This window comes from Spinacia oleracea, chromosome 1 (assembly GCF_020520425.1).
Source record: "Spinacia oleracea cultivar Varoflay chromosome 1, BTI_SOV_V1, whole genome shotgun sequence".
Classification (NCBI taxonomy): Eukaryota; Viridiplantae; Streptophyta; class Magnoliopsida; order Caryophyllales; family Amaranthaceae; genus Spinacia; species Spinacia oleracea.
Genome location: NC_079487.1, coordinates 54433705 through 54505793, shown reverse-complemented (window position 1 = coordinate 54505793; position 72089 = coordinate 54433705). Strand labels below are relative to the sequence as shown.

Sequence of the window (72089 nt, the reverse complement as noted above, 5' to 3'; positions counted from 1 at the left end):
CGGCCATTTGATTACTACATTTGAAAAGAATTCGCAATAAATAACCATTCATAATCCTTAATAACTTTGAAATAAATGCTAACATGCAATCATTAAAGCTATTAAACATTTACTTCATGCAAAAGCAAAACATGGTCCAAAATGAATGAAGCGATTCCAAGACCCTAAAAGTCCTAAATCCTTAAGCAGCTTTGGCATGTCTTAAGTCTTTTAAGATTCTAGGTAAGCAAAACCTATTGCTAGTAATCTCCAAATTACTCTTGGTTAATAAATTAATACCATAATTTATCCCATTACCACAACATATTCCATTGTTGTTTGAGTTAAAACCACAATCAACGTGTTCCTTTTGGATACCTTACCATCTAAGTCAACTAAACTAGCACCTCGCTTTGGCAGAAACCTACTATGTTAGATCCTTAGATTTTGGTAAGTGCTTGATTTGGAAGCAATTTTTGAACTCAATATTACGTTGGACCTAGTTATTTCTATGTTGGTTAAAATAATAGGTGCCCTACGAAAATAATAGGCTCATGATACCACTGTAGGGGAATACAGTTAAATACATATAACATGTGCGGAACAATCCCCAAAGCCAAGAAACATGTATAAAGCACACGAACAGATTAAGCAAACTTACATTCGAAGCGTGTTTTCCCGAGTTTATGATTCACGAACACGAACAAATAACTCCAATCGTCGTTCCTCTATTTGGTTCATCGACACATTCAGATCCGTATTGACATTCATAGCTTAGAAAATGCTCAAGAGTGTTTTGCTTTTTGGGAAGAACAGTTTTGAGCGGAGGCAAAAACTGAATGAACGTAATATTGAATTAGGTTAGAGAGTGGAAAAACATAGTGTGGAGTGTGGAATATAACCCTTAGGTTATATTGTGTAACCGGCCAAGGCACAAGGCCTTAACCGGCCACACATGCTCACACATACCGAAGCCCACACACACGGCAGCCGAGCATCGCAGCCGTGGGCCTTGGGCCTCGCTGCGCTGCTGCCCATGCTGCACGCACTCGCCATGCCCCGCGGGCTGGCTGCTTGCTGCACGCGAGCTGCTGGCTCGTTGGGCCTTGCGTGCATGCGCGCTTGGCTCGATGGGCCGGCAGCTCCGTTGTGGCTCGTATTCGCGACCAACGCCTTACGACTATTATTTATCGTATCGTATTCAACGAACCACCGTCGTATGATACGATAATTCTTTTCTCCTAGCTTACGAATATTGGTGATACGATATACGATTCCGATCCAAGGTTATATCGTATATTTATGTTTTTCCGAACTAATTCCCGAAAAGCTATTAAATGAATTTCCGATTCATTTAATCCGGTGATCTGTTACATGTCATTGGTGTGACCTTATAGGTTCAATCAAGAGTAAGCTGTGAGCTTAATATAAATTAGAACTCACTGATCTGAAGCATTTCTCCAGCTAGCTGTTCCGATCACTTGATCTCACTGAATTAATTGTTCGTAATTAATCTGAACCTTGGTTATTAGAATAATGCACCTTGGGTGAAGGACACATGTCCTTCAGGAACTCTGTACAAAATTCAATTTCCAAAATTCAAGTTCAAAATCCAAACACAATCTCACCCAAGGTTATCAAAATCATGATTCTACTTTGAATCGGAAGGGACTCTTAAAATCGAAACGTAAAATCGTATCGTACAATCGTAAGATTCTACAAACAAGTATAATCATGATTTTATTCTCAAATTTCATTTAAAGTGCTTCTATTATAGGTGAAAAACTTAATAATTTAAATATATAGTTATTTAATAGCTAAATAAGCAATAATTAACGAGATATAACTTTCTCATCATGATTTAAATTTACGAGGTTTTCGCTAGTCAAGAAAAAAGTGTAGAATCGTGTAGAATCGTAAATCGAATCATTGAACATATTTGAAACATAGAATCTTAAGACTGTATGATTTGAATCGCGATTTTAATAACCATGATCTCACCCAATGGACCGCTCCATTGGTTTTACCATGCCATTTCCAATCAAAATGCCATTAAGCAATCCAAAATTGGGCGCCGACCCACAAAACCGAGCGTGTCGGGCCCCGTCCAGTAAAACCGAGTCCAAATACAAATCCCGGATTCAAAAGGTGGTTATTTTTCTTGCCTGAACCACCAAGCAAAACACTACGCTCCAAAATCATACAAAGGTACGAAGCCTTCGGTACAAGAAGGACGGTGTCATTGTCCTTCTTTTGGCGGCTTCTGCGACACATCAGCAGCGCAGGGCGCAGCCCTGGCGCCTGGCGCAAGCGTGATTTGTTTTTTAGCCGGCTAATCCCCTATTTTTACCCCTCATTTTCACCAGATTTGGGGGAGGGGAATTTCAATAGGAGGTCGTAATACGAATTTTTCCTCTCAACACAAATTCAAATTTCCTACAATTTTTCTAAACATCAAAGCAATTGGGAGTACAAATCGGAAGCCTAACCTAACCCTAACAAGGTCATCTGAATCCCTTATCCAAATTAATATGATTTAATCCAATTTTCTACCTTTCTTATTTCAAGTTTACTAATCCTATGATGTTCTTGTGATGTTCATACTTACTTGAACTAGAAAATGTTTCAAAAGGAGTAATCTTTGAGGGGATTTCATACTTGAAACCCCCCTCAAATGATTTTCCAAACTCCCTTTACAAGTTTCAAATTTCAATCTTTATACTTTGTTTTCAAAAAGTGATTAGTAAGTTGAGGCTTTCATTCTTGTAAGTGTTCCTTACAACAATCATCATTCAAATCTTAAAAAATCCAAACCTTTTCAAAAGTTCAAGGATGTTTATGAAAAGTGCAATCCCTTTTCTAAACTAAAACATATGAACATGAAAGTTCATGATACAAAATTCAATGTTCAAGTTCGATGATGTTCACATGAGAGAAAACTCTCTTTAAACTGTAACCTTTCAAATCATGGAGTATGTTAAAGATGAGATTTTTCTAGCATGAAATCTCTTAATATTTGATGTTGAACCTCCCTTTTCAAGTTCAACTTCTATTTCAAGTTCAAGTTCTATTTCAATGTTCAAAAATCAATGACACTTTAAAATGAGAAACTCATCTAAAGTTAAGATTTTTACAGAATTGAATCTGTGTCTGCACACTTATTATTAATAATTTTCTTGGCGTTCGGATTTAAAATACAATAGTGCCATTTCAACATCGCAATTTAAATAATGCACCTTTATCCGCTTAATTTGCTTAAGTGATGATTGTTATTACTATTGCTCTTACTATTATTTCTCTTATTATTACTATGATTACAATTTCAATATCGCACCCTTTACTCACTATTTCCAAGGCGATGTGGTTTGGCACCGAAACAGTGTTGTATACATTTCAATAATTCCTTTTCTATTTGTGATGATGCTTTACATGTTTATTGCTTTCATCACCCAACGTGATAAATACAACAATATAAAAAAGGTTACATTATGCTTAACGAAGATAATTTTTGGACAAACCAGCCTTAGGTTCCTTAAATTAACTTTAAACCAAAGTTACCACATACCAGTAGAAATTTCAATGATTCTAAATGAATGATTCAACCAACCTAGTACCATGATTAGGATTTTGCAAAACAATCCTTGTTTTGTGTTTGAATGTATTTCTAAAGCCTACCAAAATAACCGGTTCGTTCCGATACCCGAATCTCACACATTCGGTTTCAAAATTCAATACCTTATCCCGAGTCAGACTAGGTCTTTCCAAACCGGACCCTAAAACTTTTTGGTGGCGACTCTATCAATGTTAAAAATTTTGAAAGTCGTAGGGGTATTTTGCGCACTTTCTTATATTTTGAGCTTTGATTTTCTATGTTCAAAATTCACTTACATCACTTATGTGAACCTAGAATTTGGCTCCCCTTTTAGGGGTGGGATTGAGAAGATCAAGTCAAATCTAGTTGATTACACACTTGACAAATTGAAAAAGTTAGAGACCTTGGTGAGTCTTAAACAAGATTCATCAAGATCTCATAACTTACATACAAAATTCAACGTACAAGCTATATGAAATACGAAAAACACCACTACAAGAGATACAATAAAAACACCCCTACACTATGTTTTGTGGCGGGGAGAATGAGATTATTGGGCATATTCTGTTCAGATGTCATTATTGTTTTATCTGTACACTGCTATCTACAATTGGTTATGTATCAATGCTTACCGTAATGATGGAATTTATACGTGCGAGAGGAAATGGGAGAGAAGATACGGATCAAAAATTCAAAGGAACATTATCTGGATCGTACTAGCTGGTTTAGTCTATCACATCTGGAGGGCTAGGAACCATGTTCTCTGGAAGTTGGTTGTTATTCGGCCAGAACAATTAATTAAGACTATCAAGACCAAAGATTATTAGAGAATTCGGTTCTTAATTATAGAAAAGGGAAATTTTGGTAATATTAATCCAACATTTGACAGATTTTCTTTTATTAAGCCCACCTACGAAATATTTTTTAGTAATCTCACGTTTACTACCAACGACTTTTATTGGGCTCAACATGTCATAAAAGTATTGTAGGCGGCAATATTTCCCTACGTACCAGTACTCTCTCTCGATATATTCAGCCATCATCATCAACTCATCACCATCTTGTTGACTTTTTCACTAATTACCGGTCACTTAGATGTTGGATTATTAAAAAATATGTCATAGGTGGGATTAATAAAAGAAAATCGGTCAAAGGTTGGATTAATATTACCAAATTTTCCATAGAAAAGTGGACTGCTAGAGACTTAATTCTTTTTAATAGCTTAAGAACTGGTCTATAATGCTTGTGCCGCTGTGATGCTACTACGTGATTTTGATGGTGTTGTTCCTACTGTTTTGGATTGATGTTCTGATATTCTGGTTTGGTTTGATGATCTGATGATGTACTGCAAGTTCCTATTGTTTTCCTAGTGATGATCCAGTCTTTGTGTTGTTGTTCTCGTGTTTTTTTTTCCTTGTTGGTATTCCGATGCTCATTTCCTTAATAGCTGAAGGATTGTTGACTACTGTTTGTTTTTTAGTTAGTTTTAGGTCTTGCTGATGAGGGCTGTGACTTGTTTCTTGTAGGTGGTTTTATTTTTTTACCACTTTGTAAATACTCTTTTGTTACTTATGATCAATAATCTTGTTTATTTACCAAAAACAAAAAAAATTGGTTCCATTTTTTTTATAATCAAATTAATCAATTAATAAAAAGTCACACGACATCTGCATAGAAGATTTGAATCTAACAAATATACACCAATCGTATCAAATATAAACTTTCTTTCATCATAGCTATGATCGTAGTGTATAGAACATTTTGTATACTCTCTTTTATATTGTTGTGATTTATAGCTTTATTCGACGAGGGGGTCTATAGATCTCTCGTAACTGTGATAAATATGAATTTTTTATGATTCATCTCATTGTAGTCGATATATTTACTTCTTTTTCAACCCTGCATATATCTTTACCAGGGAAACAACCTAAACTAAACTAAACACACAAAACTTAAGGGGGCATTTTGTTGGGGGTCTTCAAGAAAAAAAAAGGGAATGCTGGGATTTGATTCCATTTGTTGTTGTTTGTTTGGTGATTTTTGTCATTCCCTTTACCCTCTTTTTTTCACTTACCCTTACATCCCTCTATAATGATACCCTTATAAGGATTTTCCATTCCCTTTCCTTGACCACCCTCTTTTCTTTTATTCTTTATTTATTTATTATTTATTATTTATTATTATTATTTGTTATTTATTATTTATTATTTATATATTAATTATTATTATTACGTACTGCCTCTGTGTTTTTTTAATCTTTACGTTTTCTTTCTGGGTGTCTCAAAATGTTATTTACGTTTCCTTTTATATTATCACATAAATGATTTGATATTCTATCAAAATTTGTGTCCAATGATTATTTTAACCAATTAAGTGCATTGGGTCATTTATTCTCTCACACTTTTCTATTGGGACATTAAATTTTTCTCATTTTCCCAATATCATAATTTTAATAAGAGTGAAAACATTATAAATAAACGTAATTATCCTTGTTTAAATAAAAAAAAATAGAGTAATCTAAATGCACATTAATTAGTCGTTAATAAACGTGTAAAAGGCCAAATATAAATAACAAAAAGAAACAGAGGGAGTATTTATTTATTATTATTTGTATTATTATTATTTATTAATCATTAATTATTATTTACTATAAAATATAAATAATTTAACGGATCTTTCTCTCTCTACCTTTTTCTTCTCCCAAAAGGAAACCCCCCAAAAAAACCCTAACCCTAATCGCATCTCCGCCGCCGCAGGCTTGCTGGTAGGCTGAGCATACGACCGTCGGCAAGCCTGTTCCGGCCTCTAGTACAATAAGGTTTAAGCTTTTTATAGTAGTATTAGCTTTTCCGGGAGGTAAGAGGAAGAAGGAACCAAGCTCTTCGACGTCGGAAGCTTCACCCTCCTCTTTGTGTGGCTCTTTACCACCGGAAATCTCTAGATCTAAGGTCTGGTTCGTTAGGAAGTTTGTTCAACCAAGTAAGGGCTTGCTTTTTCTGTTCGTTTTTCAGAGATTGTAGAGCCGGGATCACAACGACGCTTATTCAGATTCTTCCCGGTGCGCCGCCTCCATTAATTGCAGGTAAAGGTAAAAAGTCGTCACCTTTATGAAGGAAATAATGCCCTTGGTCCAAGTTTACATTTATGCATCTAATGCTAAGTCTAATAAATGCGGTTCAGTATTACTTAACAAGTTAATAATTCAGTGAGATCAAGTGAACATAATGCCTAGCTAGGGGCCGCTTCGGTTCAAGTGGAATTGATAATATTAATCCACAACTTACTCTTGACTGAACCCGTAGGTCACACAAATATTACGTGAACGGATCAAATATTCATTAAAGTACTCTATTTATGATTATTCGGAGATGACGGATCTCAGTTCTAGTGGGAGCTGAATTCGTCAAAAGGCAAAGTAAAGAATATTTCGGAAATGAAGATGTTGCCGGAAACAGAAATATGGTTCATGACGGAAATATAAATATTATCCAAGTCGAAGATGTTGCCGAAAACGGAAACATGGTTCGTATCGGAAAATATTATCGGAAATAGAAATATTGCCGGAAACGGAAAAATTACCGGAATCGGAAATATTGTCGGAATCCGAAATTATTACGGGGATCGGAAATATTATCAGAAACGTAAATATTGTTCGAATCAGAAATAAATTCCGGAATCGGCAAACAAATCGGAAGCTCGACGAGCGACAAGCCAGCAAGGGAGCCGGCTCATCGCTCGACAAGAAAGGTTCGTACGCACAGCGTTAGGCACAAGGCTCAGCGACAACGCCAAGCACAAAGGCCCAGTGCCAGCGCTGGATCGTGCGCCCAGCTGGGCGTTAGCTGTGTGAGATGGGCCAGCTGCGACCAGCAGCGTGCGAAGGCCAGCAACAAGCAACGGCAAGCAGTGGGCCGAAGGCGAGCTGCGAGCAATGCTTGGGCCAGGCCAGGCGTGCGCGCCAGTGCGGGCCTTCGTGGCTGCGTTGATGGCGAGCATCTTGTGCACCAAGCCTTGTACGATTACTTAGGTGCAAAGTAATTTGGACCTTAAGTATAGTTTTCCTACGCCTACTAGAATTAGATAGTTAGGATAAGATTCAAACACTAGTTGTTTTATTAATCCTATAATTCTAATTAATTATTAATTATAATCCTAATAAGATTAGTAATTGATTTCCTAGTAGAATTATAATTCTCTATTTCCTACTTTATAAATATGTGAATACCATTCACAATTTATTAACTGATAATATATACTTTACATGGATTGTGTTCAAGGGAGAACATAATTTATAGCCTAACCCTAGTGCATAAAACCTTAGTGAATATCCTAGTTGGTTGAACCTAAGGCGGATCCGAATGTGTTGTGGACTATATACAGAGGGGCGACACTTGGAGCTCTAAAGACTTGTTCTTGTTCGGTTCGGAAGCAGCTAGGGAAGGCACACATCATATTGTATGTACCCTAAATTATGTTAATTGGCAATGTGGCAATTAATTTGGATTCTTGGCTTTATTGTTTTTCCGCATGAATTATATTGTTTATATTGTTCATAAACTTACTGTGGTATCACGAGTCTCACATTAATTCCATAATCAGTTATCATTTACACGGATTAAATTTTATAAATTTGCAATGAATTAAAGGGGTGATTAATTTTTTTGATAGTAATTGATTGCAAATTCGTGCGATTATTTGATTATATGTTCGCAAGATTTTTGGCAGTTTTGTCATTAATGGTCGAAATCTTATGTTTTTCTAGTGAATTTCGCATGTAAACGACGTTTTAAAATTATGAAAAAAAATAAGAGATTTGATGCCGAAGCCAGAATTCCCAAATTCGAAGCCTAACTATGACTTTTAAGAGGTTTTAGTTTTTCGAACGCAAAATTTTGTAATTTTTATGATGTTAAATTAAATATTTGCGAATCTTGTATGAAAATCTTGAATTTATGATTGACCTACTGTATATGTTTAACAATATTAAGGTCTAATTTTGTTAATTATACAACCTAATTCGTAATTATAATTAATTTGTTGAATTTCAAATAATTTAGAATTTGTTTTGATTTTCATAATTAATTGATAATTTAATTAGGATCCTATGATTAAAAACCACCATAAAATTTGTTAAAATTGAAAATTTTTAAAAATGTATGACCTAGATTTTAATCCCTAAGAAATCATGTAATCGGAAATTATTTGACTAATAAATTTTCGATTTTTCGCCTATATTTAGTGAAATTAATATGGATTATTAATTTGTCGTTATATTTAATTGTAAAAGTTTTTATTTTTATGAATCGTTCACAATCTTGCACGCACGAAGCAATGAAAGCTAAGTGTTACCCTTAAGGGGTGTTGCATTGGTGCGGGCATGCAATGACGAGCAAGAGAGCTCGTCCCCCATGCGGTAATAAGCATCGAGCAGAGCAGCAGCATGCGCGCGCGGGCACAGGGCTTGTGTGATGTGTGATGTGCGAGTGATCGAGCAAGGAGAAAGGGGTAAAAACGTGCAAACGCCCAGCGAGCGCTGGCGTCGAGGCAGCGAGCGATGGCCCTCGAGCCATGCGTGTCTGCCAGCCCCGTGTCGCGCCCAGCGAGCGTTGGAGACGAGGTATCGAGAGATGCCCTCATGCCATGCGCGCATACCAAGCAAGCAGCAGTGGCAGCGAGCGATGGTGTGGAGCTAGCGAGCGCTGGCGAGGGGAATGGTTGTGCGATGGCTTCGGCCATGCGTGCGGTCATCTCCTTGCGATGCTGCAGCCTTGGCAAGGCATGGGCCTTGCGCTCATGAGCCTTGCCTTAGCTCAATGACTTGTTTCGTTTTAATTTTCCGTTTAACAACGATTTTAATTAATTTAATTTCGTAATTTTAATTTTTCTCAAAGTTTATTTTGTTAATTTAATTATTATAATATATTTTATACTAATAAAATTAAAACCTTGGCAAAATTATAATTAATTAATTTAAATCAACTGGGAAATAATTAGGGAATTTTAAATTATTTTATGTGAGCTTTAAATTTTAATTAAATTTGTATGTTTCCGGTTGGACTAGGAAATACAATTTTTTGTTTAAAACTAGTAAAGGATTTAAATTCTTGATTTTAGTGGGAGCTTTTAGTCATTAAAATCTTGATTAGGTCTTTATTCCTTTAAGGTTAAAACAACTCGATTAAAACTAAGAAGGTTGAATAATGTGTAGATTGTTGGAACCTTTGATTAGTTGCTGCAAATGTTAATGTGATGCATATTTTTCTACTAACTTGTAAGTGGGCCATTCATTGATAAATGAATGGATGAATGGTATATTGTAAATTTACTGTTTTGCAAGTTGCGGAAAGTGACTAGTATGTCCCAAATATGATAGTAAATATGGTCTGCGTACCATTAATTTGAATGTAAAATTGGCCTAATGCACCAAAGTTTTTTATTTAAATATAGTATGCGTACCATCAATTAGGTATAGCATATCCTATTTAAAGAAAATGGCGCCTCTCGTGATGAAATTCAAGACGGAGTTTGAACTTGAAGCTTCAAGATGAAGTCGGGTCATACTAGATCACATTTAAATCTTATGCATGTTTAAGATATTTATTACTTTAAATTTGTCTTGATATTATGCATGAGATTGTGGCTTGATTATGTTGCATGATTGAGGATTTTAGTTCACTTAAAATCTAACCAACATAGTAAGAGCCCTAAGTTCCAAACTTTAAAATTGAGTTAAAAGGTGTCATTCCAAAATAACACTTTCTTGGATAACCTTTACATCAATCTAGTAATAGGTTTCCGCCATAGCGAGGTTTTACTTAATGATGCTAAAGGGATAAGGTACACATTAGTTGTCAGTACATGTTGATTTTTGTTGAACTCGACGATATAAGTAAGGAGTCCTTTTATGTCGTGGCAAATGGGATAGGCTTACCTAATAAATTCTTAGACGTACCTATCAACCAAGAGTAGTTTATAGACTATTAGCAAAGGATTTTCTTACCTAAAATATTTTGGAATTAAGTCAAATAAATAGTGTGTTTAATTCTTCGATGATTTTGAGGATCTTGGATTCATTTTATTCACACCTACCGGAACTAAATATTTCGAATAAAATTTCAATGACTTGTTTAAATTGCATGATTGCTTTAATTTTCAAGTTATTACGCATGATAAATGTTTATACCTTTCATGCTTCAATGTTTGTTTTAATTATTATTTATAATTAAATATCTTGCACTGCAGTAAATCCTTTAGAAAGGTAACAGTACATTTCCTCGATTGGTAGTGAATCCAAGAACGATTCACGGAAATGAGAGAAAATGAGCAATTTAAATGTACGTTTCTTATAGCAACTTTTATGTTTGTTTTCGAGTATCAAAGTCGAATGGCAAACCAATTGGTGCTTGTGAATTCAAAATACAATGTAGTTTTGAGATCAAAAGGCATTGAGTTTAAGACTCAGCTTTACCAATGGTTAACAAACTAATATCTTTTAAACATTTAATTCTCGAATGAGTCTAGCTACTAGACATTCGAATAGATCGGCGCTTAGAGAACTTTAGAAGCTTCTGGTAAGATCATCTAGTTGAAGAAAAATATTCAACATAAATAAAATGGTAAGAACTTTGTTGGAGTGACATTGGACATGTCTAACAAAGTATAAAAGTCAACACTAGAGAAGTCAATTCTTAAGACTATAAGGAAGGGTACAAGAAATAGGAAAACAAGGAACAAGTGAAAGGAACTTACGATTTCGTTTCTACCTATAAGTTTATGTTTAAAGAAAAGTAACCTAGCAATCAAACTTCCTTGGTATCATATACCGCTTGAGGTTTTTACGTCAATAATAACTCAAACGATGGAAGCTAGGCTACATTAATGACCTACGAGTGGGAAATGAAGCATGGCAATGCTCAATTAGTTGTAGGGTCATCTAGTTTGTTTTAAGCCCTTTCAGGGATGGAACTTAATGGTTCTTTTGTACCATATTCATCATATCTAAATTTCTGTTTTCAAACACAGAAAGACTCACATTCAAGAAAAACAAAAACAATGTTTGTTTTTTTATTTGAATGAAATGGTCATTTACGGGTTGAGTCATGTATGCTTGATTAAACGAAACAAATATTTAACAATAAAGAACTTTACTAGGTTCAAATAAATCTCTTGATTTGAGTTCCACAGATCTTTGGCATTGTTACTTAGACCATATCAACAAGTTAACGTTCTAAAGCTCTATTTTGATGGACTTTTGAAAGTTGATTGATTTCTAGATCATTCAAGACAAGTTAGTCTTACTTGTTTAAAGTAACAAAAGATGTGAACTATTGTTAGAAATCCTAGACAATATAGTTCAAAGCTAATGAAAGATATTATGAATTTAGTAATCACCTGGATTTGAGTGAATAATGGTTTATTTATTCAATGTGATATAAGCTAGTTTGAATCAGTTTGGCTAGTTCAAAGATTCAGAAGTATAAATCCACTTGGAAAGAAATCATAAAGATCTAGGTTAGATCATGTTCATGATTACTTATACCAAGAATGATCATCAATGATTGCGCGTTGTAATTTCACAATCTAGCTCCATAAGATATGGTTTATCTAAATTGGAATGATCAAAGTTAATGAGTACTTGATTTGATCAATGATGAATCATAAAGATTTTTCCTATAATTCCTAAACAAAATGCTCAACTACCACCAAACTAAACCAAATTCGTCAAAGCTATTGAAAAGTAATTTCAGAATATATTTTCAATAATATATATATATATATATATATATATATATATATATAAAGAGTTGCTAAACTCAGTGGAGCTTAGTGTTTGTTATTCGACAAACTAAGGCCCAAATATAGATATATGTTTCATTGTGATTTATTCAAATGAGACACAAGGGTATTATTTCTACCACGAACTTTTGAGAACACAATGTTTGTTTGCTCGAAATGGTGTCCTTTTAGGATTCGTTTCCAAAAATGACAAGTGGGAGAAAATAGACCTCGAAAGCTCTTCGAGGCGAACAACAAACATAAACGGATATTCCGGAGGCTTTTAGAAGTTCTTCAGAAAATCCGAACACTTATTCTTTAAGGACTTTAGAGGTGGCTTTAAAGAATAGACATCTCTTAGAAGACTTTACAAGTGCTTCAAGGAGAACAGAATATTCAAAGGACTTTCAAGTGTCTGTTGATATTCTATTGTTTAACGTTTGTAGACTCCTACATTTTTCCCTAGGCCCGACACGGTGTGTTTGATTATGAAACTAAACACCGCTTGACTAAGCTTTCCTAAGCATGCAACGAAGGATCCATGACTGATTGATAATCCCGTAAACCACATTTACATTTTTAGAAACTGCTATTTATAGTAACCGCTATGCTTAAACGCTGCCTAGAATATTAACCATGTAAGATAAAATATATAAGTATTTGAATCACCTTATAAAATATCTAAGTGTTTGAATCGCCTTACGATTTATCATTAAGGTAAGGACTAAGATTTGCATTCCAACTCGTGTTCCTAAAGGATAGAAAACGTGATAAGATTCGGCAAAAAACCGATAAGACTCGTATAAGTGAAGTAAAACACCAGCGTTGGAAAATTCCAGCGCTGGCAGATTAAGCGTCACAAATTTCCAGCTCTCAAACCACCAGCGCTGATTAATTCCAGCGATACAGTTTGTTTCTTATACAATCACGCAAAAGATAGAATTATCCAGCTGTCACCAGAACAGATCTGGCGCTAAAAATTCCTGCGCTATAAATAACCAGCGCTCCTGATCCAAGCGCTGGAATTTTCTAGCGCTCAGCAGATCTCAGTTGGAAAATTCCCTTTCCGAAACGTATCTTATTCTGGCTTGTTTTGCTATAAATAGGGCCTCTGAAAATCGGAAAATAACACACATTTCCAACCCTAAACCCTTAAGCTTGAGTAATGACAGAAGCTTTCTAAGTTTCGAATCGTGTGTCTACCGTATTTAACACACTGTTAAGCAGACCCTGCCCGCACGACCACCTGAATGCTGAATCTTGTCGAAGTGCTGCTGAAACCTAAACACAATCCTAATCCCAAAATACTCAAAACTCGGGAAGAATCTTGTCCCATAGTCAGTCATTCAGAAAGTTCGAAAGCCAAATGGAAAGCTAGTAATGTCAAGTGGCAGGTGTTCCTGAGAACCACAGTAAAGCCTACGCTTTGCTGTAACGTGAATTATTTTTTTATTGCTTTCCCCACCATATAAATCTGCTAACTTTAATATGTTATATTTCTCACACCTAAATCAGATAATACTTGGACAAACCGATTTATTATTAATCCCCTTTAATCAATCTAAATCAGTATTTTGACATCTATTTAGTAAATATATGTGAATTAAAATCAATCAAGAGTAGTAATGTAGCATAACGCATGTCCCATCATCGTCACAATTGAACTAGTAAGGACCACGCCACGTGGGCTAATGTTGGGCACTCCCTGTATTAGTAAACTTCCCCCGAACTCTCAATCTCTGCTCCGTTGGATGTTACGTTGAGGGATCTCCATACCAGGGATCACAAGGGAATCTATGGTCGTCGTGAATCACACATGTTTGCACTCCAGGCATGTCATGATAACCGGGTTTTGTCAGTTTTTTTAAACTGAATTACGACTCCTAAAGACTAGTAAAAAGAGACTAACGCCCACAGTTAGTCCCTGTTTACTTAATATGCTTGCCACATCCAGACGAGGGAAAAGTCATGCGAGCCGTACACTCTTTCTTTAAGAGGCGCCCCGTCGTGTTTTTTCGACCCCCTCACAACGTTCTATACCTAAGTAGGCATAGAGTTCAGGTAACTGAAACTATGAGATTCTTCTATTAGATAGTGAAGTAACCTACAACTTGCAGTCAAACTATTATCATGTAGATTAATGAGTTTGTGACTTGTGAGAAAGCTATGACGAAACCCAGATTCCCTAAAATGGTTAGAGGCCATATATAGACTCAATGTTTTAAATGGTTAGAGGCCATAAAACATACTCAATGTTTTGATGACAAAATTGAAATTTTGTTGATTTGCATGAATGGTTTACATCTATTGGTTGCAATTTGGTTTTAAGGATAAAAACCATCAAACATGGAATCGTGTCACACACAAAGCTAGATTAGTTGCTAAAGGTTACAAGCAAATTCATGGCATTGATTGTGTTGAAACCTCATGCCTAATCGTAATGATCAAGTCTATAAATCAAGCAATGATAGCATATTGGTACATATGGCAATTAGATGACAAAAAATCTTCCTCAATCAAATGTTGGAAGAAACTATGTACATGGAATGTCATAGGATTTGTGGATCCAAATAAATACTTAAAAAAGAAAGCTAGCTTATGAAATCTAAGTACAGATTTAAGCAAGCAATTGGGAAATGGAACTGTATTTTAGTGAAGCTAATAAGTATTTTAGTTTCATAAAATGTACATGAATCTTATAGATGTATAAGAAGTTTAGTGGGAGTAAAAACTTAATTGGTCCTATGTGTATCACACACATATCTCTCTATTGTGAAATAACATTCAAATGCTAATCACTTAGATTTGAAATTATTCATCAATAATGGACCAAAGGGAAACTTAGTACATACTGAATATTAAGATCTATTTACAAAGATCTTATAATTTTGTTTTAGATTAAGTAATGGCATTTACTAAATCAAACACGAAAGACTCCATTGGAAATATTCAACCCATATAAATAATGTTAGGTTATGACAAATATAAATCATATATTTCATGCGGAAAAACCATAAAGCCAGGAATCCAAATTAATTGCCACATATTCAATTAGCAGAATTTAGGATACATACATGTGATGTGTGCCTTCCCTAGCTGCTCCCGAACCGAACAAGAACAAGTTTAGGATTCCAAATGTTGCCCCTCCGTAGATAGTCCACAGCACATTCGGATCCGCCTTAGATTCAACCAACTAGGATATTCTCTAAGGTATTATGTTTATTCGGAAAGGTTAATTATTAATTTAGGCAAATTATTAAATTCCCACTTGAACTTAATCTATGTGAATACTTATTTAATTGTTGTATATAAATTGTGATAATGGACCACGTATTTGTAGGGTGGAAATAACGGACTTAGATTTGTAGTAGGATTCAAATAACTAAATCCATTAGGATTCTAGTTAAATTAATCCATTAGAATTTAATGTTTAATAAAACACCTAAGTGTTTCAGATTTAACAAAAACATTCAATTCGAGTAGAATTAGGAAAACAATATTAAGCAAACAATCCTAAACGACTAAGGACTCGGTCGTACATAGCATCGCAGCCACGCAGCCCACAAGGGGCGCTGGTGCACGGCTCGGCCCAAGGCTGGGCGATGCTGCTTGGCCTGCCTTGCTTGCTCGCTTGTGCGCGCGGGCTTCGCTAGGCGCGGGCCTGGCTTCTTGTTGGGCCTTGCGTCTAGCAAGCTCGTCCGACGATCGTTTCTTACGTCGCGCTTCTGATTCGTTTTCCGATTCAGGAATTCATTTCCGATTCAAACAATATTTAATGTTTCCAATTCCGGGATTTATTTCCGATTCGAACAAAAATTTTAATATTTCCGATTCCGACAATATTTCCGATTGCGGTAATATTTCCGCTTCCGGTAATATTTCCGAATCCGACAATATTTCTATTTCGGATAATATTTTTCGATACGAACCATGTTTCCGTTTCCGGCAACATCTACGACTTGGATAATATTTATATTTCCGTTATGATCCATATTTCCGTTTCCGGCAATATCATCATTTCCGGAGTATTCATATTTTTCCTTTTGACGATTTCAGCTCCCACTGGAACCGAGATCCGTCGTTTCTGAATATTCATAAATAGAGTATTTAATTCACTTAAATACTTGATCTGTTCACGTATTATTTGTGTGACCCTACGGGTTCTGTCAAGAGTAAGTTGTGGATTAATATTATTAATTCCACTTAAACTGAAGCGACCTCTAGCTAGGCATTCAGCTCACTTGATCTCACTAAATTATTAATTTGTTTAATTAATTAATACTGAACCGCATTTATTAGACTTAGCATTAAATGCATACTTGGACCAAGGGCATTATTTCCTTCAGTCTCCCACTTGTCATTAGGGACAAGTGTGCATTTCCTAATTCCTTTGTCACTCGATGCTTTCTCTTGAACATAAGGTAAGAGTTGTCATCCTTATTATGTCCAAAGGTGTTTCTTGGTTTCAGAGTTCAACTTATCAAATAAACAGATAATCATAGCCTATGATTCATCTGAGCACGGACATGCATTTTTCGGTTTCTAGCTCTCCGAGTGGCCTTGTACAACTTTCAGCATCTCATCCCGATTTATGGGAGGACAATCCCAATCTTGTGATCTTAATGTTAGACTTCGTTTCATAGGTGATTTCCTGAGCTTTGCCGTTATGGTCTCCTTTTACGGTGCGACGGTTGACAACGTCAAAGTAACCAGTTCTCAAACAAGTAATCTCAAATCACTTAGGTATTGAGTATTAGTGTCTAATAATGTAATGAAATTTACTTATGATAGATTTTCATCTCTTATAGTAAAGTTTCATAGGTTTGTCCGATACTAGGCTTCTTAAATTAAGTATCTATGCAAATGATTGTGACATTGCCATGTCCACATAGTTCAAGAAACATAACTACTAGTCATCTTGCATTCTAGTCGTCTAGCGTTTTCTATGCGTCCACCTATAAAGAAAACTTCCGACCAGGGACTATTTTCAACTTTTGACATTCAAGTTCACTTGATAGACATTTCTTAGTCACAGGACTGGTCCTGACAGTTTATCTTGAATATATTGTCAATTTCAAAAGGACTCCATTTAATACTAAACCAAGATTAAATGGAATATGAAAATACATTTCATATATGATAAATGTTCAACCCCAATGTTTTACAACCATGGGCCTCAAACCCATCTTTAAAACAATTATGGAATTCAAAACTATGTTCGACTTCCAATGCCACAATGTGCGTGTTGTTTCTCACTCGTTGCATAGGTTTAGTTATCATGCTTTGCCAATCTTTATATCCTTTTCATCGAATGTTCTTCGAGATAGGATGATAAGATATTTTGAGTATGTTTATTTTTGTGATCTAGTCTTTCTTGCTACAATAGTGGTTCTACGCATTTTACAATGAAGAACCATTAAGTCAGCAGACATGTGATCCACCCAAGTTCAGTGAAGAACTATTTAATGTAAACAACTCTGTTTTAATTCTTCTTAGGCAATAAGTACTTTTACTTCAACTGTATAGGTTGCTAGTGATGCTTTGTTTGGATTTACTTATCCAAGCAGTTCATAGATATGTGGAAGACTTTCCATTTGTATCCCAGAACATAGAAATTAATATTTAATTTCCCACGTTGCCATTTCAAACTACGATGCGTATAGCTTGTTCTTGCCAATGGTTAACTCCAAAGTGATCTTGCTTGATCCTTTGCCAGTGTTTATGCGTGTAGCATCAATATTTAGCATGTCTTCATTTCCTTGAATCAAGAACTATTCCTATGTACCTTTTCAAGTACCATAAGTTTTTCTTGATCTCAATCTAGTTTATCTTCACTTAGATCAATAGAGATTGGTATATGTTCGTCATGCCTAAAGTCATACGATACATTTTTGGCGATCCTCATATTATATTATACATGATAAATTCTTTTGCAGAATAATTCCCAGTTGAATTCTATTCATGTAACTTTAGCTCATCTAGTTTCAGTAGATACTAAATCTAACTAAATTCTTTGACATATAATATAGGTTTAAGAATCTTATTTTGACTCTTTGATGTTTAACTTAGTAATTCTTATAAATAGTTCAAACATCTATTACTTAGATTTATTCATGTGGGTCGAATATCTCCAACGGAGTCTTTCGTGTTTGATTTCGTAAATGCCATTACTTAATCTAAAACGATATCATAAGATCTTTGTAAATAGATCTGAATACCCAGTATGTACTAAGTTTCCCCTTGGTCCATCATTGATGAATAATTTCAAATCTAAGTCATTAGCATTTGAATGTTTTTTCACAATAGAGAGATATGTGTGTGATACACATAGGAACAATTAAGTTTTTCGTACTCCCACTAAACTTCTTATATATCTATAAGAATTATGTACATTTTATGAAACTAAAATACTTATTAGCTTCACTAAAATACAGTTCCAATTCCCAATTGCTTGCTTAAATATGTACTTAGATTTCGTAAGCTAGCTTTCCTTTTCAAGTATTTATTTGGATCCACAAATCCTATGACATGCCATGTACATAGTTTCTTCCAACATTTGATTGAGAATTTTGTTTTGTCATCCAATTGCCATATGTACTAATATGCAATTTATTGCTTGATTTATAGACAGGAGCATTACGATTTTTCATGAGGTTTCAACACAATCCACGTCGTGAATTTGCTTGTAACCTTAGCAACTAATCTAGCTTTGTGTGAAGACACAATTCTATGTTTGATGGTTTTTATCCTTAAAACCAATTTGCAACCAATAGGTGTGAAACTATTCTTGCAAATCATCAAAATTTCAATTTTGTCATCAAAACATTTAGTATGTTTTATGGCCTTTAACCATTTAAAGCATTGAGTCTATATATGGCCTCTTACCATTTTAGGGAATCTGGGTTTCGTCATAGCTTTCTTATAAGTCACAAACTCATTAATCTACACGGTAATAGTTTGACTGCAAGTTGTAGGTTTCTTCACTATCTAATAGAAGAATCTCATAGTTTCATTGACCCGAACTCTATGTTTCTTCACTATCCAATAGAAGAATATCATAGTTCCAGTGACTTGAACTCTATGCCTACTTGAGTATAGAACATCAAACAAATAGAATATCAATAGCCACTTGAAAGTCCTTTGAGTATTCTGTTCTCCTTGAAGCACTTGTAAAGTCTTCTAAGAGATGTCTATTCTTTAAAGCCACTTCTAAAGTCCTCAAAGAATAAGTGTTCGGATTTTCTAAAGAACTTCGAAAAGCCTCCGGAATCTCCGTTTTATGTTTGTTGTTCGCCTCGAAGACTTTCGAGGTCTATTTTCTCCCACTTGTCATTTTGGAAACGAATCTCCAAAAGGACATTATTTCGAGCAAACAAACATTATGTTCTCAAAAGTTCGTGGTAGAAACAATACCCTTGTGTCTCATTTGAATAAATCACAATGAAACATATATCTATACTCGGGCCTTAGTTTGTTGAATAACAAACACTAAGCTCCCACTGAGTTTAGGAACTCTTTTAGATACATATTATGAAAAGATATTCTGAAATTACTTTTCAATAGCTTTGACGAATTTGGTTTAGTTTGGTGGTAGTTGAGCATTTTGTTTTAGAAATTATAGGAAAAGTCTTTTATGATTCATCATTGATCGAATCAATTACCTATTGACTTCGATCATTCCAATGTAGATATGCCATATCTTATGGAGCTAGATCGTGAAATTACAACACACAATCATTGATGATCATATTTGGTCTTAAAGTAATCATCGACATGATCTAACTTAGATCTTTATGATTTCTTGCGAAGTGGATTTTATACTTCTGAATCTTTGAACTAGCCAAACAGATTCGAACTTATATCACATTGAGTACATAAACCTATATTCACTCAAATCTATGTGAAATAATAAAGTCATAAAATCTTTATTTAGCTTTGAACTCTATTGTCTAGGCGTTCTAACAATAGTTCATATCTTTTGTTACTTTCAACAAGTAAGACTAGCTTGTCTTGAATTGAACTAGAAATCAATCTACTTTCAAAATTCCATCAAAATAGAGCTTTTGAATGTTAACTTGTTGATATGGTCTAAGCAACAATGCCAAAGATTAGTGGAACTCAAATCAAGAGATTGATTTGAACCCAGTAAAGTTCTTTTTGTTAAAGTGTTGTTTGTTTTAATCAAGCATATTGACTCAACCAGTAAATGACCATTTCATTCAAATAACAAACAAACATTGTTTTTGTCTTTCTTGAATGTGAGTCTTTCTGTGTTTGAAAACAGAAATTTATGTATGTTGATTATGAAACAAAATAGCCATTAAGTTCCATCCTTGAAAGGACTTAAAACAAACTAGATGACCCTACAACTAATGAAGCATTGCCATGCTTCATTTCCCACTTGTAGGTCATTAGTGTATCCCAGCTTCCATCATTTGAGTTATTACCGAAGTAAGAACCTCAAGAGGTATATTATACCAAGGAAGTTTGATTGCAAGGTTACTTTTTCCTTAAACATAAACTTATAGGTAGAAAGTCAATTGTAAGTTCCTTTCACTTGTTCCTTGTTTTTCTATTTCTTGTACCCTTTCTTATAGTCTTAAGAATTGACTTCTCTAGTGTTGACTTTTATACTTTGTTAGATATGTCCAATGTCATTCCAACAAAGTTCTTACCATTTTATTTATGTTGAATATTCTGTTTCAACTAGATGATCTTACCAGAAGCTTCTAAAGTTCTCTAAGCATCGATCTATTCGAACGTCTAGGGACTAGACTCATTCGAGAATTAAATGGATAAAAGATATTAGGTTGTTAACCATCGGTAAAGCTGAGTGTTAAACTCAATGCTTTATGATTACATTGTATTTTGAATTCACAAGCACCAATCGGTTTCCCATTCGACTTTGATACTCGAAAACAACCATAAAAGTCGATATAAGAAACGTATATTTTAAATTGCTCATTTTCTCTCATTTCCGTGAATCGTTCTTAGATTCACTACCAATCGAGAAAATTTACTGTTACCCTTCTAAAAGGATTTATTGCAGTAAAAGATATTTAATTATAAACAATAATTAAAACGTACATTGAAGCATGCAAAGTCTAAACATTTATCATGAGTAATAACTTGAAAATTAAAGCAATCATGCAATTTAAACAAGTGATTGGCATTTTATTCGAATTTATTGTTCTGGCAGGTGTGAATAAAATGAATACAAGATCCTTAAATCATTGAAGGATTAAGCACATTATGTATTTAGACTCAATTCTAAAATATTTCAGGTAAGCAAACCCTTTGCTAATAGTCTAGAAACTACTCTTGGTTGATATGTACGTCTAAGAACTTTTTAGGTAAACCTATCTGTTTTGCCACGACATAAAAGGACTCCTTACTTATATCGTTGAGTTTTACCAAAACTAACATGTATTCACAATTATTTGTGTACCTTACCCCTTTAGGATCAATAAGTAACACCTCGCTATGGCAGAAAACTTACTAAGATTTATGTAAAGGTTATCCAAGTAAGTGTTATTTTGGCATGGCACCTTTTAACTCAATTTCTAAAGTTTGGAACTTAAGGCTCTTACTATGTTGATTAGATTTTAAGTGAACTAAAATCCTTAATCATGCAACATAATCAAGTCATAATCTCATGCATAATTAAGACATATTTAAAGCTATAAATAACTTAAAGCATGCATAAGATATAAATGTGATCTAGTATGGCCCGACTTCATCTTGAAGCTTCAACATCAAACTCTGAATTTCACCATGGGAGGCGCCATTTTATAGGATAAGCTATAATTGAAAATAATTACGACTATTTGATGGTACGCAGACCATATTTAAAATAAAAACTTTGGTGCATTAGACCAATTTTACATTCAAATTAATGGTACGCACACCATATTTTCTATCCTATTTGGGCCATACAAGTCACTTGCCATAACCTGCAAAACAGTATATTTATAATATACCATTGACCCATTCATTTATCAATGAATGGCCCACATAGCAAGTTAGTAGAACATATTATGCATCACATAAATATTCGCAACAACTAATTAAGGCTTCCAATAATCTACAAATTATTCAATCCTCATTAGTTCTAATCGAGTTGTTTTAACCTTAAAGGAATGTAGACCTAATCAAGAGTTTAATGACTAGAAGCTCCCACTAAAATCAAGAAATTTACATTTTTTACAAATTTTAAACATAACATTGTATTTCCTAGTCCAACCGGAAACTTACAAATTTAATTAAAATTTAAAGCTCATATAAAATATTATTTAAATTCTTTAATTTTATTTTCAGTTGATTAAAATTAAATAATTTAAATTTATCAAGGTTTTAATTTTAGTAAAATAATTAATATAAATAAATTTATAATAATTAAATTAATCAAAATTAAATTCTGAGAAAAAATTAAATTACGGATTTGAATTTATTTAAAATCGTTTTCAACCGAAAAATAAATAAAACGGCCCTTGCGTACTAAGGCAAGGCCTTAGGCCGAAGCCCAAGCCTTGCCCAAGCACAACAAAGCCGCAGCGCCATGGGCCGCATGCATGAAGCAGTGCCCATGTAATACCTCGTATTTTAATAATATTTATAAATATATTTTATTATATTTATAAAGCATTTTACGATTTATTATCGTTTAAATAATATTTAAACGCATTGCATTTAATGTATTTTAATTAATTAGAATATTTATTATTTTAATTAATTACGAAACGAATTTAATTCTTGAGTCGGGAAATTAAATGAGTTGCAAATGATTTTTAAAGCTTCGGGTTTTAAATAAAAAGTTCAATTCGTTTTATTAATCGAGCTCAATCAAAAGAATTTAATTCAAGTCCTAAGTCAGCCCAATCATTTAATCCCCTAAGCCCAATTCTAATTTCCTAAGCCTAGCCCATTAATACTAAGGAGCCTATAAATAGGACTCCTCATCATTAAATGAGCCCGTAAAATTCATAAACCCTATTTTTGCCTTGCTTGCCCAACACTCCTCTCCCTCTTTTCCTCTCGTCCGCACGCCCGCACGCACGTAGCCCATGCTCGTGCTGTTGTGCCTCGTGCTGCTCGGCCTCACGCCCCAGCACTCGCTCCCTCGCTCTCGCCCTCGCTCGCTCCCTCTTCGCGCGCGCCCAGCGCCCACACCCCCTTCCTCTCTTTGTTGTGTCGTTGTTGTTGTGTTGTGTGGCTGTCGCTGCTGCTCTCCCTCACTCGCCCAGCCTCACACCCACACTCCCTCACTCTCTTCGTCCGCGCCCAGCGCGCTGCTCCCCTCTCGCCCAGCCCGCGCGCGGCCCCTGCTGCCCGCTCCTCTTCGTCGTTGCACACACGCACACGGTTGGTGCGTTGTGTGTTGTCGTTGTTGCTTGTTCGTTCGTTATTCAATTCTTTTCGCCCAATCAGATTAAATTCGTGGTTGTTCCGTGCTATAGGCCGGATTGGTATAATTCTCTTCTTCCTTACCTATTCTATTTAAATTCCGTATTTTAAATTATTATATTAATATTGTTTTGAGTAATTAAAATGCTGGGAACCGGTTATGAATACCGTGGTTTGAGGATTTGTGTGTTGTGATTCATTAGGCTTGTCTTAATTATCAAAGGATGAATTTTCAGATTTGGTTATTAAATAAAGCATTGATTTTTATGATATTAACCTAGTTTTATTGGAATTTTCAAGTTAGGGTTTTAACCTAGACCTAATGAGTCCATTGATTAGCATAATTTGGTGATGATTTTAATTATGATAATCAATTATATTTTCATATTTGAATAAAGGTTTAAAGTGTTGATTTTTATTGATTTTAAAGGCGGAAAAAGTATGTTTTCGTAGTAGGGATTGATTTTGCATATTGAGACGATTTTATTATTGAAAAACGATTGAATTCTAAACTCTAAAGGAGGTTTTAATTTTTATAAAGTTGCTGGAAATTTAATGAACATGGAAATAATTTAAGTTTCATTATTTTGATGATAGGAGGTGATTTCTAGTTGAGTGCTCGTTATTGCAAAGTGGCCCCTACGCTTAGGTATTCAAGGTACGTACAAGTCTAGGGCGACCACACCTTTTGTCAATGACATTACATGATTGTTGATGATGTGAATTACATTATGTGGAATCATGTTTATTTTGGTGAACGAGCATGTGATTTGTGATGTTGGATTTATTGGATTAATTGTTGAACAAGCATGTTGAAATTATTATGAGTATGGATTTCATTGTCAATCACGTTATTCAATATTTATGCATATATGGTTTAATTCACATGCAAGGGATGGATTATTTATTTGTATGCTATTGTACGGGATGTCTAGCATACTTTGAGCCATTTATTTGTACCTCGTTGTACTATTTATTTTACCACATGTGAAGGGTTAGCTCACGTAAGCCACCGCACATGTAGGGTTCAGTTGGGAATATTATGTAGGAAATGAATTAGGATTTGTCGTGCAAGGGCACAACCCTCATGTTAATGTGCATGATGTGGAGTCTCACTTTGGTGAGGAGGAACATGGTAGTAATATCACAAGTGTTTTGCTTGGTTTATCACAATTCTTAAAGCATTAAAATAAGATTGTTTTGGTTGTTGTTTATTAATTGTATGTATGCATGTTGTCGAGTCTTGAGTTCGCCTTTATTAAAATATTAATAAACGTAAAGTGCAACCGGAACAAGCTTTAAAACTCTTGGAACGTATATACCTTGAGTATGAACAATGGGGGGAGTCTTGCCGGAAAGCTCGTACTCCTACTAATGATACAAGACGTTGTTTCATTTATATTATGCGCAGGAATTCCGTCGGTATGGCCCGACACTCGGTATGGCCCGATTTTATTATTATTATATTTGGTGTATGGTTGGCTCCCATCACCTTTTCCCTTTGTGGATTATTCTTTTGGCCCATTTGAAGCTTATTCTAATTAAATTGTGAGTCAAGAGTCGAGTCGAGAGTCGAGTCTTGTATCTCATGATTGTTTGTTAAGTATTATATGGCTTTTGCATGTTGATTAGTACTTAGTGAGTGATGCATGTTTTAGTTTCATTTACTCTAGGCTTGTAAGTACTCAGCTTTTGCTGACTACGTGCTTTGTGTGTTTCTAGTCATGGCCTTTGCCTTAATGACCCTATGATGATCCATCATTTGCACTTGCATTGTTGGGGAGTAGAATAATATAGCAGGTTGGTAGATCAAGTACGATCGAAATCATGTGGCTTGGGATGATTGAGAGAGTTGCATGCTTTCGTTCTTTAAAACTATTTTATTTAATATTTTAATTATGTTTGAAATGTTTGAATTATTTATACTTTGGGTTTTGGGCCATTATGGTTCCAAATTGTAGGAGGCCTCAATATTTCATAAATTATGGTTTTTAAAAGTTAGTTGACATTTAATTCCGCTGTGTAATTCTGGTAATAGCCTTAACCGTTATCATGGTGGCGGTAATACTTTAGTAATTCCTTTATTTTAAGTTGGAAAATGGTTTTATAAAAGCAAGGAATTATTAGGGTGTTACAGCTCAGGCCCGCGATGTGTGGCCGAGTGATGCCCATCGCTGCGCACAGCCTTGCGTTGTGCGTGCTGCGTGCTTGCTTGGTGGTTTGCTCGCTGATGGCTGCCAGCGTTGGGCCTTCGCATGCGCAGCGCATGCGAGCTCCCTTGCTCGTATGTTGCTGCCTTGCCTCGTGCCTGGCGCTACGTAGCATCATTGCTCCCTTACTGCTACGCATGCCTTATTGCTCGTTGCCTTGTACCGCATGGGCGACGAGCTCCCTTACTCGTCGTCGCATGCCCGCACAATGCAACACCCCTTAAGGGTAACACTTAGCTTCCATTGCTTCGTGCGTGCAACATTGGTGATCGGTTTTATAAAAATTAATAATTTTTTATACTTTAATTTAATTGACGAATTAATAAATCATATTAATTTCATTAAATTCGGGCAAAAATCGAAAATTTATTATTCAAATTAATTTTCGATTATATTTATTTTCATGGATTCAAATCTAGGTCATAAAATTTTAAAACTTTTCAATCTTTAACAAATTTTATGGTTTTTTTTTCGTTTTAAATCAATTAGCAAGTAGCTCAAATCAATTCTCTCTGAAAGTCGAGGGTTCTTCCCTACTAGTTTAGGGTTTGCTTTTCTTGGATGGATTACCGTCTGCAAGATGATGCTAATCTAGTTTTGGAAACTAAATTTTAGGAATTACGAAGCACCAAAAAAGGAATTGCAGGGGAGTTTCTTTGGTTTGTCCGCCAATTTTGCTTTGCTTTTCCTATATGCTCTACTTTTACTAATTACTACTCCATATTAATTTCTTTTTAGTATAATTTTCTTGAATTAATTAGATTTTCCCCTCTTTGTTTTGTTAATTATGCATCACCAAGCAAAACCTTCAGCCTGGTGTTTTGATCAATTAGGATTACTAATAGACAATAACCCAGTTTTTTCTAGTACTTGGAGTATTAATTTGGCCATATCTGTTTTGGGGGTTTTCTTTGACCCAAACCCTCCATCCGAATTAATGGTGCAAGGTGTAGTTAATTGTACCTGGGATTCGAGGGGAGCAATTACAGTTCATAAGAAAGGTTAGTTTTATATTTTTGAATGTGTAAACAATTATGATTTTGAAGGCCTGTTAGAGGTTCATACTACCATTTTTGATGGAAAACTAATTACTTTTAGAAGGTGTTGTGAATCCTCTGTACCAAAAAATCTGAACTTAGACTTGGCCCTATTATGGGTGAGAATAAGTGACATTCCTTTGGCCTATCTTCACCCTGAATGGAGTGAGCATATACTTACTCATGTGGGAAAAGTACAAAAGGTGGATTACCATTGTCATATACACTCCAAGGATCCTGAATTAAGAGCTCAAGTGTTAGTAGAGTTATCCCGACCCCTTATTCAAGGTTGTTTCTTACCAATTTCTGGTGGAAGAATGGTTTGGGTTAATTTTCGCTACGAAGGTATTTTTAGATTCTGTAAGAACTGTGGCCGGGTTGGTCATTGCACGAGTCTATGTAAACTTTCTCCATGGGATGCAAATAAATTGGTTTCGAATCGTATTTATGATGCTGTTCATGATAGGTTACAAGTAGTTATGGGTCCTAAGTGCAACCAACTATATACTAATCTTATTATAGGCCTCCCTGATCGTCGTCAGTTTCGCAACTGGAGAGTAGAACTAGTCCGATATAAGGGAAGTTATCCGCCGCCAACAAGCTTTGATAAGGATACTATGGTGGATGATTACGGTGTATTAGGGTGTAGACACCTACTTTTGTCCCCGTTCCCGCAAGGGAAAGGTTCGATGATGAAAGCATAAAAACTCCACTTGACAATGCATCTCCTATAAAATAAACGAATCTCGATTCCCCTTTTCATTTCACCCGAAACCTGCTATTTATGGAAACCTGCTAAAAATAGTAACTGCCGTAAAAGGTAGCTTCTAAAAGTGGCAAATCATAAAAGATAGAAACCCGTCAGAATTAGGTGTTGCACTCCATCATAAATCCTAAATGAGATAGAAAACTGCGAGAATCCTATTCCTAATAGGATTCGGAAATAAGAGTTACGTATTAATTAAAATCCTAACGAGCCTAGAGTTCGTAACGGGCCCAGACGCATTCCGTCATAAAATTGATACGCGCTAAAAGACTCGAATTAATCTCAAACTCTACGGATTTCAGGAATCCGAATCTGACCAAAGAATTCTGCCAGACCCTATTTTCAACGCCCAGCCCTGGGCGCCGAAAATTCCAGCGCCCAAAGCTGGGCGCCGAAAATACCTGGGACAGATTCTTTTCCTAATCCGTTTCGTATTCAAATTCCTGAAAAACTATCTTTCTACGCCACTTTTTCCTATAAATAGACCCCTAAAACCGACGTGAAAAAAACACAACAACACATAATTATATTCTGAGTATTGACTCCAACCCTTAGCCTAAGCCTCTCGCTGCGAAACTGTTCACGCGTTTTGTCGCAATCGATCCATAAATCGAACAGAACGTATCCTGTCCCATAATTGAGATTCGTTAAATAAAAAGGAGAAATAGCAAAGTCAAAGTGGTTAGTTTTCTGAGAACCGTGACGCACCTCTCAAGGGTGCGTCGTAATGTGTCCCTTTTCGATGATTTAACTGCTTTCCTCGCCCTTTTTATGAACTGTTAAACTAACCTAATCTGATTGTTCTATCACGCCTAACAAATATAATATTTTTGGGAAATCGGATTATCATGCTAGGTCCCTTAATGCTATTTAAATCAGATAATCACGGTCGAATTAGTATTATATGTTGCATATTGCTAAAATCAGCTCAGATTAGTTTAATAGTTAACGCATGTCCCTTCAATTATTTATGCTGAGCTAGTAAGGATATCCTGCCTCTGGAGTTATCGACGAGCGAAGTACTCCTCTCGGTAGTTACAGTCCCCCGAACCCTCAATCTCTACCTTGCGGGTGTATATTGAGAGATCCCCACACCAGGGATCACAAGGGAACCTACGGCCGTCGTGGTCAAACATAATTGCACTCCCTTTATGTCACGATAACCGGGTTTTGTCAGTTTTTCTCATTGTCGTTAAAAACTGAATGGCGACTCCTATATTACTAGTCAATTGGGTGTATACTCACAGAAAATCCAATTACACTTGATTGAATAAAAAGAATCGTCACACCCACGAGGGACAAGGTCACGCATTAGCCTCGCGCTTTTTCGACCCCCTCACATAGGGAAATCACCCAAAATTTCTAATACAAATGTTGGAGTCACTGTAAGTGAGGAAGGGGAAGTACAAAGTACATGTGTAGATTTTGATGCATTTGGGGAGGGTGGGTTTCCAAATGGAAATATAATAAGTGCGGATTTATTAGGGAAAGTTTCGGGTTTGGATTCGAAGGGCTTTGACGTTCTACAAAATATATTTGATCAATCTAATGTTGGGTATATGAGTGATATTGGAGATGAAAGGGAGAAGGTTGCAGGTTTAGTGGAGGAGTCAGACCCAATTACTCTTCCGTTACATCAGGATCCCCATAGACTAACAGTAACTCCAACTTCAGAGGATGTTATTCCTGTTATTGATGATATTGTTGGTTATTTTGTCAAAACTGATGTTGCTCCAATTGTCGAAGCTAATCCAGTAGCTCCAGCATTCTCACTTCCACAACCAACTGTGGGGTTTATTCTCTCTATGCCACATACTCTGGCTTCTAAAATTGAGGTAAGTGTGCCTAAGAAGACAACTCGTCCGAAGGGGTTTCAGAGTGTTAGAGGAGTTTCTGTCAAAACTCTGTCTTTAGCTAGCCATTATTGTGATACGGACTGGCAGCATAAGAAGAGAAAGCTGATTTTAAAAAAATTGAGCTCAAGGAGGGGTTTAATCTTAGTTCCAGTAATCCCTCGACACTTAAAGGACCAAAAATACTTATTCAGTCACCTACATTGAGTCTGGCTTCGAAGTTTGAAGTAAGCTGGCCAAAGAAGCGTGCTCGACCAAAAGGTTATGAAATCGAGAGGGGGAGTTCAGTCAAGAAGTTGCATTCTCCACGTCTCTACTGTGAGACTGATTGGCAACTTAAGAGAAGAAAGCTCAGGCCTAAAACGTTGGAGCTTAAGGGTGTTTTTAATCGTTGGACTAGGTTCATAATGCGCCTGTTTTGAAATCTAAATGTGTGTTAGACTTGGAGTTACCTCGTGATTTGGGAGTTAAGGTGCAGCGGGATTTGGTGGTTGCTTATATGTGTGGTAAGGCAGGTAAAGGTCAGAGGGGGAGAAAACACGATATGGAGATATGGAGATCCTGGTAATCTTCAAATTCGCAGTATATCAAAGTTTTCAGTAAGCCAATATGTCTCAGGCTTCGATCTGTCTTCTTCAGTTAATCAAGCGGGGGCTTTGCCCTCTTCACTTTCATGAAATCAATTTGCTGGAACTGCAGGGGTTTAAATGGCACTGAGACTCCTAAAATTCCGTATGTTTTTTGGATTTTGTGTGTTAATTCGCCTACGCTTTTGTTTTTGTCGGAGACTACGAATGTCAGTTTCAAATGTTGCAGCTTTGTTTAGTTGTACAAATCCTACCTTTTGTGATGGTGTAGATGCCCTAGGAAGTAGTGGAGGTTTACTTGTTTTGGCCTGGAGTAGCCTTGATATTAGTTGTGTTCTAAGCTCCCATAATTTTGTTTTGTGTAAAATAGTTGAAGCCAATGGAAAAATATCTTATGTGATGTGTCTTTATGGCTCGCCTCTCATTGATGATAGGAAGAGAGTTTGGGATAATTTATTGCAAATTCTTTTCTTCATTTCCTAAATGTTTCATTTTAGGAGACTTAAATCAAGTTGAACATTTTGAGGATAAATTGGGAGGGAGGCATAAAATTGAAGGTTGGGATTTGTTTAATGAATTTCGTTTAGAAAGCAACCTTCTTGAAGTTCCGTTTTCAGGACCAAGATTCACTTGCACTAATAAAAGAGAGGGTGCTCATCTTATTCTGGAACGTTTAGATCGAGGATACATGACTAATGATTGGTTTTTATAATTTCACGATAGCAAAATCTCTAACCAACCTTCTATTGCTTCAGACCATTCCGCAATTATATTTGATAGCGAGGTTGTTTTATTTAAAAAATCAAGACATACCAAATTGAAAATTGGTGTCTTCAATTCGAGGAAGTTTGCAAATTAGTTGATGAAGTTTGGGAGGGTAATTTTTGAAGGAAATAATGCCCTTGGTCCAAGTATGCATTCTATGTTAAGTCTAATAAATGCGGTTCAGTATTAATTAACAAGTTAATAAGTCAGTGAGATCAAGTGAGCTGAATGCCTAGCTAGAGGCCGCTTCAGTTCAAGTGGAATTAATGATATTAATCCACAGCTTACTCTTGACTGAACCCGTAGGGTCACACAAATAGTACGTAAACGGATCAAGTATTTAATGGCATTAAATACTCCATCTATGAATATTCGGAACCGACGGATCTTGGTTTCAGTGGGAGCTAAGATCGTCACAGGCAAGAAATGAATACTCCGGAAACGATGATATTGCCGGAAACGGAAATATGGATCGTATCGGAAATATAAATATTATCCAAGTCGTAGATGTTGCCGGAAACGGAAACATGGTACGTATCGGAAAATATTATCGGAAATGGAAATATTGCCAGAATCGGAAATATTGCCGGAAACGGAAATATTGTCAGAATCGGAAATATTACCGGAATCGGAAAATAATTCCGGAAACGGAAATATTAAATATTTGTTCGAAACGGAAATTAATTCCGGAATCGGAAATATTAAATATTGTTCGTATCGGAAATGAATTCCGGAATCGGAAAATTTAATCGGAAGCGCATCGTACGAATAAGCATAGGACGAGGCCTGCCGGACGAGGCCCAGCACGAAGCCAGGCCATCGCCCAGCAAGCCAAGCGCGCCGCACAAACAGCCACGCCAGGCCCAGCGCAAGGCCAGGCCCAGCAGGCTGCGCAGCGCGCACAGCGCGCACAGCACGCGCAGCGCGCGCGGGCGCTGCGTGGGCTGCTGCTCGCGCGCACGCATGGGGGCCCATCGTGGCTGCCGTGCGTGTGTGTGCAAGTGTTTGTGTTCGTGCACGTTTCCTAAAACATGCAGAGTTCGGTTAATGATTAAATTCCTAAATTTATTTGATAAATTAATTAAATTAGAGTTCTTGTAGGATTCTAGGTTTAATTAATTTGTATCTGAATAGGATTTCGATTCCCTTTCCATACCCCTATAAATATGAGGCTAGGGCTCACAATTTATAACAAGTTTCAAAGTATTCAAAAGTGAGTTTTTTGAGAAAAAATTAAAACACACATCTTGATCATAAAAGTGCCGAAATTTTCTAGTACCTTAAGGGCGATTCTAGTTGGTCAATCTTAAGGCGGATCCGGACGTGCTGTGGACTATCTACGGAGGGACGACACTTGGAGTCCTAAATACTTGTTCTTGTTCGGTTCGGGCGCAGCTAGGGAGGGCACGCAACAAAGAGTATGCATCTAAATTATGCTATATGATTATGTGTAAATAATATGTTGTCCTGGGTTAATGGTTGTTTCCGCATGATCTATGTAATGTCATATGTATCATAACCTATCAGTGGTATCAGAGCCCCTTATTATTTTCATAATCTAAAATGCATGAACATGGTTAAATATTACAAATTTGCAAGAATTAAAAGGGGTGATTAATTTTCGTAATTGTTAATTAATTGCAAATTGCGTTTATTTAATTATACGTACGCAGTTTTTTCGGCAGTTTCTTCGTTACTCATCCAAATCGAGTGATTTTTGTGTCAATTCCGCATGTAAAAGGCATTCTAAAATTTTGACAAAAACAATATTTTTCTGCCGAACCCAGAATTTTCAAATTCGAAGCCTAACTATGACTTTTCGAAGGTTTTAGTTTTTCGAATGCAAAATTTCGTAAATTTAAGATGTTAAATTAAATATTTGCGATTCTTGTTGATAAATCTTGAATTTTTGATTGACCTACTGCATATGTTTAACAAGTTTGAATGCCTAGTCTTGTTAATTATGCAATCTAATTTGTAATTATGATTAATTTGTTGAAAATTAGAATAATTTAGAATTAATTTGATTTTCATAATTAATTGTAATTTAATTAGAAACCTATGATTAAAAACCACCATAAAAATTGTAAATTTATGATAAATTTTAAATTTTTATGACCTAGACTTGAATCCATAACAATCGGAAATCAATTGGATAATAAATTTTCGATTTTTCGCCCTAAAATTATGAAATTAATATTATTTATTAATTTGTCATTAATTTTAAATATAAATTTTAAATTTTTATGCGATTCGTTCATAAAACTTGCACGCACGAAGCAATGGACGCTTCGTGTTACCCTTAAGGGGTGTTGTATAATGCGGGCATGCGACGACGAGCAAGGGAGCTCGTCGCCCGTGCGGCACGAATGCAATGAGCAAGGGCGTAGTGCACGAGCACAAGGCAGCAGCCCTGCCTTGTGTCGTGTGCCACGAGCAATGGACGAATGGGCATGGGCGAAGGGCGAGCCAAGGCAGTCGCGTGTGGGCAGCAAGCGAGCTGCGCCACAACGCGCGCTGCCTCGCACAAGAGCGCGCAGCCTCGCGCGCAGCGAGCGCAAGCTCGCGTGCCACGAGCGTTGCGTCCAGCATTGCTCGCGCGCACAACGAGCGAGGACTCGCGCGCACAGCCAGCATTGCTCGCGCGCACAGCGAGCGATGTCGCCCGCCCAGCGAGCGATGTCGCGCGCCCAGCGAGCGATGTCGCGCGCGCACTGCGAGCGATAGCTCGCGTGCGATGAGCGCTGGCGCGCGCAGCGAGCACCAATGCGTGCGGAGGCTTGCGATGGGGATGCAGCAGCTATGCGACGAGCGCATGGGCTGCGCGCACATGGCCAGCAATGGCTGTGTGCGTGCGGCCCATGGGCGTGCAACGCGTAGGGTGTTTGCGTTACGATTAAAGATCGTTTTGAATGTTTAATTTGAAAATTTCAGTTCACGTAATTTTAATTAATTTTAAAATTAATAATTTAAATTATTTTCTTGGATGTTAATTTTGAATATTGTAATTATAATAAATTTTATTTATTCTAATTATTTTACTAAAATTAAAATCATGAATTAATTTAAATATGACTGAAATTAAATTAAACTGTTGGATTCAATTATAAATTGATATGAGCTTTAAATTTTAATTAAATTTATATGTTTCCGGTTGGACTAGAAATACATTTTTATGTTTAAAATTAGTAAAGCATATAAATTTATTGGTTTAAGTGGGAGCGCTTTTTAGTCATAAACTCTTGATTAGGTCTACAAATCCTTAAGGTTAAAACAACTTGATTAGAATTAATAAGGACTGAATAATTGGTAGATTATTGGTGCCCTTGATTAATTGCTGCAAATGTTTACGTGATGCATAATGTGTTTTACTAACCAGCTATGTGGGCCATTCATGATAATGAATGGGTGAATGGTATATATTGTATATGTACTGTTTTGCAGGTTATGAAGTGGCTAGTATGGCCCAAATAGGATAGAAAATATGGTCTGCGTACCATTAATTTGAATGTAATTGGTCTAAAGTACCAAAGTTATTTTTCAATTCAAATATGGTCTGCGAACCATCAAATAGTTGTAATTAGTTATAGCTTATCCTATTTGAAGAAAATGGTGCCTCCCACGGAGATTTTCAAGACGGACTTTGAAGTCAAAAGCTTCAAGATGAAGTCGGGCCATACTAGATCACATTTATCTTATGCATGCTTTAAGTTATTTATTGTTTTAAATATGTCTTAAAATGCATGAGATCAAAAGCTTGATTATGTTGCATGATTAAGGATTTTAGTTCACTTAAAATCTAACCAACATAGTAAGAGCCTTAAGTTCCAAACTTAAAAATTGAGTTATAAGGTGCCATGCCAAAATATACACTTGCTTGGATATCCTTTACATCAATCTAGTAATAGTTTTCGCTCAGCGAGGTGTTACTTATTGGTCCTAAAGGGGCAAGGTACAAAAATAATTGTGAGTACATGTTAGTTTTGGTGAAACTCAACGATATAAGTAAGGAGTCCTTTTATGTCGTGGCAAAATCGATAGGTTTACCTAATAAGTTCTTAGACGTACCTATCAACCAAGAATAGTTTCTAGACTATTAGCAAAAGGCTTTTGCTTACCTAAGATGTTCTAGGATTAAGTCGACAAACTGTGCTTAGTTCTTCAATGATTTTAGGATCTTGGAATCATTTTATTCACACCTGCCGGAACACATAATTCGAATAAAATGCTAATGACTTGTTTAAATTGCATGATTGCTTTTATTTTCAAGTTATTATTCATGATAAATGTTTAGACTTTGCATGCTTCAATGTATGTTTTAATTATTGTTTATAATTAAATATCTTGCACTGCAATAAATCCTTTTAGAAAGGTAACAGTAAATTTTCTCGATTGGTAGTGAATCCAAGAACGATTCACGGAAAAGAGAGAAAGTGAGCAATTTAAAATGTACGTTTCTTATATCGACTTTTATGGTTGTTTTCGAATATCAAAATCGAATGGCAAACCAATTGGTGCTTGTGAATTCAAAATACACTGTAGTTTTGAAATCATGAAGCATTGAGTTTAATACGCTCAGCTTTACCAATGGTTAACAACCTAATATCTTTGTCCATTTAATTCTCGAATGAGTCTAGTCCCTAGACATTCGAATAGATCGATGCTTAGAGAACTTTAGAAGCTTCTGGTAAGATCATCTAGTTGAAACAAAATATTCAACATAAATTAAAATGGTAAAGAACCTTGTTGGTGACATTGGACATGTCTAACAAAGTATAAAAGTCAACACTAAAGAATTTAATTCTTAAGCCTATAAGAAAAGGTACAAGAAATAGGAAAACGAGGAACAAATGAAAGGAATTTACGATTCCGTTTCTACCTATAAGTTTATGTTTAAAGAGAAGTGACCTAGCAATCAAACTTCCTTGGTATCATATACCGCTTGAGGTTCTTACTTCGGTAATAACTCAAACAATGGAAGCTAGGATACACTAATGACCTACAAGTGGGAAATGAAGCATGGCAATGCTACATTAATTGTAGGGTCATCTAAGTTTGTTTTAAGTCCTTTCAAAGGCTGGAACTAAATGGCTATTTTGTTCCATAATCAGCATACCTAAATTTCTGCTTCAAACACAGAAAGACTCACATTCAGAAGAACAAAAACAATGCTTGTTTGTTTGTTTATTTGAATGAAATGGTCAATTACAGGTTGAGTCAATATGCTTGATTAAAACAAACAACTCTTTAAAGAACTTTACTAGGTTCAGATCAACCCCTTGATTTGAGTTCCACTAATCTTTGGCGTTGTTGCTTAGACCATATCAACAAATTAACATTCATAAGCTCTATTTTGATGGACTTTTGAAAGTTGGTTGATTTTTAGATCAACTTAAGACAAGCTAGTCTTACTTGTTGAAAGTAACAAAGAATATGAACTATTGTTAGAACGCCTAGACGATAGAGTTCAAAGCTAAAGAAAGGTTTTATGACTTTATTATTTCACATGGATTTGAGTGAATATATGTTTATTGACTCAAATGTGATATAAGTTGAATCTATTTGGCTAGTTCAAAGATTCAGAAATATAAAATCCACTTGGCAAGAAATCATAAAGATCTAGGTTAGATCATGTTGATGATTACTTGAGACCAAATATGATCATCAATGATTGTGTGTTGTAATTTCACAATCTAGGTCCATAAGATATGGCATATCGTAGTTGGAATAATCGAAGTCAATTAGTACTTGATTCGATTAATGATGAATCATAAAGACCTTTCCTATAATTTCTAAAACAAAATGCTCAACTACCACCAAACTAAACCAAATTCGTCAAAGCTATTGAAAAGTAATTTCAGAATAACTTTTCATAAAATATATCTAGAGAGTTGCAAAACTCAGTGGGAGCTTAGTGTTTGTCATTCGACAAACTAAAGCCCAAGTATAGATATATGTTTCATTGTGATTTATTCAAATGAAGCACAAGGGTATTGTTTCTACCACGAATTTTTGAGAACATAATGTTTGTTTGCTCGAAATAATGTCCTTTTGGAGATTCGTTTCCAAAATGACAAGTGGGAGAAAATAGACCTCGAAAGTCTTCAAGGCGAACAACAAACATAAACGGACGTTCCGGAGGCTTTTCGAAGTGCTTCAGAAAATCCGAACTTATCCTTTAAGGACTTTAGAAGTGGCTTTAAAGAATAGACATCTCTTAGAAGACTTTACAAGTGCTTCAAGGAGAACAGAATATTCAAAGGACTTTCAAGTGGCTATTGATATTCTATTGTTTGATGTTCTATACCCTAGTAGGCATAGAGTTCAAGTCACTGGAACTATGAGATTCTTCTATTAGATAGTGAAGAAACATGGAGTTCAGGTCATTGAAGATATGCGATTCTTCCATTAGATAGTGAAGAAACCTACAACTTGCAGTCAAACTATTATCATGTAGATTAATGAGTTTGTGACTTGTAAGAAAGCTATGACGAAACCCAGATTCCCTAAAATGGTTAGAGGCCATATATAGACTCAAATGTTTTAAATGGTTAGAGGCCATAAAACATACTCAATGTTTTGATGACAAAATTGAAATTTTGTTGATTTGCAAGAATAGGTTCACACCTATTTGTTGCAAGTTTGTTTTAAGGATAAAAACCATCAAACATTGAATTGTGTTCACACACAAAGCTAGATTAGTTGCTAAAGGTTACAAGCAAATTCATGGCATGGATTGTGTTGAAACCTCATGCAAAATCGTAATGCTTAAGTCTATAATTCAAGCAATGATTGCATATTGGTACATATGGCAATTGGATGACAAAATGTATTCCTCAATCAAATATTGGAATAAACTATGTACATGGTATGTCATAGGATTTGTGGATCCAAATAAATGCTTGAATAGAAAAACTGGTTTATAAAATCTAAGTACAGATTTAAAACAATCAATTGGGAATTAGAAATGTATTTTAGTGAAGCTAATAAGTATTTTAGTTTCATAAAATGTACATGATTCTTATAGATATATAAGAAGTTTAGTGGGAGTACATAAAACTTATTTGGTCCTATGTGTATCACACATATCTCTCTATTGTGAAATAATATTCAAATGCTAATGACTTAGGTTTGAAATTATTCATCAATGATGGACCAAGGCGAAACTTAGTACATACTGGGTATTAAGATCTATTTACAAAGATCTTATGATATTGTTTTGGATTAAGTAATGGCATTTACTAAATCAAACACGAAAGACTCCATTGGAGATATTCGACCCATATGAATAAATCTAAGTAAAGGATGTTTGAACTATGTATAAGCATTTACTAAGTTAAACATCAAAGGATCTAAGTAAGATTCTTAACCTATATTATATATCAAAGAATTTAGCTGGATTTAGTATCTACTGAAACTAGATAAGCTAAAGTTACATGAATAGATTTCAATTGGGAAATATTCTGCAAAAGAATTTATCATGTATGATATAATATGAGGATCGCCAAAAACGTATCGTATGACTTTAGGCATGACGAACATATACCAATCTCTATTGATCTAAGTAAAGATCAACTAGATTGAGATCAAGAATACTTATGGTACTTGAAAAGGTACATAGGAATAGTTCTTGATTCAAGGAAATAAAGATACGCTAAATATTGATGCTACACGCATAAACACTGGCAAAGGATCAAGCAAGACCCTTTGGAGTTAACCATTGATAAGGACGAGCTATAGAGCATCGTGTTTTGAAAATGGCAACATGGGTTGGAGACCATGAGTTGTTGCGTGGGAAATTAAAATAATAATTTCTATGTTCTAAGATACAGCTGGAAAGTTTTCCACATGTCTATGAACTGCCTGGATAGGTAAATCCAAACAAAGCATCACTAGCAACCTATACAGTTGAAGTAAAAGTAATTATTGCCTAAGAAGCAATAAAACAGGGTTGTTTAAAGTTCTTCACTGAACTTGGGTAGATCACCTGTCTGCTGGCTTGATGGTTCTTCATTGAAAAATGCGTAGAACCACTCTCGAAGCAAGAAAAACGTCTGCTAACTTGATGGTTCTTCATTGCAAAATGAGTAAAACCACCATCGAAGTAAGAAAGACTAGATCACATAATAAACAAACTCGAAAAGATCTTATCATCATATCTCGAAGAACATTCGATGAAAAGGATATTAAGATTGGCAAAGCATGATAACTAAACCTATGCAACAAGTGAGAAGCAACACTCACGTTGTAGCACTGGAAATCAAGCATAGCTTTGAATTCCATGAATTGTTTTAGAAGATGGGTTTGAGGCCCATGGTTATAAAACATTGGGGTTGAACATTTATCATATATGAAATGTATTTTCATATTCCATTTAATCTTGGTTTAGTATTAAATGATGAGTCCCTTCAATTTGACGATATATTCAAGATAGACTGTCAGGACCAGTCCTGTGACTAAGAAATGTCTATCAAGTGAACTTGAATGTCAAAAGTTGAAAATGGTCCCTAATCGGAGTTTTCTATAAAATTGGACGCATAGAAAACGTTAGACGATTAGAATGCAAGATGACTAGTAGTTCTGTTTCTTGAACTATGTGGACATGGCAATGTCATAATCATTTGCATAGATACTTACTTTGGGAAGACTAGTATCGGACAAGACCTATGAAACTTTACTGTAAGAGATGAAAATCTGTCATGAGTAAATTTCATTAAATTATTAGACACTAAATCCTCAATACCTGAGTGATTTGAGATTACTTGTTTGAGAACTGGTTGCTTTGACGTTGACCAACCGTCGCACCGTAAAAGGAGGCTATAAAGGCAACGCTCAGGTAATCACCTATCAAACGAAGTCTAATCTCAAGATCGCAAGATTGGGATTGTCCTCCTATAAATCGGGATGAGATGCTTAAAAGTTGTACAAGGCCACTCGGAGAGCTAGAAACTGTGAAATGCATGGCCGTGCTCGGATGAATCATAGGCTATGATTATCTGTTTATTTGATCAGTTGAACTCTGAAACCGAGGAACACCTCTGGACGTAATAAGGATGACAACTCTTACCTTATGTTCAAGAGCAAGCATCGAGCGACAAAGGAATTAGGAAATGCACACTTGTCCCTAAGGACAAGTGGGAGACTGAAGGAAATAATGCCCTTGGTCCAAGTATGCATTCTATGTTAAGTCTAATAAATGCGGTTCAGTATTAATTAACAAGTTAATAATTCAGTGAGATCAAGTGAGCTGAATGCCTAGCTAGAGGCCGCTTCAGTTCAAGTGGAATTAATGATATTAATCCACAGCTTACTCTTGACTGAACCCGTAGGGTCACACAAATAGTACGTAAACGGATCAAGTATTTAATGGCATTAAATACTCCATCTATGAATATTCGGAACCGACGGATCTTGGTTTCAGTGGGAGCTAAGATCGTCACAGGCAAGAAATGAATACTCCGGAAACGATGATATTGCCGGAAACGGAAATATGGATCGTATCGGAAATATAAATATTATCCAAGTCGTAGATGTTGCCGGAAACGGAAACATGGTACGTATCGGAAAATATTATCGGAAATGGAAATATTGCCAGAATCGGAAATATTGCCGGAAACGGAAATATTGTCAGAATCGGAAATATTACCGGAATCGGAAAATAATTCCGGAAACGGAAATATTAAATATTTGTTCGAAACGGAAATTAATTCCGGAATCGGAAATATTAAATATTGTTCGTATCGGAAATGAATTCCGGAATCGGAAAATTTAATCGGAAGCGCATCGTACGAATAAGCATCGGACGAGGCCTGCCGGACGAGGCCCAGAACGAAGCCAGGCCATCGCCCAGCAAGCCAAGCGCGCCGCACAAACAGCCACGCCAGGCCCAGCGCAAGGCCAGGCCCAGCAGGCTGCGCAGCGCGCACAGCGCGCACAGCACGCGCAGCGCGCGCGGGCGCTGCGTGGGCTGCTGCTCGCGCGCACGCATGGGGGCCCATCGTGGCTGCCGTGCGTGTGTGTGCAAGTGTTTGTGTTCGTGCACGTTTCCTAAAACATGCAGAGTTCGGTTAATGATTAAATTCCTAAATCTATTTGATAAATTAATTAAATTAGAGTTCTTGTAGGATTCTAGGTTTAATTAATTTGTATCCGAATAGGATTTCGATTCCCTTTCCATACCCCTATAAATATGAGGCTAGGGCTCACAATTTATAACAAGTTTCAAAGTATTCAAAAGTGAGTTTTTTGAGAGAAAATTAAAACACACATCTTGCTCATAAAAGTGCCGAAATTTTCTAGTACCTTAAGGGCGATTCTAGTTGGTCAATCTTAAGGCGGATCCGGACGTGCTGTGGACTATCTACGGAGGGACGACACTTGGAGTCCTAAAGACTTGTTCTTGTTCGGTTCGGGCGCAGCTAGGGAGGGCACGCAACAAAGAGTATGCATCTAAATTATGCTATATGATTATGTGTAAATAATATGTTGTCCTGGGTTAATGGTTGTTTCCGCATGATCTATGTAATGTCATATGTATCATAACCTATTAATTTTAATGGCTCGCCTATGTTTTTACTTTCCCGAAGGCTAGTTAACCTTCGCCTCAAAATTAAGTCGTGGTGTCTGAGGAATAAAAAGTTTCGGGGTGTTAACTGGAAAGAAATGCATGATAACCTTTCTACATCTGGTGTATATGTGCAAAATTTGGACCAAGCTGTGAAATACATTGACAAAGTTGACAATGCATTTTCCGAAGCTTCTATCAAAGTTCAATTTTGGAGACAAAGAATGAAGGAGCTTTGGGTGGCAGATGGGGATTTACCGACATCTTTGCTTTATTCCAGAGTTAAGGTGAGACGGAAGAAGAATGAAATTTTAACCCTTAAAGATCAGAATGGTACTTGGATTATGGGCAACAACAGGTTCAGGGGCTAGTGGTTGATTCACTCAAGAATTTTTTCAATAGTGATATCGTTATGTCACATAAAGATGATATTGAAATGGTTATAAGGGAATTAGGGTTGCCACAAATTTCAACTGTTCAGGTTTCTTGGCTAGAAAATCCTTTCACGGATAAAGAAATTCGTGATGTTATGTTTTCTATGGGTGACTCAAAATCTCCTGGCCCTGATGGTTTCACCGCTGGCTTTTTCAAAAAGCATTGGATTAGGGTAGGATTTTCGGTGTGTAAGGCTGTCCGTAGTTTCTTGACTACGGGTTACCTCCTTAAAGAGTGGAATCCTTCTTTGTTGGTAATGATCCCAGATAGAGATACTCCAGATGATACAGGACATCTAAGGCCAATAAGCCTTTGTAATACGGTGTACAAATGTGCTTCAAAGTGTTTGGTCACGCGTTTGAAGTTGGTACTTCCTAGCATTATTTCTCCTAATCAGCATGCTTTCATATCGGGAAGATTCATGGCTGACAACATTCTCCTAAGTCATGAATGTATTGAAAAAATTAATTTTCATCGTAGGGGAGGAAGCTACCTTGCATCTCTAAAAATTGATATGAGCAAGGCCTATGTAGAGTGCATTGGGATTTCCTTCTCCGAATTCTAAGAGCATATGGATTTCCACAACATTGGATCCAATTGATACATCAATGCATTTCGACGGTATCCTACAAAGTTCTAATGAATGGGCATACTTCAAATCAGTTCAGACCAAGATGTGGAATTCGTCAAGGAGATCCGTTGTCCCCCTTTTTGTTTCTCTTTTGCATGGACATTTTGTCTCAAATGCTTCAGTTTGGAAGTGATCTAAAGCAATTTAAAGGTATAAACCTTACTAGGGGGAGGCCGCAAATGACTCATCTTTTCTTTGCGGATGATGCTCTTCTCTTTTTCACTGCTACAAAAGATAGTTGTGTTGCAGTCTCAAAAATTCTACACCGATTTGGGGGAATTTCAGGGAAACAACACAATTTGCAGAAATCCTTTTTTAAACTTAGTCCTAATACTCCTACTGCGGAGCGACAACAATGCAAAGAGATTTTGAGAATGGAAGTGGTCCAGAATTTTGGAACACACGTACTTAGGGGTTCCAATTGATTTGTCGGGGAAAAAATATACAAATTTTCAATTTTTGGTGGATAAGGTTGCGGGGAAGATCTCAGCTTGGAATTCTTGCAGGCTTTCTCAATCCCAGAAGTTAGTTTTGATTAATTCTGTGCTAATAGCGACGGGTTCTCATGTTTTCAGTTGTATGGAGGTTCCTTTGTCAATTACGTCGAAATTGGATTCCATTATCACCAGGTTTATTTGGGCTGGTAAAACGAGCAAAGGTTTACATTGGGTTAATAGGAATATTCTACAATTATCTCGTGGTCTTCGAGGTTTGGGAATTAGGAGTACCTCTTATTTAAATAAGGCTTTACTTATGAAACAAGTTTGGAGGTTGAACAGTAACCCTAAATCATTGTTGGTTGAGATAGTAGACCAAAAGTTTTTGAAGCCACTAAGGACTGGAATTCAAGCTCTACTGGTAGGTCGTGGTCTTTCGTGGGGTATGCGAGGAATGGGAAGAGCTAGCAACCATATTCTCAAAGGCTGTAATTGGAAAGTAGGCAATGGGAAACGAATAGTTGCAGGGAGAGGTAATTGGGTGAACGGGGACACTCCTGTTTTCAGCTCTTCGGTCACTCTACGGCAAGCTAAGGATTGGAAGGTGCATCACTTCATTCTTCCGTCAGGTGAAGGCTGGAACCATGGGAAAATTAACTCGTGTTTTGAGTTTCAAGACGCTCGAAGAATTGTGGGAATAGAACTTCCTTCAACTGATGCCGAGGATTTCCTTTACTGGGAATTTCATAAATCAGGGAAATTGACGGTTAAAACAGCATATGCAATGCTCGCGGCGGAGGAGGCTAATGAATGTGGGTTGGATTCGAGCAATGATTTTTACAAATCACTTTGGTCCATGAACATTCTTCCTAAGTGGAAGTTGTTCCTTTGGAAAATTCTTCACAATGGAATTGCTACTAAGGTAAATCTCGGGAGAAGAGGAATCCAATTGTCTCTGCTTTGTGATTTTTGTAATGCAGGGGAAGAAGATATTCAACATCTTTTTCGATTTTGCGCTGTTGCGCAACAAGTTTGGAGGAGTGGATCACTAGCTATCCATTCAAATCATAACGATACCATGTCTTTCACATAATGGTTTTAGTTTTATATCCGACTATTTCAACGTCATGATGGTAAGAACAGCCCGAGATGTGTTTATTTTGTAAGCACACTTTGGGGTTTGTGGTTGGTTAGGAATAATCGCATTTTTAGAGGGGAAGCGAATACTACTTCTTTGATTCACGCTTTCATTAAGCAAGGAATGGATCAACATGGAATTTCGCAACAACAGCGTATGCCTACTTAAGGGTTCTACACCCTCCTGACACGAATCTTGTCTATCCTCTGGGGTTTTTTAGGGCAATCTTAGCTGGGGATGAAAATCAAGGACCGACTACCATAATTGTGATTGATGGATCTTGGCATAAGAATACTAGGAATGCAGGTATGGGTTGGTTTCTAGATAACCAACATTTTCCAAGTGAAACAAATTTAGGCGGAGCACAAGCAGGCTCAGCGGATTCAGCCCTTCACACAGAGGTTATGGCATGTCTTCTTAGCTTGCGATGGGCGTCACAGGCAGGGTTTGGTCGAATCACAATTTTTTCAGACTCCCAACGACTGGTTGAATTGCTGAGATCAACTGATGTGACTGAAATTCAACTCATTTGGACGCTTGACGAAATTAGGAGGATTGGAAAAACCTTTAACTGGTGTAGCATCAACAAAGTGGACTGAGAGCGCATTCGACGCGCCCACGAGCTGGCAACGGCGGCATCTACTTTACTTTTGTCTTTTACAAATTTTCCTTCGTTTGTTCCTTTACGCTTATGTCAAAAAAAAAAAAACAAATTATTCGAATTTCAACAAATTAATTATAATTACAAATTAGGTTGTATAATTAACAAGATTAAGCTTTAAAATTGTTAAACATATACAGTAGGTCAATCATAGATTCAAGATTTACATACAAGATTCGCAAATATTTAATTTAACATCATAAAAATTATAAATTTTGCGTTCGAAAAACTAAAACCTCCAAAACGTCATAGTTAGGTTTAAAATTTAGGAATTCTGGGTTCGGCGACAAATCTTTGATTTTTGTCAAAATTTTAAAACGTCGCTTACATGCTAAATTCACTATAAAATTATACGATTCTGACCATTATTGACAAAACTGCCGAAAAATCTTGCGAACATATAATCAAATAATCGGACGAATTTGCAATTAATTACATGCAACGAAATTAATCACCCCTTTAACTCATTGCAAATTTATAAAATTTAACCATGTTAACTATAATTGATTCTGGAATTAATTAGAGGCTCGTGATACCACTGTTAGATTATGACAAATATAAATCATATATTACATGCGAAAAAACCATAAAGCCAGGAATCCAAATTAATTGCCACATAGTCAATTAGCATAATTTAGGATACATACATGTGATGCGTGCCTTCCCTAGCTACTCCCGAACCGAACAAGAACAAGTTTAGGACTCCAAATGTCGCCCCTCCGTAGATAGTCCACAGCACGTTCGGATCCGCCTTAGATTCAACCAACTGGGATATTCTCTAAGGTATTATGTTTATTCGGAAAGGTTAATTATTAATTTAGGCAAATTATTAAATTCCCACTTGAACTTTATCTATGTGAATACTTATTGAACTGTTGTATATAAATTGTGATTATGAACCACGTATTTATAGGGTGGAAATAACGGACTTAGATTTCTACTAGGATTCAAATAACTAAATCCATTTGGATTCTAGTTAAATTAATCCATTAGAATTTAATGTTTAATCAAACACCTAAGTGTTTCAGATTTAACAAAAACATTCAAATCGAGTAGAATTAGGAAAACGATATTAAGCAAGCAATCCTAAACGACTAAGGACTCGGTCGTACGTAGCATCGCAGCCACGTAGCCCACAAGGGGCGATGGCGCACGGCTCGGCCCAAGGCTGGGTGCTGCTGCTGGGCCTGCCTTGCCGCTTGCACGCTGGGCCTGCCTTGCTTGCTCGCTTGTGCGCGCGGGCCTGGCTTCGTACTGGGCCTTGCGTCTAGAAGGCTCGTCTGACGATCGTTTCGTACGTCACGCTTCCGGTTCGTTTTCCGATTCCGGAATTCATTTCCGATTCGAACAATATTTAATATTTCCGATTCAGGAATTTTTTTTTCGATTCGAACAAATATTTAATATTTCCGATTCCGGAATTTATTTCCGATTCCAACAATATTTCCGATTCCGGTAATATTTTCGTTTCCCACAATATTTCCGATTCCGACAATATTTCTATTTCCGATAATATTTTCCGATACGTACCATGTTTCCGTTTCCGGCAACATCTACGACTTGGATAATATTTATATTTCCGTTATGATCCATATTTCCGTTTCCGGCAATATCATCATTTCCGGAGTATTCATATTTTGCCTTTTGACGATTTCAGCTCCCATTGGAACCGAGATCCGTCGTTTCCGAATATTCATAAATAGAGTATTTAATTCACTTAAATACTTGATCCGTTCAAGTACTATTTGTGTGACCCTACGGGTAGAGCTGGCAATGGGTCGGGTTGGGTCGAAATCAGGTCGACCTGTTTATAAACGGGTTGACATTTCCCCGACCTGAACCCAACCTGTTTAGTTAAACGGGTTGAAATTTTAAACCCAACCCAACCTGGAAATAAACAGGTCAACCTGTTTTCGACCTGCTGACCTGTTTACTTAATTTTTTTTTTGTAAAAAACCTGCTAAACTAATAACCTGTTTTTCCAATCTGCTAAAATAATAAGTCTTAAACTGGCAATATTTGCCATTAATTAATGCCCTGTCAAAAGTCATAAGGCTTAATACATCACCAAATATGAAATTAAAGTTTAATACATACCAAATCCAACGTAAAACTAAAATTCAAATAGGTTACAACGCATTAATAAATTGTTCATTCATCACACTTTGTTGGAATCTTGTGTTCCTGGTGAAGCAACTATGGGTGAGGATGGGTCATCAACATTCACGACCGCGTCAACTTGTTCTTCCACCTTCATCTTCATGATGGCTCCACATAGCTCCTCCAATTGAGGCTCCATTTTTACTAATAATCATCAACATCACAGTTTATAAGAAAAATTTAGTCTGCGCTAATAATCATCAACATCACAGTTTATTTAAATTTAATCTAATTAACAAATTTATTCTCAAATCATCATCATCATCATTGTTCTCAACTTATAATTCTGAACTCTAAAAAAACCCTAGAAAAATTATTATCAAAAACCTTAAAAAATCGAAAACACTGGAAAAATTATTTTGCTTATGGAACTCGACAAATCAGTGAATCACAATGAAATAAGCCACTTCATTATCATCATCATGGTTCTAATTTCTAAATAACTGAATTTCTAACGAATTGGAATCAAAGTGATATTAATTTACTATGTTATCAACATCACCATGACAAACAAAAGCGTTTTAACAACAAATAGAAAATTAGAAAGAACAAAACATACATAAATTATTAATTATAAAAGAAATCGAATGAAATTTTAAAAATTACATACTTCCGGTGGACGGTGGTGAGTGAAGAACACCGAGAACGGTGCTGAGTGAAGAAAACCGAGAGCCGCACAGTGGTGAGTGAAGGCTGAAGACCGATGACCGGCGCGGTGAAGAACACCGAGAGCCGCCGCTGAGACTGAGAGAGGAGTGAGAAACTGAATGAGAGTGACTGAGTGTCGTGAGTGAGAGGAGTGAGAGAGTGAGAGGAGTGAGAGACTGAGAGGAGAGGCAAGAAATTTTAGGGTTTTTCATTATATATGATTAGAGAATAAAGGCTAAAGCCCAAATAAAAAAGCCCAGAAATAATTAAAGACTTTTAATGAATTTTTTTTTAAACAGTTACACGGAATCACGGATTGTGGTTAGGTTAGCAGGTTGGCGGGTTGGCGGGTTGGTGGGTTGGCGGGTTGACCCAATAATTAAACGGGTTAGGCGGGTTATTTTCGGGTTGAAATTTTCAACCTGATCCAACCCATTTATTAAACGGGTTGGGTTGGGTCGACCTATTTAACTAAACGGGTTGAAAAATCTTGACCCAACCCAATAATAACGGGTTGGGTTCGGGTCGGGTTGGTGGGTTGGGTCAGCTTTTGCCAGCTCTACCTACGGGTTCAGTCAAGAGTAAGTTGTGGATTAATATTATTAATTCCACTTGAACTGAAGCGGCCTCTAGCTAGGCATTCAGCTCACTTGATCTCACTGAATTATTAACTTGTTTAATTAATTAATACTGAACCGCATTTATTAGACTTAGCATTGAATGCATACTTGGAGCAAGGGCATTATTTCCTTCAAATAAATCTAAGTAAATAATGTTTGAACTATGTATAAGCATTTACTAAGTTAAACATCAAAGGATGTAAATGAGATTCTTCACCTATATTATATATTAAAGAATTTAGCTAGATTCAGTATCTACTGACACTGAATGAGCTAAAATTACATGAATAGAATTCAATTGGGAATTATTCTGCAAAAGAATTTATCATGTATGATATAATATAAGGATCGCCAAAAATGTATCGCATGGCTTTAGGCATAACGAACATATACCAATATCTATTGGTCTAAGTAAAGATCAAGTAGATTGAGATCAAGAAAAACTTATGGTACTTGAAAAGGTACATAGGATTAGTTCTTGATTTAAGGAAATGAAGATATGCTAAATATTGATGCTACACGCATAAACACTGGAAAAGGATCAAGCAAGATCCCTTTGGAGTTAACCATTGGCAAGAACGAGCTATATGCATCGTGGTTTGAAATGGCAACATGGATTGAAGACCATGAATTATTGCGTAGGATATTCAATATTAATTTATATGTTCTAAGATACAGCTGAAAAGTCTTCCACATACCCGTGAACTGCTTGGATAAGAAAATCCATATAAAGCATCACTAGCAACCTAATACAGTTGAAGTAAAAGTACGTATTGCCGAAGAAGCAATAAAACAGAGTTTTTTACATTAAAGTGTTCTTCACTGAACTTAGGTGGATCACATGTCTGCTGACTTGATGGTTCTTCATTGCAAAATGCATAGAACCACTCTTGAAGCAAGAAAAACTAGATCACAAAATAAACATACTCAAAATATATTATCATCCCATCTCGAAAGGCATTCGATCGATGAAAAGGATATTAAGATTGAAAAATCATGATAACTAAACCTATTCAACAAGTGAGAAGCAACACTCACAATGTGGCACTGGAAATCAAGCATAGCTTTGATTCCACTAATTATTTTAAAGATGGGTTAGAGGCCCATGGTTGTAGAACATTAGGGTTGAACATTTATCATATATGAAATGTATTTTCATTTTCCTTTTAATCTTGGTTTAGTATTAAATGATGAGTCCATTTAATTTGACGAATATATTCAAGATAGACTGTCAGGACCAGTCCTGTGACTAAGAAATGTCTATCAAGTGAACTTGAATGTCAAAAGTTGAAAATGGTCCCTGGTCGGAAGTTTTCTATAAAGATGGACGCATAGAAAACGCTAGACAACTAGAATGCAAGATGACTAGTAGTTCTATTTCTTGAACTATGTAGACATGGAAACGTCGCAATCATTTGCATAGATACCTACTTGATAATATTAGTATCTGACAGACCTATAACTTTACTGTAAGAGATGAAAATCTTTCATAAGTAAATTTCATTATATTATTAGACACTAATCCTCAATACCTGAGTGATTTGAGATAACTTGTTTGAGAACTGATTACTTTGACGTTGTCAAACGTCGCACCGTAAAAGGAGACTATAACGGCAACGCTCAGGTAATCACCTATCAAACGAAGTCTAACCTCAAGATCACAAGATTGGGATTGTCCTCCCACAAATTGGGATGAGATGCCGAAAGTTGTACAAGGCCACTCGGAGAGCTAGAAACTGTAAAATGCATGGTCGTGCTCAGATGAATCTTATGCTATGATTATTTGTTTATTTGATCAGTTGAACTTTGAAACCGAGAAATACCTCTGAAAATAATAAGGATGGCCAGTCATACCTTATGTTCATGAGCAGGCATCGAGCGACAAAGGAATTAAGAAATGCACACTTGTCCCTAAGGACAAGTGGGAGACTGGAGGAATTCTAATTCTAAGTCTAATAAATGCGGTCCAAGTTTGCATTTATGCATCTAATTCTAAGTCTAATAAATGCGGTTCAGTATTAATTAACAAGTTAATAATTCAATGAGATCAAGTGAACTGAATGCCTAGAGGCCGCTTCAGTTCAAGTGGAATTAATAATGTTAATCCACAGCTTACTCTTGACTGAACCCGTAGGGTCACACAAATAGTACGTAAACGGATCAAGTATTTAAGTGAATATTTTATTCATTAAAGTACTCTATTTATGATCATTCGGAAATGACGGATCTCGGTTCCAGTGGGAACTGAAATCGTCAAAAGGCAAAGTAAAGAATATTCCGAAAATGAAGATGTTGCCGAAAACAGAAATATGGTTCATGATGGAAATATAAATATTATCCAAGTCAAAGATGTTACCAGAAACGGAAACATGGTTCGTATCAGAAAATATTATCGGAAATAGAAATATTGTCGGAATCAGAAATATCGCCGGAAACGGAAATATTAACGGAATCTGAAATATTGTCGGAATCGAAAATTATTATCGGAATTGGAAATATTATCAGAAACGTAAATATTGTTCGAATCATAAATAAATTCCGGAATCGGAAAACGAATCGGAAGCTCGACGAGGGACAAGCCGGCTAGCGAGCCGGCCCATCGCTCGACAAACCGGCTAGCGAGCCAGCCCATCGCTCGATAAGCAAGGGTCGTACGCACAACGCTAGACACAAGGTCTAGCGCCAACGCCAAGCACAAAGGCCCAACGCCAGCGTTGGATCGTGCGTCCAGCTGGGCGCTGGCTGTGTGTGATGGGACGGCTTGTGTGCGACGGGCCAGCTGCGATAAGCAGCTTGTGAAGGCCACCAACAAGCAACGGCAAGCAGTGGGCCAAAGGCGAGCTGTGAGCGATGCTTGGGCCTGCCCAGGCGCGCGTGCCAGCGTGGGTCTTCGTGGCTGCGTTGGTGGCGAGCGTCTTGTGCACCAAGCCTTGTATGAGTACTTAGGTGCCAAGTAACTTGGACCTTAAGTATAGTTTTCCTACTTCTACTAGAATTAGATAGTTAGGATAAGATTCAAACACTAGGTATTTAATTAATCCTATAATTCTAATTAATTATTAATTATAATCCTAATAAGATTAGTAATTGATTTCCTAGTAGAATTTTAATTCTCTATTTCCTACTCTATAAATATGTGAATAACCGATAATATATACTTTACATAGATTGTGTTCAAGGGAGAACATAATTTATAGCCTAACCCGAGTGCATAAAACCTTAGTGAATATCCTAGTTGGTTTAACCTAAGGCGGATCCGAACATGCTGTGGACTATCTACGGAGGGGTGACACTTGGAGCTCTAAAGACCTGTTCTTGTTCGGTTCGGGAGCAGCTAGGGAAGGCACGCATCACATCGTATGTACCCTGAATTATGCTAATTGACAATGTGGGAATTAATTTGGATTCCTGGCTTTATGGTTTTTCCGCATGAATTATATTGTTTATATTATTCATAACCTTACACTTTAATCATAGGCAAAGGTTCAATTTAGGGTTCAGTTTCGATTCTTCCCTTCGCCGCCTCAATTGATCGTCGGTAAAGGTGAAATCCGCCACTTTTAATCATAGGTAAAGGTTAATTTAGGGTTAAGTTTAAATTTCGGGATATAATAGTTGTCGTTTATGTTCTTATTATTAGGGGGTTTTGGCTCTGTGATTCCAAAGATTGCTAATCGTCGTTGTCCCGTTGTGTCGGATATACCCCGATCTTGACATTATAGGTAAATGTTAGTTAAGGGGTTTGGGTCATTCTCGTTCCTATAGGTTTCGTAGCGTCGTTGGTTTAATCATAGTAGCAAGTTTTATTAGTTGGTTGTTGGTTTAGTTTATTTGTTTTTGGTTTAGGGATGGTCGTAGGTGGCTTGTTCCTTGGCTTAGTTGTTGACCCCTTGGTGTATTGGTTATGGATCAGCTGGTTGTGGGAAGTGATGTTTTGCTTCTCTGTGTGTAGGTTGGTTGTTTTTCCATATGATATTGTTGTAGGTTTGGTTAATGTTTGATTTTCGATTATGTGGTTGTGTTTAGGGTGTTCTATGTGGGATATCCTAATTCGGAAGGCTGGAGTAGGAATGTTGGGATCAAGTAATAGGTTTTTGGGTGCTATGGTTAGGGAAGGAGATATGTGTGGGAGGGGGTTTGGGTTTACATTGGTCTTGGTTGTCAGGTCGTCTATGAGACTAATTAACGTTAAGTCTCATCTTAGGTTAGCATTGACGGTGTTTGTCGCTTTCAAAACCTTATATTTAAACGATGCTCCCCATTTTATGGGGCTTCATAGCATGCTTCTCGAGTCACTTTTAGTGATTCATGCCGCTTGTGAGCAAATCAAAAGTCCTTTGCAACTCGTGTCATTACTACTCTCCTACTTCTTTCCTTGGGTTTCAAGTGTTTCAAGTTCTCAAGAGAGCCTCTAGTTTATTGCCCCAATATCTCAGTCTTATATGAGGAAACCAACAAGAATGACTTTGGCATGCTATGTCGATATAAACAAAGTCAAGCCAACAACCGGGAGGCCAACGGAGAAGAATTTGCTACCTTTTTAATGTTAAGTAGTTTATTTGTGGTTGGTTATGTAAGTTATTGTAATTTGTAAACGTTGTTTCTTTTATGCAAATTAGTCAAAAAAAAAAAGTACGAAATATTAATTTATTTATTTTTTATTCAATTCAGTTAGGTAGTGTTTGGTTACTTAGATTTCATTTGAATTACTGGATTTCAAATATGAGAATTGAGATTCTGAAATTGAATTCCAAATTAGGTGTTTGGCAGACACTAATAATTTCAATTCCAAAATTTAAATTCCACTATAGTGTTTGGAAAGTAAGTGGTATTTCAATTTGCCATCCCGTACTAAATATGTTAAACTATTTATTTCAACTTATAGGAAGTATGGATAATTAAATCCACCACAAAATGCGCGATGCTAAAAAGAATCCAGAGAAGTTCGAGTCCAGAGAAGTTCGAGTGTTATCCACATAATAATTAATTACACTTTGATAAAACTGCCATATGGATCTAGAAATTGGAAAAATAATTGTAAAATTAAAGAAAATGCAGGTATTGATTGTCATCATTTTTCCCATACCAATTAACCAAACTACAATTGATCGACATCAAATGCAAATTGCAATTATATTTTTTTTATACCAAAAAGGATATGATTTGATTGAGAAATAAGACCTAATAATTAGCAAACCGAATAATTAATTACGGATGAGGAACGCCGGTAGTTTCATCAGCGAAGGAACGACGACCGGTAAATCTAACGTCGGCGAAGGACTTAACTTCTTCCTGCGTGGTTGCTTGCGACGACGTTGAAGTGGCGGGTGTGGTGATTATGGAGGTGATTACGGCGGTGGTGGAGGTCATTCAGAAAGAAGATAAGGAGTCGCAGGTGGAATAACAACTACTCCACTAGATTTGGGTGGTTGACGCGGTGGTACTCGAGGCTGTGCGGTTTGGGAGGAGAGAGAGAGAGAAAGCCTCGGAGTCTCAGAGGAGAGAGGAAAAAACGTCGAGGAAGAAGGAAGAATTGTGGGAGGAGAGAGAAAAAAGATAAACGCTTAATTGTGGTAGAATGGGCTATGGGCTGAGAATTTCAAATGACATACTTTAACTTGTAATTTCAAATTCTTAGTCTAATGAGCTATCCTTAACAGTTTTAGAATTTGGGCCAATTTCGAATTTCAAATTCCAAGTTATCCAAACAGTAGAATTGCCTCAATTCCGGAATTTCAAATGAAATCCTCATAATCAAACATACCATTAAGTTACTTGTGAGAGAGAGAGGGGGAAGAATGGGAATCAAACACCATTCTTAAATAAAGTATTTTCATAATTCCTTTTTTTCATTCTCTTTCCCTTTTCCCTTCTCTAGCTAAACACCCCCCCTAAATAGAATCAAACCTGCCTAAGATATTGGGTTGTATTTGAAAATTTCCTAAATAACGACTCAGATGACAACATTGAAAACAGAAAAACTCCGCATCATCTTGCTAATTAGTGGGATCCACCTTGAGATAAACCATCACGGATTCCAAAGTCTCTATCTGTCCTTTTTTAAAAATATTTTTTTTATCTATATCTATCTACCAGACACATGAACGCACATCACACCAGTGACAAGTGAGTGTGTATCGGAGTCACTCAGAGTCAGAGAGATTATTCAAGAGATCAACAATGGCGACATTGCCATTATCATCAACAACACCTTCAACCGGAAGAACAGAGAATTGTTTCTCTTCGTACTATTCATCGTCAATTTCACGAGTTATGGAATTTGGGTTAAAAAACGGCTGTAATTCCAAGCTGTTGTTTTCTTCTGTCAATTATAAACCTATGATTATGAGAGGTTCAAGAAGGTGTATCGTAATTAGAAATGTGTTCAGTGAATCGAAGCCGAAATCGGAGGAACCGATCATTGAACAAGGTTTGTTCATCTTTTTCAATCCAGATTATTTGTTGAGTATTGTTTCATTTTTTGAGTTGTGTTCATATTTGAGAAAAAATGTTTTCATAAAAGTATCGAAATTCCCCATCCCCAATATCTATGTTAATTGGGCTCAGGTTACTAATGTGTAGTCCGGCTACTCATGAAGTTACCCTAATTTAATTGTTGCTCCCCAGATAATGAAACTGCCATAAGCATATTAACCCAGTGAGCATGTTTAGCAACATCATCCGATAGTTTCGACATCAACCTAATAAAATAGTCTTATATGTGCGTCAATTACATAAGAAGTTTATATAATAGCAAGTTCAATTTTAAAAATTTGCATGAACATTTTTAAAAGTAAGTATCAGATAAATCATGGAATTTTGAGGTCATTTTAGTAAATGCACTTGTGGTGTTCCCTACAAAATAATCTATAGTATTCTCATCATAGTTAGAATTAATCAAATTGTATTAAGTACACAATTTATGCCAATATTTATGAAAATTTTAATGCAAATTTGCAACCTATGTTATTTCCTATGGGAAGCAATATGATTGGGAAAAAAGAGTCAAAATAAGTTCGGTAAAAGATGCAAATAATACATGTAGTATTCACTTTCAAGATTATGAGTAAATACAAGTACTAAAATACATCAAATTATACAATAAAATGCGGTGTTCACTTTTCAAGATTAGTAGCAGATAATATGAGTATTAATTACACACAAGAGATATAGGAAAAAAAGCTCTTAATGTTAAATACAAAGTACTAAAATTTTGTAAATCATGCTCCGTATAATTATAAACTAAAGATGTAGGACCAACAAAAAAAAATATCAATAAGGGTGATTAATAATATTGGTAAAATAATGTGTAGTTCTAGAGTCCTAAATTGGACGAAAATGAAGATCAAGATACGAGATCAAAGGTCAAAACTACTATGATTTTGTAATGGAAAATCAATGTCTGATTCGGTTTTATAGGTTATTGCTCCGGCCATGCATAATACATTTTAGGTTGCTTAGCTACTGAAATAAAATAAGTATTTCAAACAGGTTTTAATCTACTATAACTACACACTCTTTTGATTTTAATTAGCTCACACTGAATTTAAAATCAAAAGGAAAATTGTGTACGTTTATATAGACTAATAGACGTAATCGGCCCATGGAAAAGGAATTATCCACCTTCAGAACCAAAGATTTTTCATAGGTGCTACCTACACTAATTGAATATTTATTCCAGGACATTCTTTTAGTGTTAGTTATGTGCCGCAAATTAATTGGGCGAGAAAGTGCAAGTGGTTATGCAATATATTGCGAAGTGAATATGAAATATAAAAAAAAGTGAAACACAACATTTTTTATGTTTACTTTTTTTACATTGGTACTACAATTTTGATTTTTCGTAATGTAAGGGCATGAGTATTACATTGTTTCACTATTTAGATATTTGGATCATGTTGAGATCGACGATGTCTAATTTTTCTTTAGATGAACTTTGTGAATAGTTTTTCTTGCCTATTGTTTGTGGTGATTAGTTGTAATACATAATTTTAATTTTGTTAAAAATATACCCCCGCACGCATCGCGTGTATAAGACTAGTATTTTGGCAATTTAAGTTTTTCTGTAAATAATTGTTCCACATTTAACAACTAAAATTAATTCTGGATTAAATTTGGTATGCTTTTAACTTCTTTTTTTTTGTTTTTCTCTTTTCATAGATAGAGATTTTTCTGCTGATTGCTATTAATTAGACATTATATTTTGCCGTGAATTGAGAACATGAGATTGTCTTTGACTTTTTATTGTTATAGTATGTATACACAAGAATGTTTTTTATGAAATATTAAGTGTAACTGTTAATTTCCCCTTTTTGGCCTATTTTAAAGTGTCCTAATGTTCCTACCTATTTGCATTATCAAGTAACCAACATGAACAATTGTACTGAAAATAAAGTGTTTGAGCATAATTCATTTATCGAAGTGGCAGCAGTAAGCAAGCAATGATCATAGTAGCAAGTTACTTGAAGTATGAGAAGGAAGCTCTCAAGTGCTTGAGTTGTTCTTCTTTGTCTGACTTTTTCTATTTCATATTCTTCTTTCAGAAACTCCAAGCATTTTGAACCCGTTGAGTAACTTGAGTCCAGATTCTGCTTCAATTGCCTCAAGTATTAAATACCATGCGGAGTTCACTCCGTTGTTTGCTCCAAATGACTTTTCTCTTCCCAAGGCTTTCTTCGCCGCTGCACAGAGTGTTAGAGATTCACTTATTATTAACTGGAATGCTACTTATGCCCATTATGAGAAGATGAACATGAAGCAAGCTTATTATTTGTCCATGGAATTTCTCCAGGTTCTCTTACTGGATTTTTCTGTTTGGTCATGAATATATATTAAAAACTGATTATATTCTATGGCAATATGAAAATGAGTAAATATTTATCTTGTTTTAGGGTAGAGCACTGTTGAATGCGATTGGGAATTTGGAACTAACCGATGCTTATGGAGATGCTTTGAAAAAGCTTGGACACAATCTGGAAGCTGTAGCTTGTCAGGTGTGTTTATGTTTTGTATATTGAAGATACTAATTTTGCAGTTGTTCTTGTTGATGATTTTGCTTTTTCTTGGAACTTTTTATTGCCCATTAGACGTTGACTGGTTTGCAACTTTTATCAATAACAATTGCAGTCTCTTCTGATATCCTTGCCTGTTTGACATTTTTTCACCTCTAAAGAATTCCATTTCATGTTTAGCCAACTGGGAAGATGTGGGACTTTGTCTTTTGATAACATCCAGTATATTGTTTTGGATGACTTAAGGGTAACTTCACCGCCTTTGGACAACCATACCAAACGGCGGATACATACTTTGTTGTTTGTTGAAAATTTGAAATATGGATTTGAATTTCTGGCTTCGTGACCTTAAGGCTATCTAGTTTATATTCATGTTATGTTGCATGCTGCGGACCTTATAGCTTGTATAAAGAGGACTTCGAAGAAAAAAAGAAACTTGCTGTTGCTTGTACCATGTCATGTCAAATTTTCTTTCTTGTCTTTCTTTAAAATATATCCATTTCATTGGTCATTCTCTAACCTTTAAACCGTGCACTTTAAGTTTATTCATTTAGAAGCTTTAGATCTGTACATTCATGCACCAATAGATCGGAAAAAAATGGAAGGGTTAAATAGTGGGTCTCTCATTTTTTGCGGGAAGCATAGTAGGAGGAGATATGAGGCAAGGAGGAGGAATAGGACGACCTACTACTTGAGGGAAAAAAAATGAGTTGGGATTTTTATGGAGTCAGACTGTATTATATTCCCAATTCTGTATAAATTCCAGTATATTCTTATGTATACATTTTTTAATTCACAGGTGAATGTTTAATTAACAAAGATCCACTAGTCTATTTCCTAAATTCAGGCTCCATGTTCAAATGTTTTCGGGTCAAGTTAAGAATTTTCTATGACCGACTCTTGGTTCGACATCAAAGTTACAAGCTTACAACATGATCAAAAGAATATGTATGGATGATAGGAACTTTCTAAACCAGAACTCTCAACAGTAAACAATTATATGCTCCAATAACGAATCAATGGTTTGGTTGAATGACTATGTGAAATAAAAAAATCCTAATGGGTAATGTAAAAATCTAGTTTACCTTTGTTGTTTTAATTGTTTTGTTTAACTAAAAGAGTTATGTGAAATGCAATGGAGATTTAGTTGAAAGTTGGAACAGGTTTAAGTTGTGTCCTGAAATAAATGTAGGGTCATTGTAGCTTAATTCGAAAACGTTTCTTCAGACCTGACCATCTTGTAATGACAATATAAGTGTCTGTATGTTGTGGCCTTTATTTGGTTTCATACTTGCTGCTGTTCACATTGGTTGCTTTATAACAGGAACGAGATGCTGCACTTGGAAATGGGGGTCTCGGGAGGCTCGCTTCGTGCTTTCTTGACTCTCTCGCTACATTGAATTATCCTGCATGGGGTTATGGACTAAGATACAAGTATGGGTTATTCAAGCAAATGATTACCAAGGATGGTCAAGAAGAAGTTGCTGAGAATTGGCTTGAGGTCTTGTTGCTACATTTTTGTTTAAAATTCCTTATGATGTTGGTAACTTATGAGCATCATTTCAATATTCATATTCCAACTTATACATCTTATTGCAGATTGCTAATCCATGGGAACTTGTGAGAAATGATGTTTCCTATTCAATAAAATTTTATGGAAAGGTGGTTTCTGGATCGGATGGCAGAAGTCATTGGACTGGGGGAGAGGATATCAGGGCTGTTGCCTATGATGTTCCTATTCCTGGGTATCAAACTAAAACCACTATTAATCTTCGATTGTGGTGTACTACTGTATCATCTGAAGACTTTGACTTATCTGCTTTTAATGCGGGGGAACACGCCAAAGCAAATGAGGCTCGTGCGAATGCGGAAAAGGTTGGTTGTTAATTAAATAGTTCCTGGATGCTTATAAATATTGTATCTGTCTCCAAATTATTTGGTCTGCATGCAGTGAAAATCACATAACTTGTTTGATATGTCATATGTATGCTACTTGGTCCCATCTTAATCACCTAAAGTAATGTAGCAGAAGTTACTGTCATTCAGTAATACGCCGTTTCAGTTGCCTTTTCTTAAATAGAAACTTTTGACAATGGAGCTTTTTTCCTGCTATGTAGCCAGCCTCCAGTGGATGCATTTTCACTGTGCTCCATCCACAAGAATCGTGGCAATTGTTTCATTTTGGATGAAAAACCTTTGGCTTTGCATTTTGATTTCTGCCCCATAAAATGGCGGCATCACATTTTTCTCTTTTAACAGATCTGTAGCGTACTATACCCCGGGGATGAATCTATGGAAGGAAAGATCCTCCGTCTGAAGCAACAATACACCCTATGTTCGGCTTCTTTGCAAGACATCATTTCACAATTTGAAAGGAGATCAGGGGAACATGTAAATTGGGAAGAATTTCCAGAGAAGGTGGCTGTGCAGATGAATGACACTCATCCAACATTGTGTATACCAGAACTGATGAGGATACTAATAGATGTAAAAGGACTTGCCTGGAAGGAAGCTTGGAATATAACCCAAAGGTATTTCCTACTATCTTCTGTTTGGCAACAATCAGGTCATTTTTTATAAATAGGTTAATGTGACACGACTGGGAGGCCTTACTTTTTCACTTGCTTTTAATCAGTTCTGTTTTGTTTGGTGGAATATTTAGGCAGTGGTCATGAGCAGTGTTACCTAATACTCCGTTTCTCCCTGCACATTGCGTAATGGGTACTGGTACTGTGGAACACTTTTGGGCTAATTTAACATAATTCGGCAGGGATTGTGTTGCACATATTAAAGCGCACCACGAATTAGGTAATACTTGTCATGAGAAAGGTCATACAAGTACGGTTGAGGAAAAATAACCGGGCATTCCATGTCCCTCTGCAGTCATCAAATGGAAGAGACACTAATAATCACACCCTTTGTCTTACTTCTTGTCTGCAAATAACAGGAAAAATTAAGGTACTTTTTGACTATAAATCACATTTTGGGTTCAGACTTTAACTAAACAGCAGTCTTACAGTTACTGACAGAGAACCTAAGCAGAGCAGAAAGGCTTAAGTTGGGACTTAAGAAAGCACTTCCTCCTTTTTATTGTAATTACACCATTTGGCGTTTCACGCTTGCTACTGCGCAACTTTGATCATATATATAGATTTATCAAGTAAAAGAATATAATAGTTTGAAAGTGTATAATGAAACGAATCTAGAAGTGATCCCACACGATTATATTTTTGCTTGTGTAAACTATGTTACTCGGAAACAGCTACTCTTGTCCGACTCGTTTATTTTGTAAATGTTTTTCACTATTTTGGCGCAATTGGAGTGTCCAAATGTCTATCCATGCCTTTTATATATAAAAAAAAGTGTCTACCCATGCCCAAGTGTCGAGGATCTGAAGAGTCTGGTTATCATATTATATAAATCACAAAAGATGGTCGAAGGAACATCTATGAATAGTTTAAAGGTCCAAATGATACAGTTATAAAACATTGCAAGTAACATATATCTTTTATCAAAATACGTTCCTGCGTCGTCTGTCTTAACATGTGCAATAATATAAAAGAAGTATAATTGATAAATAAATATATAGGAAAACATGTTCAGGAAAACATGTTCAGGAGTGAGGGACTGAGGGGTCGCATTTAGTCTATGCCAAAGTCAGGTACACCAGTCATCAGGCTTTGGGTAAGCGGAGAGCCAATTATAGGCTTATAGCCACTGGAAACAGAATATCCTTATGAGGGCTTACTAGAAACATCACCTCTGTAAGATAACTAATCTGGAAATATATTGACCTCACATGTTTGCTTTTGTACCCAGCTAGCACTTTTAGGTAGCATATGAGATCACAGATCAGTGTTTGATGTGATTCACCCATTTCGCTTGGAGGTTACCAGCCATAAGGCAGCATTCTGTATAATTTAGCTGCACCTGACTCATATGCTGCTTTTGGTGACCACCCGAGGTCCGATATGGGCCATACCAATAGGGAGCGTTGTAGCTAGTGATTTCACCATCCTACATATTGTCTGCATGAACGTCTCACATATTTGAGTGCGAAAAGTGTGAGAAGCAAGCTGTAGAACACTAAAAACACTAAATCCAACAATAGAAGTTTCCATATTTTAGCTGTGAAAATCTGTACCAAACTTTTGGAACAATGGAAGTCTTTCCGAAACAAGGTCCTTACATTAATGGAACGTGAGAAAGGTGGATGTTCCTCATTGTAACCTGTGATAGTGTAATATGAGAAAATATGGATTTCCCTCATTGTAAACCGTGATGTGAGAAAAGGTGGATGTTCCTCATTGTAACCTGTGATGTTAAGATACGCCCATTGACTTAGATTCATTAGCACCTCTTTTCTTCTCCCATTAAACAAATATGATTTCCAAGGTGTGAAGAATCGCTTGATAACTTTACAAATCAGCCTAGCTCTGCTTTAGACCATGAAGACGCTAGTCAATATACTTTATTCCACAGTAGTCATGGGGGATAGTCACACGGTGAAAATTTGGAAATTTATCTAATGAATTACACCGTTTTACTAACTACATTGCCGGAACTAGTGTTGTTCAAGATGTTTTGTCTTTAAATAGCATTCAACAGTCTGCTTGTTTCTCACTACTTAGCCCAATTGCAGAATTAAATTTTTATCATGGGTTTCTTGTAATATTTCCCTAAGACAGTAAACCGAAACTGCTTTTACGTGATTTTTCTTTTGAGGGTTGATTATTTATGTCTGACGTCTCATGGATAGAACTGTTGCGTATACAAATCATACTGTTTTGCCGGAGGCATTGGAGAAATGGAGTTTTGAACTTATGCAATCCTTGCTTCCTCGACATGTTGAGATTATAGAGAAAATAGACGAGGAGGTGATCACATGTACTCAACTTTTGAATGTATTTGAATTTCTTGTTTGGACGAGTCATTTCCCTTTCTTAAACAATTTATTAACTACTTACAGCTAGTTGATACCATCGTTTCTGAGTATGGTACTGATGACCCCAAATTGCTGATGGGAAAACTGAATGAGTTGAGAATACTGGAGAATTTTCATCTTCCCAGTTCGGTTGCCAGTATAATCAAGGATAAAATTACCTGTCAAGTCGACGAGGATAAAAAAATTGAAATTTCTGATGAAGTAGATGGACTAGTTGTTGTAGAGGAAAGTGAAGAAGGTGATATAGAGAAACAGGCAGTGGAAGAGCCAGTTCCAAAACCAGCAAAGTTGGTTCGGATGGCTAACCTTTGCATAGTTGGGGGTCATGCAGTAAATGGGGTTGCCGAGATTCATAGCCAAATCGTGAAGGAACAAGTTTTCCGTGACTTCTTCGAGGTAAATTTTGTAATTTTGTATAAAGTTGGGTATTTTTTCAAATTTGAAAGGATTTCATATCATCAATTTCTTAAAGTTTGAGTTTCTTTCAGTTGTGGCCAGAGAAATTTCAGAACAAAACAAATGGGGTGACTCCAAGAAGATGGATCCGGTTTTGCAATCCAGAACTAAGCAGTATCTTAACAAAATGGATTGGGTCTGACGACTGGGTTCTTAACACCGAAAAACTTGCAGAACTGCGAAAGGTAGAATTTTTTCAAAGGGATTTAATTACTTTATTATTTAAATTCATGTGTAGTAGCATTAGATAATGAGTAGGATTGTTTTTAATTTTCTTTTTAAATATTTGCCAATAGATAGATTACGATTATTTAGTTGGTTCTTTTTATCATAAAAAAGTTTTAGACAATTTTGTTAAAAGATTAATAATATCAATCAAAATTTTAATTAGTTTAATTAATTATGATTACTCTCATTTGTTATTTTTACTGACCTGGTGATTGTATTATTTTAATTCTAAAATAAGTTGGATATCTCTTTTTTCATTCGCCGAAATAATACCCTTTCGTATGTGGCGCTCTAATATCTCAAGAAATATGCCCGCTTTAATTATATATGTTAGATTTTAGCTCTTCTCAACTGGCTGCTAATATATATAAGAATATATTTAGACTATGCTTTTGGGTTTAATTAGTGTCGCCAATTGCGTTCATTTACTTTCTTCTGCTTCAAACACCTTCATCCTACACTAACTGTAATATCCTGGGAATAAATTGCAGTTTGCAGATAATAAAGATCTTCACACTGAATGGATGGAAGCAAAACGGAACAACAAACAGAAGGTTGTTTCGTTAATCAAAGAGAGAACAGGTTACACGGTCAGCCCAGATGCAATGTTTGATATTCAGGTAGCCTTTTGTGTATACTGTTTTGCATTAACAGATTAAATGGCATCAAGATGCAGCCTGAATAGTATGGGTTAATGGTTCGGATAGGAGTGGTTGCTGTCTTCTCCCTTTTTGCTGGGGGGGGGGGGGGGGGGCGGTGCTGGAAATTTTTGTTGATACCTGTTGTCTTCGCTTTTCTTTCTTTCTTTTTTTTTTGTGGGGGAGGGGTGTAGGGAAGGTGGAGGCTTAGGAGGGGTCGAACCTTTTAAAACTTGTAAGTGTAGTCCGTGGACCAGTTTCTGTTTCCTTTGGTTTCTAGTAGCCGGAGATTCTTGTTTCTTCTTCCTCTCTCATTTTTATAGTTTGTGGTTTTATGCAACTAATTAAAACAATAACTTGATTATCAGATCAAGCGTATTCATGAATACAAGCGGCAACTTATGAACATATTGGGAATTGTATACCGCTACAAAAAAATGAAAGAAATGAGTGCTGCAGAGAGGAAGGAAAAATATGTTCCAAGAGTTTGTATATTCGGAGGAAAAGCTTTTGCCACATATGTGCAGGCTAAAAGAATAGTGAAATTTATCACTGATGTAGGAGCTACAATTAATCACGATCCTGAAATTGGTGATCTACTGAAGGTATGCCTTTGCATAATATATTAGTGTATTTCTGTGATACCTTTCTTTGACGAAGCAGTTTTCTTTATAAAGTTGTTAAAGTAAAAAAAATTATATGAGTTCTGCTCCAGTTTCTAAGGTGTGGGGTGTTGAAGAAACAGATTTTTTGATCATAGGAAGAACTGAAAAAGTGCTTTTGAAATTTCTTTTGCTAAGTTTCCTCTTTCGCTTTGTACCTGTATTAAATATTTTCAGCATACGGAGTATATGTTTGGCACAACTGACAAAGCGTGTTACAATCACTTACAAATGGTCCATATTAGGTGTATCTTCTAACTAAAATTGAATGTAAAACCTTTCTTTGCTGGAGCTTTATTAAAAATCTTCTCTGTGACTGGCATGATCTTGTAAACCCTGTACATGCAAACGGAAAGTTTGGGTCGACCTTTGAAGCTTGGAATAGTATAAAATACGAAGTATTACAATTTGATTAAAAAACCAAGTGTTCTAGACGATTTTGTAATTACTTTATCAGGCATTTAACAGTCTGGAGTATATGTGGAGAGCTAATTAATACTAGTTAAATGCATGCCATTAGTTATGTTGCCATTAATCGTTAGACCTCAGAACCATGTTTACAGTTATAGGTATATCATTTTTATGTTTTGGACGACTGTAAAGATTCTCTGTTAATTCTACGACTTAATAGTAATCGAGAGAATCATAGAAGAATTTTGTTACATGGACTTGATGATCTGTAAAATATGGAAAAAGTAAAGAATACTGAGTGCTAGTCACTTGTCTTCTTGTTTGTACAATAGCCTATTAGGTATTTGTGAGTAACACCTAAATTAAAATAACCATATGATTATGTCAAATACTTCCTCGGCACACTTCTAAATGAAATAATTCCCTTATTTGGTTTGCATGATTTCTGACTTTCTGTATCTCTCCTCATCACATGAGCAGTGATTTGCATTCTCTCTGTTTCTTCATTCCATGGGTCTCTTTAGCCCTTAACATGTGTGCCATATCATTATGCTTCGCTTTTCAATAGACAGGAGGATGGGGGGAGGTTATGGAATTGTGATAGATGCATTTTGCTAGCCAGAGCTCTGTATATTTTTCCGTTTTCAGAAAATTAATTTCATTGTTGTTAAATTTCTGAAATTCAGGTTGTGTTCATCCCCGATTACAATGTTAGTGTGGCTGAGTTATTGATCCCTGCAAGTGAACTTTCACAGCATATAAGGTAATAGATTTCTCAGTATGCAACATCCCGTCATTCTTTAATTCGTGTTTCATATGGTCCATATACTTGATGAATTTAATGCAAATTCTTAAAGGAATTGGTTACACTTAATTATCTAAGATGATCCTTTCAATTTGGTATTTAAGTGGACCCTGCAGGTATTACTGTATTAGTCAATATGATGTCAATAATGGCATATGTGTTTTGACATACTATTCATCTTTTTCAAAGTGAATGCCAAAACAATGAAAATAATTGATCTAAAACATTGAGTGTCATGGAATTACAGTTTCCACGTTATAGCGAAGATATAAGAAACCATGGAGGTGTCATTTTAGTACATAATGCTTGTTTGAAGTCCTTTGTCCCTTTCGGTGCTTTGTTTTATCCCTCTGACACCAATGTGAGAGTCGTAATTTATTGTGGGGAGCTTTTCCAGTTGTCTCTAGTATGTGAGCTTTCCAGTTATTGTCTTGGAAAGAGTGTCCACCTTTTAAGCTGAAATAAGTACCTAGCAACAGATGCCATCTTCCTTCCTTTGCATTCTTTTTGCTTCTGCCTTTTCTCTTCCCACTTGTAATCACCCTTTCTTGTTGCCTTAGCCAGTGATTTTCTGTATCTTAAGTCTTAACTCCTGTTACTGTTGTCAGAATGCATCTCAATCTGCTAATAGAACAGCTGGGACCTTCATACCACTGAAAAGAAACTTAAGCACCACTTTGTTTCCTTACCCCCAAATTCAAGTCAATTCTGTCCATGAGTTATGCAAGAATCTATTGCTCATCAATAAGCAATGACGAGTTCATCTGAAATCATTTTCAACTTCTTGAGCTTAATAGCCTCTGAGACAAAAAAGTCTTATGACTTTCTGCGTTAGAGCATACCTTGTCTGGCTATGAAAGAATCTCAAAAATATGTAGAACTGATTGTCCTAGTCCTATGAAATCAGGCGATTGGTCGAGGCTACTAGAAAACTGGAGTTTTAGATTCTGTTGAGCCGTGGAGGATATACTTGTACTACTCTTTTATTGTACACGTACACGTACACGTACACGTACACTTGTGCTTGATGTTAATATTTCTTCTAGTTTAGACCTAGGAAGCAGCTTGACCACTTCTCCTGTCAAATAAGATTAACAGTTTAGAACATGAAAGATTGGGCCGTGTGAGATAATTCTGAGTAAGAATTATAGTATCTTGATTTTCCCCTTGGATGCAGCACTGCTGGGATGGAGGCAAGTGGAACAAGCAATATGAAGTTTTCAATGAATGGATGTATCTTAATTGGGACCCTAGATGGTGCCAATGTTGAGATTAGAGAAGAAGTCGGAGAAGATAACTTCTTTCTGTTTGGCGCTCGAGCACATGATATTGCTGGCTTAAGGAAGGAAAGAGCTGAGGGCAAGGTATGTCATGCTTCAACTTCCATGTTATTGTTTTCATGTTAAAGGAGCCTTTTTATTTATCATATTTCTGATACCATCAACTGTTTTGTAGTATGTGCCGGACCCATGTTTTGAAGAAGTAAAGGAGTATGTTAGAAGTGGTGTCTTTGGTTCAAACAGTTATGATGAACTGTTAGGGTCTTTAGAGGGAAATGAAGGATTTGGACGTGCTGATTATTTCCTTGTGGGCAAAGACTTCCCTAGTTATGTAGAATGCCAAGAACAAGTTGACCAAGCATATAGAGATCAACAGGTAAGGAGTTCTACTTCTAATTTTATATTATCAAACTCATGCGTGTTAACAGTTATTGAACAAGATAAAAGATATGCCCAGGAATTTGATATTTTGCCCGATCTTTGTCTGATTGTAATGTGCAGAAATGGACAAGAATGTCAATCCTAAATACAGCTGGTTCATTCAAGTTTAGCAGCGACCGAACGATTCATCAATATGCTAAGGATATATGGAATATCCATCCAGTAAATCTGCCATGAAATTGAAAACAACTGGATGGCTCGCCAGAGTAACCATCATGCTAGAACTCTTAAAACGCCTCTCTCTATATTTTTTTTAATGAATAATTTTGGTCATCAATAATATGCCACGTGGAAGTTTGGCATAGGATGTGTACAAAATAAATTGATTGCATTTTCATGTTTAATTTATTTTTATTTTCTTTTTGGGGTGCGAATGAGCCACAAGAACAACATAAATTATAAAATGAGGAGGGATTGGCACCTGAGACCTATCGTACACAGGCCCTCGTTTTTTACTATTAGGCCAAGAAATCATTGGTGCAGTAAAATGCCCCATTCACTTTTAGACAAAAATATGGGTGCAACCAGGGCGGTCTTAAAGTATTTTTGGCCCTGTGCTTGGGGCTGTCTTAAACTATTTAGGGGCTCTTTACTAATTATATAATGGACCTTTAAAAACATACGGAGTACTCATTAGAAACGTCAAGTTAAAATTAATCTTATTCATGTACAAGTCTAGTTTGTAGTGGTTAACCATTTGAGTGATCAATTTTACAAGTTTGACCAATTTCTTTTAAAGTTAATTAGACATTTTCAATAGGCATATCAACAAAAGCGGTCAACCATAATGTTGTTATGAAACGGTTGATGCACATAGTAATTAGTTATAATTCTCTATGAATATTACACAAACATCTCAAACAAAATATAATAGTGAACTTAGATATTAAGATGTTTATTTATTAAAGGCATCCTAAATTTATTAAGGAGAAATGGCCACTCAATGGGTGGAAGAAAGGGAAAAATAACACCAGAATGGAATCATTGCTATTTTGTTAAAGTTTAAGGGAGGAAAAGAAAATTGCAGTTACAGAGGATCCGATCCCCAAATATCAATTAAAATAGACATGCAAATCATAGCATTCTCTTTTACCACCAAGGCAGTAGTACAGCTATGAACATTATTGCATGTTTATATTTTATACTATTTCACAGTAAAGACACTTTGATGTTAAGCACTTGAAAGTTCACTTTGCGCTTAATAGGGCCAGTTCGTAACAGCAGGGTGAGGGTCCCCATGGCCTCACGACGAGTAGCGTCAATATGCACGGACTTCTTGAGAGGAACTAAAGAAGTCATTTTGTGTGAATCCTAGATTTTCATTAGTGCGGAGAGGGCCCACATTAATGACATATCCATTATCGATCAAAGTCATGAGAATCATTTTGTCTTTGTATTCAACCGTCAGATAGATGCTTTATGATGTCTTGCACCTTCAGGTGGGACATCTTTGTTAGTGAACGAGATCCCTTCTTCTGACGGGGTTGTAGCAAGAAAACCATCTAAATCATTAGGAGTTGTCTCTGGAGTGATGTCTGAAGGAAATAATGCCCTTGGTCCAAGTATGCATTCTATGTTAAGTCTAATAAATGCGGTTCATGATTAATTAACAAGTTAATAATTCAGTGAGATCAAGTGAGCTGAATGCCTAGCTAGAGGCCGCTTCAGTTCGAGTGGAATTAATGATATTAATCCACAGCTTACTCTTGACTGAACCCGTAGGGTCACACAAATAGTACGTAAACGGATCGAGTATTTAATGGCATTAGATACTCCATCTATGGATATTCGGAATCGACGGATCTTGGTTTCAGTGGGAGCTGAGATCGTCACAGGCAAGAAATCAATACTCCGGAAACGATGATATTGCCGGAAACGGAAATATGGATCGTATCGGAAATATAAATATTATCCAAATCGTAGATGTTGCCGGAAACGGAAACATGGTACGTATCGGAAAATATTATCGGAAAATGGAAATATTGCCAGAATCGGAAATATTGCCGGAAACGGAAATATTGTCAGAATCGGAAATATTATCGGAATCGGAAAATAATTCCGGAAACGGAAATATTAAATATTTGTTCGAAACGGAAATTGATTCCGGAATCGGAAATATTAAATATTGTTCGTATCGGAAATGAATTCCGGAATCGGGAATTTAATCGGAAGCGTATCGTACGAATTAGCATCGGACGAGGCCCGCTAGACGAAGGCCCAGCACGAAGCCAGGCCGTCGCCCAGCGAGCCAACGCACACCAGCGCACGCCAAGCCTCGACCAGGCCCAGCGCAAGGCCAGGCCCAGCCAAGGCCTTGGGCGCGCGCGCGCGGAGCGCAGCAATGGGCCGAGCGCTGTGCGCCTAGCGTGGGCCGCAAGGCTTGCGCGGGTGTACGGTGCTCGTGCATTGCTTGTGCGGGAATCCTGAAGCAATCAGGATTCGAAGTGTGATTAAATCCTAAAACTATTAGATAATGATTATTTAATTAGAGTCCTAGTAGGGTTATAATTAAATAAATTAGTATCCTAATAGGATTCCAAAACCCTTTCCATAACTCTATAAATACGTGCCTAGGGTCACATATTTTAAGAGATTATTCAAGTATTCAAAGTGAGTTTTTGAGAGAAAATTCAGACACATTTCTTACCTAAGAGTGCCGAAAATCTTTAGTACCTTAAGGGCGATTCTAGTTGGTCAATCTTAAGGCGGATCCGGACGTGCTGTGGACTATCTACGGAGGGACGACACTTGGAGTCCTAAAGACTTGTTCTTGTTCGGTTCGGGCGCAGCTAGGGAAGGCACGCAACAAAGAGTATGCATCTAAACTATGCTATATGATTATGTGTAAATAATATGTATTCCTGGCTAAATGGTTTTTCCGCATGATTTATGAATTGTCATATGTATCATAACCTAACAGTGGTATCACGAGCCTCTTATTATTTTCATAATCTAAATTGCATGAACATGGTTAAATATTACAAATTTGCAAGAATTAAAAGGGGTGATTAATTTTCGTAATTGTTAATTAATTGCAAATTGCGTTTATTTAATTATACGTACGCAGTTTTTCGGCAGTTTCTTCGTTACTCATCCAAATCGAGTGATTTTTGTGTCAATTCCGCATGTAAAAGGCATTCTAAAATTTTGACAAAAATAGTACTTTTCTTCCGAACCCAGAATTCTCAAATTCGAAGCCTAACTATGACTTTTCGAAGGTTTTAGTTTTTCGAATGCAAAATTTCGTAAATTTAAGATGTTAAATTAAATATTTGCGATTCTTGTTGATAAATCTTGAATTTTTGATTGACCTACTGTATATGTTTAACAAGTTTGAATGCCTAGCCTTGTTAATTATGCAATCTAATTTGTAATTATGATTAATTTGTTGAAAATTAGAATAATTTAGAATTAATTTGATTTTCATAATTAATTATAATTTAATTAGATACCTATGATTAAAAACCACCATAAAAATTGTAAATTTATGATAAATTTTAAATTTTTATGACCTAGACTTGAATCCATGTTAATCGGAAATCAATTGAATAATAAATTTTCGATTTTTCGCCCTAAAATTATGAAATTAATATTAATTTATTAATTTGTCATTAATTTTAAATATAAATTTTTAAATTTTATGCGATTCGTTCATATAACTTGCACGCACAAAGCAATGGACGCTACGTGTTACCCTTAAGGGGTGTTGTATAGTGCGGGCATGCGACGACGAGCAAGGGAGCTCGTCGCCCATGCGGCACGAATGCAATGAGCAAGGGCATGGTGCACGAGCACAAGGCAGCAGCCCTGCCTTGTGTCGTGGGCTACGAGCAATGGACGAATGGGCATGGGCGAAGGCAAGGCACGGCAGTCGCGTGTGGGCAGCAAGCGAGCTGCGCCACAACGCGCACTGCCTCGCGCAAGCGCGCGCAGCCTCGCGCGCAGCGAGCGCAAGCTCGCGTGCCACGAGTGCTGCGCCCAGCGTCGATGCCTCGCGCAGCAAGCGCTTTCTCGCACAAGCGAGCGCTGGCTCGCATCAAGCGAGCGCTGGCTCGCATCAAGCGAGCGCTGGCGAGCGCGCACAGCGAGCGCTGGCGAGCGCGCACATCGAGCGCTGGCGAGCGCGCACAGCGAGCGATGGCTCGCGTGCATCGAGCACTGGCGCGCGCGCAGCGAGCACCAACTCGTGCGATGGCTTGCGAAGGGTAGAAGCAGCAGCTATGCGACGCAGCGCATGGGCTGCGCGCACATGGCCAGCGATGGCTGTGTGCGTGTGGCCCATGGGCGTGCAATGCGTAGGGTGTTTGCGTTGCGATTAGATCGTTTTGAATGTTTAATTTGAAATTTTCAGTTTACGTAATTTTAATTAATTTTAAAATTAATAATTTAAATTATTTTCTTGGATTTTAATTTTGAATATTGTAATTATAATAAATTTTATTTATTCTAATTATTTTACTAAAATTAAAATCATGAATTAATTTAAATACGACTGAAATTAAATTAAACTTTTTGGATTCAATTATAAATTTATATGAGCTTTAAATTTTAATTAAATTTGTATGTTTCCGGTTAGACTAGAAATACATTTTTATGTTTAAAATTAGTAAAGCATATGAATTTATTGGTTTGAGTGGGAGCCCTTTTAGTCATAAACTCTTGATTAGGTCTACAAATCCTTAAGGTTAAAACAACTTGATTAGAATTAATAAGGACTGAATAATTGGTAGATTATTGGTGCCCTTGATTAATTGCTGCAAATGTTTACGTGATGCATAATGTGTTTTACTAACCAGCTATGTGGGCCATTCATGATAATGAATGGGTGAATGGTATATATTGTATATGTACTGTTTTGCAGGTTATGAAGTGACTAGTATGGCCCAAATAGGATAGAAAATATGGTCTGCGTACCATTAATTTGAATGTAATTGGTCTAAAGTACCAAAGT

At 36.4% G+C, this 72089-nt stretch overlaps 2 protein-coding genes across 2 annotated transcripts; one reads left to right on the top strand and one right to left on the bottom strand.

The window, feature by feature from the left end:
- Positions 1–46831: 46831 nt before the first annotated feature.
- On the bottom strand, positions 46832–47868 carry LOC130465887 (uncharacterized). Its single transcript, XM_056834698.1, has 2 exons — positions 47604–47868; positions 46832–47137 (listed from the first exon to the last, which is right to left on the bottom strand). The coding sequence occupies exons 1-2, from the start codon at positions 47851–47853 to the stop codon at positions 46992–46994; spliced, it is 396 nt and encodes a 131-aa protein (XP_056690676.1). The 5' UTR covers positions 47854–47868; the 3' UTR covers positions 46832–46991.
- A 6455-nt stretch (positions 47869–54323) lies between these two features.
- On the top strand, positions 54324–67501 carry LOC110795916 (alpha-1,4 glucan phosphorylase L isozyme, chloroplastic/amyloplastic). Its single transcript, XM_022000952.2, has 15 exons — positions 54324–54691; positions 56805–57052; positions 57153–57254; positions 58597–58773; positions 58872–59147; positions 59532–59803; positions 62032–62149; positions 62242–62613; positions 62706–62858; positions 63393–63521; positions 63908–64144; positions 65299–65375; positions 66595–66781; positions 66873–67073; positions 67199–67501. The coding sequence occupies exons 1-15, from the start codon at positions 54442–54444 to the stop codon at positions 67313–67315; spliced, it is 2916 nt and encodes a 971-aa protein (XP_021856644.2). The 5' UTR covers positions 54324–54441; the 3' UTR covers positions 67316–67501.
- The last annotated feature ends 4588 nt before the right edge of the window (positions 67502–72089 follow it).

Bases quoted from the DNA above. Each gene is read 5' to 3' on its own strand.
- LOC130465887 (XM_056834698.1), bottom strand. From the start codon at position 47,853: ATGAAAAACCCTAAAATTTCTTGCCTCTCCTCTCAGTCTCTCACTCCT. The intron at 47,138-47,603 runs GTATGTAATTTT...GATGATTATTAG, and splicing joins CTCACCACCGTCCACCGGAA to TAAAAATGGAGCCTCAATTG.
- LOC110795916 (XM_022000952.2), top strand. From the start codon at position 54,442: ATGGCGACATTGCCATTATCATCAACAACACCTTCAACCGGAAGAACA. The intron at 62,614-62,705 runs GTAAATTTTGTA...AGTTTCTTTCAG, and splicing joins TTTTCCGTGACTTCTTCGAG to TTGTGGCCAGAGAAATTTCA. The intron at 67,074-67,198 runs GTAAGGAGTTCT...TGTAATGTGCAG, and splicing joins AAGCATATAGAGATCAACAG to AAATGGACAAGAATGTCAAT.